Source organism: Staurois parvus, unplaced genomic scaffold, assembly GCF_062004578.1.
Source record: "Staurois parvus isolate SC_StPar_1 unplaced genomic scaffold, SC_StPar_1.0 ptg001242l, whole genome shotgun sequence".
In the NCBI taxonomy this organism is placed as follows: Eukaryota; Metazoa; Chordata; class Amphibia; order Anura; family Ranidae; genus Staurois; species Staurois parvus.
Window position 1 is genome coordinate 5001 of NW_028319038.1, and position 70000 is coordinate 75000.

General features: G+C 45.0%; 3 protein-coding genes across 3 annotated transcripts in view; 1 reads left to right on the forward strand and 2 right to left on the reverse strand.

Annotated features, from left to right (window-relative positions):
• The window catches only part of TMEM147 (transmembrane protein 147), a 6833-nt gene extending 800 nt beyond the window's left edge, over window positions 1–6033 (reverse strand). The window contains 7 exon segments of the mRNA XM_089660424.1: window positions 1151–1272; window positions 1365–1449; window positions 2704–2840; window positions 5119–5165; window positions 5168–5183; window positions 5723–5792; window positions 5872–6033. Of these exon segments, the coding sequence (XP_089516550.1) occupies window positions 1151–1272; window positions 1365–1449; window positions 2704–2840; window positions 5119–5165; window positions 5168–5183; window positions 5723–5792; window positions 5872–5948 (554 nt within the window). The 5' untranslated portion in view covers window positions 5949–6033.
• A 10897-nt stretch (window positions 6034–16930) lies between these two features.
• LOC149437926 (chymotrypsin-like elastase family member 2A) lies at window positions 16931–32618 on the reverse strand. Its single transcript, XM_089660438.1, has 8 exons — window positions 32547–32618; window positions 29903–29991; window positions 29466–29563; window positions 25905–26033; window positions 23979–24115; window positions 21986–22131; window positions 18242–18394; window positions 16931–17097 (listed from the first exon to the last, which is right to left on the reverse strand). The coding sequence occupies exons 1-8, from the start codon at window positions 32584–32586 to the stop codon at window positions 17080–17082; spliced, it is 810 nt and encodes a 269-aa protein (XP_089516564.1). The 5' UTR covers window positions 32587–32618; the 3' UTR covers window positions 16931–17079.
• Window positions 32619–49361: 16743 nt separating this feature from the next.
• On the forward strand, window positions 49362–56126 carry LOC149437927 (uncharacterized). The gene is made up of 4 exons (XM_089660433.1): window positions 49362–49466; window positions 50693–50753; window positions 51351–51383; window positions 55875–56126. The coding sequence occupies exons 1-4, from the start codon at window positions 49362–49364 to the stop codon at window positions 56075–56077; spliced, it is 402 nt and encodes a 133-aa protein (XP_089516559.1). The 3' UTR covers window positions 56078–56126.
• The last annotated feature ends 13874 nt before the right edge of the window (window positions 56127–70000 follow it).

The following is a 70000-nucleotide window of genomic DNA, read 5'->3' on the forward strand; positions in this document are numbered from 1 at the left end:
CTTTCCCCCCCTTTCCTGTCCGGACACTTTCACCCCTTCCAGTCCAGGCCAATTTCAGCTTTCAGCTACTATCACACTTTGAATGACAATTGCGCGGTCATGCAATACTGTACCCATATGAATTTTTTAGCATTTTTTTGAGACAGATAAAGCTTTATTTTGATGGTATTTATTCACCGCTGGGATTTTTATTTTTTTTTGCTATGTAAATAAAAATGTCCAAAAATGTTGAAAAAAGTGTTTTCTTATAAAATTTTGCAAATAAATAATATATAAATCCTGTATAATAATAATAATAATAATAATAATATTATTTCATCATAAATCCAGGCCAAAAATGTATTCTGTTACCTTTTAAGTAAAAAAAAAAAAAAAAAAACCCAAATTAGTTTAACACAAAAATTATAATTTTTAAACATTTTTTTATGATTATTTATGCTTTCTTTTTTAACATACTGTCACCCTAGCAGTACAGTGTCACCCTGGTGACATTGTACTACTTGTGGAGGGTGATAAAGATTTTTATTTATTTATTTTTTTTTAACACGGATTGCTTTTACACCCATAAAGGCTGTAAAAGCAATCATTTCCTCTTTCTCTCTGGCTGCATTCTTGCAGCCATTGCGAAATACTGAGTGAGCTGTGATTGGTCACAGCTTGTCACATGGTACAAGGCTGTTGAGAATGGCCCTGTACCATGTGACCTCTGTGATCATTCACAGATTTCACACGTAGTAAGCAATAATGTCAGACGTGACATCTTGCTTACTACTGTGCATGTGATCACCGATTGGCCAATCGGTGATCACATGATCGGGACGTCGCAGAGAGGTCCGGTACAACTATCTGTGTTTAAGAGACACAGCGGGCACTGGATCGTGGTGCCGTGCGCTCCCAGGGAGCGTGCACAAGCAGGGGGCCGGGAAAGCCGTTTATAAACAGCCACCTGACCCTGCACTGCCACCGTCCTGCCATTTATATACAACGGCCAGACAGGAAGGGGTTAATAGAACGCAAATATGTGGCCGCTCAGGGTCTAGGCCCAGACGCCGGGAGGCCACACATTTGCGTTCGGCCGGAGCCAAGAGATTAAGATATGGCATCCGCCAAGCCGGGAATCAACGAATCGTTTACATCAGACGATACTCACTCCATGAGGAAGGCTTTATACATGCTGAGCCCCAGGAGGACAGTCACAGGAAGGCGGAAGTGAGTGGGGAGGTCGTACCGTGTCCACATCCACACGAGGGCAGCTACAGCCATGTAATGAACCTGAGGACGCAGGAGGAGAAGGTCAACAAGTGCAATCAGAGCATCGCGAGGGGAGAAACCCCAGCAAACCGCACAAGGAGAGCATGTCCTACCAAGCTGATGTTGGAATCGATGCTCATTTGGATATATTTCCAATCGAATTCAATTCCTCGAGCACCGACCCAGAGAGGCAGACACCTGAGGGGGGAAACAAAAAAGGAGGCGACTTATAAAGGATGGAGTAAGCCTCATCTTCCTGTACTAGGTGGGTTCTCCGCATCTGAATATTGGCTGTTGCCATGGTTGACAGCTTTTTTTTTTTTTTTCACTATAGCTCACAGAATTAGCTGTCACTTTCCCCTGAGCTAAAGGATACTTTGTTTCTTTTATCCTGGGAAACAAACTAAAAGGAAACATTATTTCTTTTATCCTGGAAAACAAACTAAAAGGAAACATTATTTCTTTTATCCTGGGAAATAAACTAAAAGGAAACATTGTTTCTTTTATCTCGGGAAATAAACTAAAAGGAAACATTGTTTCTTTTATCTTGGGGAAATAACTAAAAAGGAAACATTGTTTCTTTTATCTTGGGGAAATAAACTAAAAGGAAACATTGTTTCTTTTATCTCAGGAAATAAACTAAAAGGAAACATTGTTTCTTTTATCTCAGGAAATAAACTATAAGGAAACATTGTTTCTTTTATCTCAGGAAATAAACTATAAGGAAACATTGTTTCTTTTATCTCAGGAAATAAACTAAAAGGAAACATTGTTTCTTTTATCTCAGGAAATAAACTATAAGGAAACATTGTTTCTTTTATCTCAGGAAATAAACTAAAAGGAAACATTGTTTCTTTTATCTGGGGAAATAAACTAAAAGGAAACATTGTTTCTTTTATCTTGGGGAAATAAACTAAAAGGAAACATTGTTTCTTTTATCTCGGGGAAATAAACTAAAAGGAAACATTGTTTCTTTTATCTCAGGAAATAAACATTGTTTAACCCCCAGGTCTATATGGGGGTACAGACCTTCTGTTATGGAGCTGCAGAAAGTAAACAGACAAGTGTGCTGATGTCAGTACCATGCTGCTGGCACTTTCTGTGAATCCCCCCGGCATGGTGGCTGATGGGACTTCCCCTTCACAGATTCCCGTGAACAGATAACACGGCTGTACGTGGTTTTGCCCGCCAACATCAAATATCAACAAGAGGAAGCAAGAAGCCCCATTTGATTCAGTTGAGTGGAGGGAAGGGGTGCGATTAGAGGGTGTGAGGACTGGAGAACGTGACGTTTCATGAAATATGGCATCAGTGGCTGAGTATGTCCTATTGAAAGGTTCGCTGCCACAGAAAATCCTTACTACAGAGGATTCCACAGAAGCAGCTCAGTGTGGCTCACGGCTCAGAGAACTCACCAATGAAGGGAAAGAAGACGAGTCGTACGTTTCTCACCTAGACATGACCAGCTCTGCCGTCGCCCATCCCATGGCCGCCACCATTATTTTATACTCTCCCTTCCCCGCATTCCTGGACATGACTAAGTGCAGCCCCAGGAGGTCCGCCAGGTCAACTGTGGCCTTCATAAACTCCTAGGAGGAGAGAAAACATTCCAATCAAACCAATATTAAACAATGAAACGTCAGCAAAAAAAAGCCAAAAAAACAAAAAACAACACTGATGAAATACGCACAGGCTGAAACAGTCTGATATCCAATCTAGGAGGAACACGGGAGGTGTACAGTACACGCCATGCTCCTGACCCTCCCACCTTGCATTTACAGACAATTCCCAGCTGCCAAAATGACAGCTGGGGGTGCCGAGTACATTCAGCAGCTCTAATAAAAAAGCTGACCGCCTGGTACATCATCTACAAGTATTCCTCTCACTGATCTCTTTTACATACACACTATATTGCCGAAAGTATTGTCCCCACCCTCCACATCATGTGATTCAGGTGTTCCAATCCCCTCCACATCATGTGATTCAGGTGTTCCAATCCCCTCCACATCATGTGATTCAGGTGTTCCAATCCCCTCCACATCATGTGATTCAGGTGTTCCAATCCCCTCCACATCATGTGATTCAGGTGTTCCAATCCCCTCCACATCATGTGATTCAGGTGTTCCAATCCCCTCCACATCATGTGATTCAGGTGTTCCAATCCCCTCCACATCATGTGATTCAGGTGTTCCAATCCCCTCCACATCATGTGATTCAGGTGTTCCAATCCCCTCCACATCATGTGATTCAGGTGCTCCAATCCCCTCCATATCATGTGATTCAGGTGCTCCAATCCCCTCCATGGACACAGGTGTATACAATCAAGCCCCTAGGCATGCAGACTGCTTCTACAAACATTGGTGAAAGAATGGGTCGCTCTCAGGAGCTCAGTGGCTCCAAGCGTGGTCCCGTGATAGGTGGCTACCTGGGCAATAAGTCCATCCGTGACATTTCCTGGCTACTAAATATTCCACACTCAACTGTTAGTGGGATTATAACAAAGTGGAAGCCACTGGGAACAACAGCAACTCAGCCACCAAGTGGTAGGCCACGTCACATGACAGGGCGGGGTCAGCGCATGCTGAAGCGCACAGTGCGCAGAAGTCACCAACTGTCTGTAGAGTCAATAGCTAAAGACCTCCAAACTTGGTGTGGCCTTCAGATGAGCCCAACAACAGTGCGTAGAGAGCTTCATGGAATGGGTTTCCATGGCCGAGCAGCTGCATCCAAGCCTTCCATCACCAAGTGCAATGCAAAGCGTCGGATGCCGTGGTGTAAAGCACGCCGCCACTGGACTCTAGAGCAGAGGAGACGTGTTCTCTGGAGTGACCAATCACACTTCTGTCTGGCAATCCGATGGACGTGTCTGGGTTTGGTGGTGGCCAGGAGAACAGTACTTGCCTGACTGCATTGTGCCAAGTGTAAAGTTTGGTGGAGGGGGGATTATGGTGTGGGGTTGTTTTTCAGGGGTTGAGCTTGGCCCCCTAGTTCCAGTGAAGGGAACTCTTAAGGCAACATTTTGGACAACTTTGTGGGAAGAGTTTGGGGATGGCCCCTTCCTGTTCCAACATGACTGCCCCCCAGTGCACAAAGCAAGGTCCATAAAGACATGGAGGAGCCAGTTTGGGGTGGAGGAACTTGACTGTCCTGCACAGAGTCCTGACCTCAACCCCATAGAACACCTTTGGGATGAATTAGAGTGGAGACTGCGAGCCAGGCCCCCTCCCCCGACATCAGTGCCTGACCTGACAAATGTGCTTCTGGAAGAATGGTCCAACCTTCCCATAGACACCCTCCTAAACCTTGTGGACGGCCTTCCCAGAAGAGTTGAAGCTGTTATAGCTGCAAAGGGCGGGGCCAACTCAATATTGAACCCTACGGACTAAGACTGGGGGGCCATTAAAGTTCATGTGTGTGGAAAGGGCGGGGCCAACTCAATATTGAACCCTACGGACGAAGACTGGGGGGGCCATTAAAGGTCATGTACGTGGAAAGGCCGGCCAACTCAATATTGAACCCTACGGACTAAGACTGGGGGGGGCCATTAAAGGTCATGTGCGTGGAAAGGGCGGGGCCAACTCAATATTGAACCCTACAGACTAAGACTGGGGGGGGCCATTAAAGGTCATGTGCGTGGAAAGGGCGGGGCCAACTCAATATTGAACCCTACGTACTAAGACTGGGGGGCCATTAAAGGTCATGTGCGTGGAAAGGCCGGCGGCCCAATATTTGGGGCAATATAGTGCATCTCTTGAAGTATTGGACTGTAGTTCCCTTTTATGCCAACAATCCCTCCCCCGATAATCCTGCAGAACTTAGGAAAGGGACGAGCGGAAGGAGAACAGAGAAGAGCGTTTCTGATCTCACCCCAATGAAGTCGTACGCTCCGGCTGCTCCTTCCCATGTCGGAAAAACGTCGCCAAGAAAAGCATCTGTAATACAAATGTAACAATGTCCATGGTGAGCCCGAAACACACTACCACCTAGAACACCCCAAACACTACCCCCTCCCCCACTCTACACCAACCAGAACCCCCCTCCCCATTCTACACCAACCAGAACCCCCCTCCCCTACACCAGCCAGAACCCCCCTCCCCCAATATACCGAGAACCACCAAAAAACTACCCCCTCCCCCCACTCTACACCATCAAGAACCCCCCTCCCCCACTCTACCTAGAACACCCAAAAAAACTACTCCCTCCCCCACTCTACCTAGAACACCCAAAAAACTCCCCCCACTCTACCTAGAACACCCAAAAAACTACCCCCTCCCCCCTTGTACACCAACCAGAACCCCCCTCCCCCCACTCTACCTAGAACACCCCAAAAACTACCCCTTCCCCCACTTTACACCACCAAGAACCCCCCTCCCCTACCTAGAACACCCCAAAAACTACCCTCCCCCTCTACACCACCCAGAACCCCTCCCCCCACTCTAGAGCACCCCAAAAAATACCCTCCCCCCCTTACCTTGCAGAGTTGGACACACAGGTAGGTGGCCCCGGCCTGCACACATCTCCAGAAGGCGTTGTACTCGGAGCTGCAATACACACAGAGAGTCAGTCAGGGGCCCCTCACCCACCCCCGGGGCCCCCCACCACCGCCCCTCCTCCACTTACAGGCCGCTGCACTTGTAGGTGATGAAATACGGGAAATAGGCGAGAGCGAAACAATTCCCGAAATGGAAGAGCGTCATGGCGACCCTCCGCTGCAGCCTGTCCCTGCCACCGAACCCTCCTGTCACCCTCGCCTCTCGTTGCGCCTGCGCCGTACAACCCCTGACACACTGCGCCTGCGCCGTACACACCTGTCAGCCCCCGACTGCGACTGCGCCTCACCTCACGTGTCCTGTGCGGGCTGTCAGGGCATTCCGCATGCGCACTGGAGCAACTCAGTACGAAACGTCTTGTGACCGGTCCATGGCTTGGAGTTGGTTGCTGGGCAACTCGTCTGTCCTATTCAACCAATGCAAAGCCTGTCACCGCCCACCGCCCTCTTTTACTGATGAAAGTGTGGCCTATCCTGCGCTTGGTTTTATCTCAGCACTTATTCTCTATTCTACTCTGTGATTGGTCAGAGGGAGCATAACAAGCGCTGCAAGTGTGGCCTATCCTGCAATTGGTTTTATCACAGCAGTCATGTTTTACGAGATTGCCAATCACTTCAAAGACAAGATTGACGTAATTCGTAGGGATGTCCCTGCACCCCCCCCCCCCACCTAGCATCCCTCACACAATAACCCCCTCAACACTTCGCTCCCTTCACCTCACCACCACCGAAGAGGTTACTAAGATTTCCGAAGCCCCCCTCACCACCTGGACCCTCACCACCTGTCCCCTCACCACCTGCCCCCTGTCCCCTCACCACCTGTCCCCTCACCACCTGCCCCCTGTCCCCTCACCACCTGTCCCCTCACCACCTGCCCCCTGTCCCCTCACCCCCTGTCCCCTCACCACCTGCCCCCTGTCCCCTCACCACCTGTCCCCTCACACCTGTCCCCTCACCACCTGTCCCCTCACCACCTGGACCCTCACCACCTGCCCCCTGTCCCCTCACCACCTGCCCCCTGTCCCCTCACCACCTGTCCCCTCATCCCCTGTCCCCTCACCACCTGCCCCTGTCCCCTCACCACCTGCCCCCTGTCCCCTCACCACCTGCCCCCTGTTCCCTCACCGCTTGCCCCGTCCCCTCACCACCTGCCCCCTGTCCCCTCACCGCTTGCCCCGTCCCCTCACCACCTGCCCCCTCACCACCTGCCCCCTGTCCCTCACCACCTGCCCCCTGTTCCCTCACCGCTTGCCCCGTCCCCTCACCACCTGCCCCCTGTCCCCTCACCGCTTGCCCCGTCCCCTCACCACCTGCCCCCTCACACCTGCCCCCTGTCCCCTCACCACCTGCCCCCTGAACCCTCACAACTCCTGCGGTCCCCCTCCCCCTCCATCCTACGCTCCCTCACCCACATCTTCAATCTCTCCCTCTCTACAGGCGCATTCCCCTCCACCCTTAAGCACGCGCACATCACCCCCATACTCATAAACCCTCCCTGGACCCCACCGACCCGAACAACCTCAGACCCATCTCCCTGCTGCCACTCACTTCCAAACTCCTCGAACATTTAGCCTACAATCACCTGAGCTCCCACCTCACCAACAACAACCTCCTTGATCCCCTACAGTCCGGCTTCCGTCCCCTACACTCCACTGAAACCGCCCGACTCACCTCACCAACGACCTGCTAACCGCCAAAGCTAATGGCCACCATTCAGTCCTCCTATTCCTCGACCTCTGCGCGGCCTTCGACACAGTCCACCACCCCCTCCTCCTCAAAAAACTACACTCCCTCGGCCTCAGAGATTCTGCTCTCTCCTGGCTCTCCTCCCATCTATCCCAGCGCTCCTTCCACGTTACCTACAACACTGCCACCTTCCCCTCCCTCCCCCCTCTCTGTCGGGGTCCCCCAAGGCTCTGTCCTCGGGCCCCTCCTCCTTTCCATCTATACCTCCTCCCTCTGCAAACTGATACACTACCATGGCTTCAACTACCACCTCTATGCCGATGACACGCAAACCTACCTCTCCACCCCTCACCTCACCCCTTCAGTCTCCTCCTCACCTTGCCCCTTCAGTCTCTGCCCCCTCACCTCACCCCTCAGTCTCCTCCTCACCTCACCCCTTCAGTCTCCGCCCCCTCACCTCACCCCTTCAGTCTCCGCCCCTTCACCTCACCCCTTCAGTCTCCTCCTCACCTCACCCCTTCAGTCTCCTCCTCACCTCGCCCCTCAGTCTCCTCACCTCGCCCCTTCAGTCTCCTCCTCACCTCGCCCCTTCAGTCTCCGCCCCCTCACCTCACCCCTTCAGTCTCTGCCCCCTCACCTCACCCCTTCAGTCTCCTCCTCACCTCACCCCTTCAGTCTCCGCCCCCTCACCTCCCCCCTTCAGTCTCCTCCTGTCATGGAAATTTTGTATTATTGGTCGAACTTTAAATGTGTCATATATTCGTGTTATTCATATGTCTCTCGTGTGGCTTAATTAAAGCTCTGAAGGCTGCAATTGGGCATGCGCATGTACAATGTATGTATTACAGTACTCAGCTTGGTAATGGATGAGATGGCAGATCTGCGCTTATAGACCGGCGTGTATACCACCACGGCATTCCATGCGAATGCTGCTGTCAGTAGACCGTGGGCCTGTATCCGCATATCAGCAGCATAGTACCACGTGGGCTTCATAACGCAATGCGCAAGCGGTGTGAACTCCGTGTGTAGGCTTGTGCATATCTTACAACCCATTACTAATCTGAACTGTATCTCGGATGGATGTGTTTTAATAAAGATCGTATCGGGCCCATCCAGGTACAGACTGATATTTTTAGGGAGTGCTTGTGCAGAGAATTTTGCATACCAATAGAAGCTAGTAGGACAGGAAATATGACCTCAGATGGCTCATAGGGGGGAAGGGGAGGAAGTCTGCTGACCTCAGAAGACTCATGGGGGAGGACCAGTGATAGATAATAGCAAAGGCTATGCTCCAATTGGAATGTACATCCTCTGTATAGGCAATCCCCATTGCATTGTTCGGTGGGAGGGATTTGACTTTATTCATGTGGGGGGCATGTGTGTATTTTTAATAAAACAGAGAGCTGGGTCTAAAATCAGCTCCTTCTGTTTCCAACTATGAAGCCTACTCAACAACCGATTTGCAGACTATCTGTGAATCAAGGGGAATAGACACCCGGTTAAAAAACAGGGCGGATTGCATCAAAGCGCTACGAACCACTGATCAGACCCCTGCCCCCCAGCTATACCCTGATCTGAGGGACCTCAAACCTGAAGGTGCAGTAAGCGAGGTGGTTAATCTAAGCCCACCGATGATGCTGGGTCAGCCCTTGCACTCTTCCCGAACCGAGGCCTATCCAGTCAGGGTGCAGCAATTTGAAGGTCCTCCCAATGCACAGGGGGAACGGACTTTAGGGGAACGGGTAGTTTGGCATGTCCCCTTCACCCCGACAGAGATCCGCACTATTCTGGCTGAGCTCCCGGACTATCGAGTCAATCCGAGAGGATTTGCTCGAATGTTTGGACAAAACCAGTTCAGCTATGGTATGAGCGGGTCAGATTGTGCACAGATCCTACGGGCAAAGGTGGGCATGGAAGTGGCCAGTACAGTGATTGCAGGGTGCTCTATAACCACGCATGAGGAGATGACTTCAGGGGGCAAAGAGTTCTGTACACAGCTAAAGGCAAAGCTTCCAGAAATGTATGGTGCTACCTCTACTACGGACATGATGAAGCTCACCCAGGGTCCTAATGAGGAAAGCGCCTGCTTCTGGCGCCGTCTCAAGCAGACGGCACTGGATGCGGATCTGGAAGTTGGACCTGATGCTCCAACTGAAGGGGTAAAGGTGACCGCGACGCACATTCTGTTGCGGGCCAAATTTTTGGAAGGCATCGATACTAAAATTCGGGAAAGGCTGGTTCTGGCCCGACCCGAATATAATGAGATGTCTATCCCTGCTATCCTTTCCACTCTTGCGGCAATAGAGAGGGAAATGGATAGAAGAAAACAAGACAAGGCCAAAGTTCTTATGTCCCAGACCCCACACGAAAAACCAAGGGATCTGGGTCACAGGAAGGATAGGCCCCCACCCAGGTGCTTCCAGTGCCACCAAACGGGGCACATGAGGAGGAGCTGTCCCCAATTACCTAAAGGTCGGTGGCAGTTCATTCCTGATGAGTCCTCCGCCCCTATGACCACCATGGTAAGTAACTCCTATGAATTCTCATAGGAAGTTGACAAATCGGTGTCGGCCCAGATCCATCTTTTTCTAGAGGAATTAAAATATCCCCTCCCTTGCCTCACCGACACCAGTGCAGCAAGAACGGTCCTGCGAAAACAGGACATCCAAGGCAAGGTACCCCTCTCAGGGGAAAACCCTCCTAACCCCTACTAACCTCACTATCAAACGATGCACTATTCTTAACCCAGCTTCTCTTCTTCCTGTGTCGGAAGATGAGAAGGGGGGGGAGGACAACAATGACAGTGCTGAATTTTGCAACACGACTAACAATACTAACACCTCTTCTGCTAACATGTCTTCTTTGTCCACTACTAATCTCTCTTCCAAAGGACACGACTGTATTTCTTTGGTGGAACTGGAGTCAATGGCGACACACCCCATATCACCCCGAGAGTAGCGGTAAGGTTGAACGTCTTCCGATACCCAAAAACCTTGGCCTGAGTGTCTCCCCATTGCCCCCTATTCCATCCGGAATGCCCCTCGGCAACCACATGGGCTGTCACCCTACGAGGTGTTGTTTGGGGGACCTCCCAAAACAGGGTTGTACTTTCCTCAACAGTTGTTGTCTTTGCATTCACAGCTTACAGGTTATGTGCAATCTCTGCAACGGGAGCTGCAGAAGATACACCATCGGGTTCGCGAATCGCTCCCCGATCCAAATACAATAACAGGTGTTCTTTCTATTGAGCCAGGTGATTGGTTCGTCCTAAAGAAACATCAAAGAACCGGACTCGAGCCACGGTTCACCGGACCATACCAAGTCCAGCTGACGACACCTACCTCACTCAAGCTCGAGGGACGAGACAACTGGGTGCACGCAAGCCACTGCAAGAAGCTTCTCAGCTACACCAGAGAATGAGGGGTGTCATTTTCCTTTTTCTTTTTGTTTGTATGTCATACATGTGTGTGAACGGAGGAAAAGACGGCAGATACCCCAACCTTTTATTTAAAATGCACCTGCGTTTAGCCAGAACCGCCAACAAAACCAACTGTTGGGTATGCTCTAAGCCCCCACCCAGTCATCACATGTCCGCAATGGCCGCTGTTCATGCCCTATATGACATCCGCGTCGGCATGAAAAAGCAAGGGACCCCTGGTCAGCCCCCACGTAGACATTTATCGGTAGAACTTAATGACACATTTTTAGCAGGTAACATCAGTTTCAGCACCAATATTAGCTCTAGCTCCTGTAGGACCCTCGTCAGTCCATTATGGGTAACTGGACAGCTAGGCAGCCCTCAGGTGTGCTTTAACATCAGCTTTGGCACAGGTAACAAGTTTGTTGGGATTACCACCTGCGAGGGAGGTATAACTGTCAATCTGACTAACCAGACTTCCCTTCTGAGTAACCACACTGACCGACCAGACCACGTGTGTTGGAAGGACGGATGTGATGTGCAGACTGAGGGAGCAATCCCCCAGTCTGTGCAACTGTTGCTCAGTGCCAGAGGCCGAACGAGGAACTCCTCCTGTTCTGCTCTGACAGGTCCATACTATTTCCTGTGTGGTTCGGCAGCCTATAGAACATTCCCCCAGAACGCGAAAGGTTCGTGTGCCCTCATAAAGCTAGTCCCCGCATCCTATGTAGTGATGGACCATGAAGAGTTGATGGTCCACAAGAAGGTAAGGATGGCAGGGAGAGTTCGCAGGGAACTGTTCTCTGAGGGCGACCAGGCATGGGCTTGGTTCCCCTCATGGACAGGATGGGGAATAGAACTTATGAAGCGCCTGAACAATTTTTCTGTCATCGTGGATAGTATGTTTAACGAGACCGTAGAGGCTGTCAGAGAAATTGCCCAAGAACAACGGCAGATGGGAATTTTAGTGCTTCAGGAGAAGATGGCCCTTGATTATCTTTTAGCCGCCAAAGGGGGGTTCTGTGAGTTCATCGGAGAGGATTGTTGTACTTGGATAGAAGACACCGATGACAAGGTCCAGGCCCATATGGACAAAGTTAGTGAACTACAGGGAAAAGCTAGAGCTATAGCTAGTGAGGGTTGGAATCCGTTCAAGGGTTTGGGAGGATTGGGAGATTTCCTGTTCTCCATCGGATCTTGGTTGAAGGAAGTGGGAGTGTATATCCTGATGCTTCTCTTTTTCATCTGCCTTTTATATGCCGCGGTGAGATGTTCCTGTTGCCTCATCGACCGTGTAAGCCAAGCTCGGGCAGACGACCACATCTCCATGCCCGCTCCGGGGATCCCACTCCAACCACTGATCGGGGGAAGACCTCACCAACCAACCACCTTCTCTACAGATTACGTCCTGGCTTCCCTCTAATTTATCTCTCTGAAGACCACATTCTCCAAGACCTTCAAGCAAGCTTCAAGCCTCATCATTGTTTGTGTCTGCGATTTGGAAAACTGTCTGGGTCGAGACCAGCCTTGTGTGGCCCCGTCTGCAGGGGCAATTTGAGAATCTATTGCTGGATCTCCCCAGACCACCGTGGGATCACAAGCTTTATTCATACCACAAGTCTGTTTGTGGTTTTTGCAAGAGCCTTCCTGTAGTGAAGGTTCCAACGCTCTTGAGGATCATCGCTTCAATCAAGCCTGTTTGCGTCGAGTCTGCGTCGGGTCTTGTTGTTTCAGGTACCCCGTGGAGCTTTATTCTCAGGGACAACTACAGGAACTCTTTGAAGTTTGAGACTACACCCATCAAGCTGAAGAAGATCAAGAAGGGACACGAGGAGAATATGATAAAACAGGAGGGAATGTCATGGAAATTTTGTATTATTGGTCGAACTTTAAATGTGTCATATATTCGTGTTATTCATATGTCTCTCGTGTGGCTTAATTAAAGCTCTGAAGGCTGCAATTGGGCCATGCGCATGTACAATGTATGTATTACAGTACTCAGCTTGGTAATGGATGAGATGGCAGATCTGCGCTTATAGACCGGCGTGTATACCACCACGGCATTCCATGCGAATGCTGCTGTCAGTAGACCGTGGGCCTGTATCCGCATATCAGCAGCATGGTACCACATGGGCTTCATAACGCAATGCGCAAGCGGTGTGAACTCCGCGTGTAGGCTTATGCATATCTTACAACCCATTACTAATCTGAACTGTATCTCGGATGGATGTGTTTTAATAAAGATCGTATCGGGCCCATCCAGGTACAGACTGATATTTTTAGGGAGTGCTTGTGCAGAGAATTTTGCATACCAATAGAAGCTAGTAGGACAGGAAATATGACCTCAGATGGCTCATAGGGGGGAAGGGGAGGAAGTCTGCTGACCTCAGAAGACTCATGGGGGAGGACCAGTGATAGATAATAGCAAAGGCTATGCTCCAATTGGAATGTACATCCTCTGTATAGGCAATCCCCATTGCATTGTTCGGTGGGAGGGGTTTGACTTTATTCATGTGGGGGGCATGTGTGTATTTTTAATAAAACAGAGAGCTGGGTCTAAAATCAGCCCTTATGTGGATTGCAACCAGCCTTAGAGTGTCGTGTGATCATTCTAGGGTAACGGAGCTCCAATTCTCCCACAATTCAACAGAACCAAAGTATTTGGATGGGCAGGAATCGTGTAGTTTAGCTGCAGTCGTGGTAAGCGAGATTCGCACAGCTTTATGGGGGATTTCTGCGCATCCAACTGCGAGTACTCACGGTAAGGAGAAATTCGTTAAAGCGAATTTCCAAGACACTCCTCACCTCGCCCCTTCAGTCTCCTCCTCACCTCGCCCCTTCATTCTCCGCCCCCTCACCTCACCCCTTCAGTCTCCTCCTTACCTCGCCCCTTCAGTCTCCTCCACACCTCACCCCTTCAGTCTCCTCCTTACCTCGCCCCTTCAGTCTCCTCCTCACCTCGCCCCTTCAGTCTCCTCCTCACCTCGCCCCTTCAGTCTCCTCCTCACCTCGCCCCTTCAGTATCCGCCCGAATCACGCACCTCCTGAACGACATATCAGACTGGATGTTGCTCCATTTCCTCAAAATGAACCTTTCCAAAACCGAGCTCCTAATCTTCCCCCCCACCCCGCGCCCCCCCATCCTCTCCATCACGACCAACAATGCCACCATCAGTCCCACCCCGCAAGCCAAAGTCCTGGGTGTCACCCTGGACTCCAACCTGTCCTTCCAACCCCATGTCCAATCGTTGTCCAAATCTTTTAGACTTCACCTCCGAAACATCTCCAAAATACGCACATTTCTCACCCCAGACACTACTAAACAACTTGTACACTCCCTCATCATCTCACGCCTGGACTACTGCAACTCCCTCCTTACCGGCCTACCCAAACACACGCTATCCCCGCTCCAGTCTATCCTGAACTCAACGGCCAGACTCATCCACCTCACCAACCGCTCCGCTTCTGCCACCCCCCTCTGCCAATCCCTCCACTGGCCTCTACTCAGTGTCCTCCACCCCCCTCTGCCAATCCCTCCACTGGCCTCCACTCAGTGTCCTCCACCCCCCTCTGCCAATCCCTCCACTGGCCTCCACTCAGTGTCCTCCACCCCTCTCTGCCAATCCCTCCACTCAGTAACCTCCACCCCTCTCTGCCAATCCCTCCACTGGCCTCTACTCAGTGTCCTCCACCCCCCTCTGCCAATCCCTCCACTGATCTCCACTCAGTGTCCTCCACCCCTCTCTGCCAATCCCTCCACTCAGTAACCTCCACCCCTCTCTGCCAATCCCTCCACTGGCCCCCACTCAGTGTCCTCCACCCCTCTCTGCCAATCCCTCCACTGGCCCCCACTCAGTGTCCTCCACCCCTCTCTGCCAATCCCTCCACTGGCCTCCATTCAGTGTCCTCCACCCCTCTCTGCCAATCCCTCCACTGACCTCCACCCCTCTCTGCCAATCCCTACACTGGCTTCCCATTGCTAACGAATCAAATTCAAAACATTAACAATAACATATAAAGCCATTTATAACTCCGCCCCAAATTACATCACCAATCTTGTCCCCAAATATCACCCAAACCGTCCTCTCCGCTCCTCGCACGACCTCCTGCTCTCTAGCTCCCTTGTCTCCTCCTCCCATGCTCGTCTCCAGGACTTCTCCAGAGCTTCCCCCATCCTCTGGAGCTCCCTACCCCAATCCATCAGACTATCACCCACTCTGCTCACTTTTAGGTGATCTCTGAGAACCGATCTCTTCAGGGAAGCCTATCCTGCCCTCAGCTAATAATGGAATCTTCTCCTCCTCCTACCAGTCCATCCCCCACAGTTACTACCTCTTGTACCACTAGCCCCTCCCTCCTAGATTGTAAGCTCCCAGGATCAGGGCCTCCTATCCCTCTTGTATTGAACTGTATTGTTGCTGTATTGTCTCCCGTTATATTGTAAAGCGCTGAGCAAACTGTTGGCGCCATAAATCCTGTATAATAATAATAATAATATAGAAATCCTGAATAATAATAATACTGTTCTGCTCAGTGATGGGTCAGAGGGAACGATCTCATTGTGTGACTTATCCTGCAATTGGTTTTATCTCAGCACTTATTCTCTACTGTTCTACTTTGTGATTGGTCTGAAGGGACATAACAAGCGCTTCCAGTGTGACCTATCCTGCATTTGTTTTGTCTCAGCAGTTATATTTTACTGCTCTGCGATGGGTCAGACGTGACACAATGGGCACTTCTAGTGTGACCTATCCTGCAATAGGTTTTATTTCGCCACTTCTTTACTGAATGGATCAGACAGGACACAAGTGCTTCTAGAGTGTCCTATACTGCCGCTGCTTTTATCTCAACAACTGTTCTTTACTGAATGACAGACAGGGCATATGTGCTTGTAGTGTGTCCTGCGCTGCAACTGGATTTATCTCAGCAGTCATTCTTTACAGTTCTACTTTGTGATGGTCAGACAGGGCACAACTGGCACTTCCAGTGTGATTCATGCTGCAGTTGGGGGGGGACATTAGAGCATCAGCTCCTTTGTACAGAGACTGATGTGACTGTGGGGGAGGGGACGTTAGAGCGTAAGCTCCTCTGTACAGAGACTGATGGGACTGTGGGGGAGGGGACGTTAGAGCGTAAGCTCCTCTGTACAGAGACTGATGGGACTGGGGGAGGGGACATTAGAGTGCAAGCTCCTCTGTACAGAGACTGATGTGACCGTGGGGGAGGGGACATTAGAATGTAAGCTCCTCTGTACAGAGACTGATATGACCGTGGGGGAGGGGACATTAGAATGTAAGCTCCTCTGGTACAGACTGATGGGACTGCGGGGGAGGGGACATTTGAGTGTAAGCTCCTCTGTACAGAGACTGATGGGACTGTGGGGGAGGGGACATTAGAGCGTAAGCTCCTCTGGTACAGACTGATGGGACTGTGGGGGAGGGGACATTAGAGCGTAAGCTCCTCTGGTACAGAGACTGATGGGACTGTGGGGGAGGGGACATTAGAGCGTAAGCTCCTCTGGTACAGACTGATGGGACTGTGGGGGAGGGGACATTAGAGCGTAAGCTCCTCTGGTACAGAGACTGATGGGACTGTGGGGGAGGGGACATTAGAGTGTAAGCTCCTCTGGTACAGAGACTGATGGGACTGTGGGGGAGGGGACATTAGAGTGTAAGCTCCTCTGTACAGAGACTGATGGGACTGTGGGGGAGGGGACATTAGAGCGTAAGCTCCTCTGGTACAGACTGATGGGACTGTGGGGGAGGGGACATTAGAGCGTAAGCTCCTCTGGTACAGAGACTGATGGGACTGTGGGGGAGGGGACATTAGAGTGTAAGCTCCTCTGGTACAGAGACTGATGGGACTGTGGGGGAGGGGACATTAGAGTGTAAGCTCCTCTGGTACAGAGACTGATGGGACTGGCTCAGTGTTCTCTGTACAGCGCTGTGGTATATGTCAGAGCTATAAATGTATAATAATAATAGTGGCAGTTAGGATGGATATTCAAAAGACTCCAAACTTAACAATGGCAGGAAAAAAACTTTATTAATCCAGATCAGAAAGACAGACTTCGTTTTTTTTTTTCAAAAAGCCAAAATATTTCATGAAGAAAATCATCATCGATCGGCCCGGAACCATCCGAACATCAGAGAGACTCCAGGATCGCAGGTCAGCTTTAGTTGGATGCGATGGTCTGAGAGAGCAAGAAAAGGTGATTGTATGTTACCGGCCTTCAGTGTTCAGCTCAAAATATTCCAAGAGATACAATTAAATGAAAGTGTTACTGAACTCCGGACCCCGCATTCACTATATCCACTCTCCCCGGACCCCGCATTCACTATATCCGCTCTCCCCGGACCCCGCATTCACTATATCCACTCTCCCCGGACCCTGCATTCACTATATCCGCTCTCCCCGGACCCCGCATTCACTATATCCGGTCTCCCCGGACCCCGCATTCACTATATCCGCTCTCCCCGGACCCCGCATTCACTATATCCGCTCTCCCCGGACCCCGCATTCACTATATCCGCTCTCCCCGGACCCCGCATTCACTATATCCGCTCTCCCCGGACCCCGCATTCACTATATCCGCTCTCCCCGGACCCCGCATTCACTATATCCGCTCTCCCCGCACCCCACATTCACTGTATCCGCTCTCCCCGGACCCCGCATTCACTGTATCCGCTCTCCCCGGACCCCGCATTCACTATATCCGCTCTCCCCGGACCCTGCATTCACTATATCTGGTCTCCCCGGACCCTGCATTCACTATATCTGCTCTCCCCGGACCCCGCATTCACTATATCCGCTCTCCCCGGCCCCTGCATTCACTATATCCGCTCTCCCCGGACCCCGCATTCACTATATCCGCTCTCCCCGGCCCCTGCATTCACTATATCCGCTCTCCCCGGACCCCGCATTCACTATATCCGCTCTCCCCGGCCCCTGCATTCACTATATCCGCTCTCCCCGGACCCCGCATTCACTATATCTGCTCTCCCCAGACCCTGCATTCACTATATCCGATCTCCCCGGACCCCGCATTCACTATATCCGCTCTCCTCTCTCGGGGTGCGATTCTGATGGGGAAACCGCACAGAAACCACATCAGTGCGAACCTTCGCTAACAGTTTCATTTTCTAAAGTTGTCAGCGCCATCTAGCGTCAATAACGTGGCATTTACTCCAGGAAAATCCCCCATTGCTACCACTAGATGGCGCTGAGGATCCTCCAGACAAAAAAACGCAGAAAGCAAATGACTCTGAAGCCTTGGATCTCTGCGACTGATTGATGCAAATTTTATATACATGGACCTCTTAGCAATAGGTACGAACCGTGCTGATCCAGCTGTTATATTCGGAGACTCTGGTGAAGACGGAGGGCTTCTTGTAGTAGTTGCATCCCAGCGATGATCCGAAGCTAACGACCCCATGAACCTCCCAGTCGCCCTGTGCGTTCTGACAGTTCAGCGGTCCGCCGGAGTCGCCCTGCCGAGATGAAGTTCACGTGTCAACACAGGAAAGACAGAAAAAATGGAGGACGGGCGTCTGAAGAGGCGTGTGCGCACCATCGCCACGTGAAGAGCGCAACACGTATGTCAACGATGCGATTTTCCAGTCGCAACCCCGTTTTTTTTCTCATTAAAGCGGTGCTAGCGACTCTCTAGCCATTGGATCGCTTTTCATAGCAGCGGGAGGGGACGTTCCAGTACGCCCCCCCCTCGCCGCTCGCCACTGTTCCTCGGGCTCACTGCTAAGCACAGCGATTCGACAACGCGGCCTCCTCAAGACGCTACGGTCTTTGATCGCCTCTACCATGAAGGAGGACCCGAGCGACGTCCGCTGAAATTGTACACAAATCGCAGAATAAAAATCTTCACAGGTCTCAATAAAGTCGCACCTGAAATTGTGCTGAAATTGCACATAAATCGCACGATTTTAAATCGCAGAGGCGTGACTGGTGACTAAAACCTCGGTCACATCAGGTGCGACTTGGCATGCGATTTGCATGCCCTGCGACTTTCAAATCTCACCCTATTGTCAGCAATTACAGCGGTCATATCAGTGCAGTTCCCACTTGGGTCGGAGCCGCACCGATTTCCAAAGTAGTGCATGCGCTACTTCAGGTGCGACTTTCATAGAGATCTTGCACATCGCAATGAAATCGGCAGGTCACCCGATTTTAAAATCGTGCGACTTCACCGTAATAATGTGACCGGGGTGCAAGTGCTCAGTCATGCCGGTGCGATTTCCAGTGCGATTTGGGAATTTAAAATCGCATCTAATGAATGTGAACGTCAGCGTCTTAACACGTGCAGCGCATTTAGTCACCGGTCACACCGCTGCGATTTAAAATCGTGCGATTTGTGTGCAATTTCAGCGTGATTTCTGAAGACTTTATTGCGGCTTGTGAAGATGGTATGCTATTTGCAAGTTGCAGGGCATGCAAATTGCATGCCAAATCGCACCCAATGTGACCGGGGGCTTAGTCACCAGTCACACCGCTGCAATTTAAAATCGTGCGATTTTTGTGCAATTTCAGTGTGATTTCAGGTGCGATTTCTAAAGATTTTATTGCGACTTGTGAAGATTTTTAACGATTTCTTGCAATTTGCAGAGCGATTTCCATCGCAAACAAATCGCATGATTTTAAATCGCAGCGGTGTGACTGGTGACTAAGTGCCCGGTCATACTGGTGCGATTTCCAGTGCGATTTGGTAACTGAAATCGCATCTAATGCATGTGAATGTCAGTGTCTTAAAATGTCAGCGTCTTAATGAATGTGAATTGCTGCGGTGCGATTTCTAAAGCAATTCTTGCGTGACTTTTTGTGAAATTTTGTTGCGATTTCACATACATAGAATAGAATGGAAATCGCACCGCAAATGGCAAGAAATCGTTAAAAATCTTCACAAGTCGCAGTAAAGTCTTCAGAAATCACACAAATCGCATGATTTTAAATCGCAGCAGCGTGATCGGTGTCTAAGTGCCCGGTCATACTGGTGCGATTTGGGAGTTGAAATAGCATCTAATGCATGTAAATGTCGGCGTCTTAACCTGTGCGATTTGCTGCGGCGCGGTTTCCAAAGTAGTTCTTGCGTGACTTTTTCTGAAGTTTCTTTGCGATTTCGCAAACATAGAATACAATGGAAATCGCACCGCAAATTGCAAGAAATCATTAAAAATATTCACAAGTCGCAATACAGTCTTCAGAAATCACACGATTTTAAATCGCAGCCTTGCGACTGGTGACTAAGTGCTCGGTCATGCCGGTGCGATTTCCAGTACGATTTGGAAATTGAAATCGCATCTAATTCATGTGAATGTCAGCGTCTTAACATGTGCGATTTGCTGCGGCACGGTTTCTTAAGTCGTTCTTGCGTGACTTTTTCTGCAGTTTTCTTGCGATTTCACCTACATAGAATCCAATGGAAATCGCACTGCAAATGGCAAGAAATTGTTAAAAATCTTCATAAGTCGCCATAAAGTCTTCAGAAATTGCACTGAAATTGCACACAAATCGCATGATTTTAAATTGCAGCCTTGCGACTGGTGACTAAGTGCTCTGTCATGCCGGTGCGATTTCCAGTGCGATTTGGAAACTGAAATTGCATCTAATGCATGTGAATGTCGGCGTCTTAACACGTGCGATTTGCAGCGGTGTGGTTTTTAAAGTAGTTGCGTTAATTCTTCTGCAATTTTGTTGCGATTTCGCAGACGTAGAATATAATGGAAATCGCTCTGCAAATTTCTAACCCGGGCTTAGAACGGTCCTATCGACGCGGTTTCTCGGTCGGCTTGCAAATCGCACCTGAAATCAGAACGTCCCCCGACTTTGAAATCTGTAATGCCGGCCATCGGCCGAATTTTCGGGCGAACAACGAAAAATCGGTCGTTCTGTTGCCACCAATGCTTACGAAATCGGCCATTTTTTGTAAATTTTCCAGCATGAGCGAGGAGGAACCGTGAAAATCGGCCGACGACATTGCCCCACTAAAGGTGCAAATATTGGCCGATTATTGTTTCTGACGAAAATTCGGCCGATAAACGAACCGTCTATGGCCTGCAATAGTCGCACGATGACTGGGGTGGCCCTTCAAGCAACATCGTGTCTTTTTAGCATCCCTCCAGTGCCGTCGCTGTGCATGATGAACGAGGGCCGAGGAGTCTCGTCTGGCCAGGGCCAGACTGAAAACTCATGGGGCCCCCGGGCAATAGGAGATCATAGGGCCCCCCGGGATATAGGGGATCATGGGGCCCCCTGGCAATAGGAGACCATGGGGCCCCCCGGGCAATAGGGGATCATGGGGCCCCCGGGCAATAGGGGATCATGGGGCCCTCCGGGCAATAGGAGATCATGGGGCCCCCCGGGCAATAGGGGATCATGGGGCCCCCCGGGCAATAGGGGATCATGGGGCCCCCCGGGCAATAGGAGATCATGGGACCCCCCGGCAATAGGAGATCATGGGGCCCCCCCGGGCAATAGGGGATCATGGGGCCCCCCGGGCAATAGGAGATCATGGGACCTCCCGGGCAATAGGGGATCATGGGGCCCCCGGGCAATAGGAGATCATGGGGCCCCCCGGGCAATAGGAGATCATGGGGCCCCCCCGGGCAATAGGGGATCATGGGGCCCCCCGGGCAATAGGAGATCATGGGGCCCCCCGAGCAATAGGGGATCATGGGGCCCCCCGGGCAATAGGAGATCATGGAGCCCCCCGGGCAATAGGAGATCATGGGGCCCCTGGGCAATAGGGGATCATGGGGCCCCCCGGGCAATAGGGGATCATGTGGCCCCCCGGGCAATAGGGGATCATGGGGTCCCCCGGGCAATAGGGGATCATGGGGCCCCCTGGGCAATAGGGGATCATGTGGCCCCCCAGACAATAGGGGATCATGGGGCCCCCTGGGCAATAGGGGATCATGGGGCCCCTGTGTCCTCGCCCACACTCAAACCACACCCAAAAAAGCCTATGAAAGGTAACAGAGGCATCACATGGGGCCCCCTACTGACCCCGGCCCTTGGGCAGTGCCAGAGTTCCCAAATGGTCAGCCCGCCTCTGGTTTGGCAGTACATACATAGCAGGATGACACGATGCCGTCCCCTCCAGCGCAGATCATGTTGGTCTTCACGGTATTTCCCCACCAATCACGCTGAGTGCACGTGTCGTGGTCCACAACCAGGAGAAGACCTTGCTGCAAGGCGTCTGCGCCAACTCCGTTCGCTAAAAAAAAAAAAATCAAATTTCATTTTATTAACATCAGTAAAAAATAAGCAGACACGGGCAGAACAAAAATACAAAAATGTATCCGAATGTTCGAATGACAATAGTAACGGATTTGAACGAATCTGAAACAACGAAGCAAAAATTTCACCTGAATTCGACAGAACAGAATACAATATAAAATAAAAGAATAGATTAGAATAGAATAGAAAAGAATAGAACAGAATTAAAAAAAAAACAGTATAGCATAAAATAGATTTCAATAGAATGGAAAAGAATAGATTAGAATAGAAAACAATATAAAATAATAGATTAGAATATAAAAGAATAGAATAGAAAAAAAAATAGTAGAGAATAAGATAGAAAAAAATATAACTTGTCTTCTGGTAATCAAATTTTGAAGAGAATGAAATTCATATTTGAATAGAATAGATTAGAATAGAAAAGAATAGAACATAAAAGAATAGAATAAATTAGAATAGAATAGCAAAACAATAGAAAAGAACACAATATAAAAGAATAGAATATAATAGAAAAAATAGAAGAGAATAAAATAGAAATAAATATATCTTTCTTCTGAAATTCAAATTTTGAAGAAAATATGAATTTTAATTGAATAGATTAGAATAGAATAGAAAATAAAAGAATAGAATAGATTAGAATAGAAAACAATATAAAATAATAGATTAGAATATAAAAGAATAGAATAGAAAAAAATATTAGTGTAGAATAAAATAGAAAAAATATAACTGTCTTCTGATAATCACATTTTGAAGAGAATAAATATGAATTTTAATAGAATAGAATAGAAAAGAATAGAATAGAATATAAAAGAATAGAATAGAAAAAAACAGTATAGAATAAAACAGAAGAAATATAACTGTCTTCCGATAATCAAATTTTGAAAAGAATAAAATTTGAATAGAATAGAATAGATTAGAATAGAAAAGAATAGAACATAAAAGAATAGAATAAATTAGAATAGAATAGCAAAACAATAGAAAAGAACACAATATAAAAGAATAGAATATAATAGAAAAAATAGAAGAGAATAAAATAGAAATAAATATATCTTTCTTCTGAAATTCAAATTTTGAAGAGAATATGAATTTTAATTGAATAGATTAGAATAGAATAGAAAATAATAGAATAGAACATAAAAGAATAGAATAGATTAGAATAGAAAACAATATAAAATAATAGATTAGAATATAAAAGAATAGAATAGAAAAAAAAATAGTGTAGAATAAAATAGAAAAAATATAACTGTCTTCTGATAATCACATTTTGAAGAGAATAAATATGAATTTTAATAGAATAGAATAGAACATAAAAGAATAGAATAGATTAGAATATAAAAGAATAGAATAGAAAAAAACAGTATAGAATAAAATAGAAAAAATATAACTGTCTTCCGATAATCAAATTTTGAAAAGAATAAAATTTGAATTTGAATAGAATAGATTAGAATAGAATAGAAAAGAAAAAAATAGAACATAAAAGAATAGATTAGAATAGAATAGCAAAACAATAGAATAGAACACAATATAATAGAATAGAAAATAATAGAATAGAAAAAATAGAATAGAATAAAATAGAAAAAAAATAGGTAATAAATATGAATTTTAATAGAATAGATTTGAATAGAATAGAAAAGAATAGAATAGAACATAAGTTAGACACCATTATACTGCATATCGAGGTCCAGGAGTCTGGAGAGACACATTAGACCTCCCAGGAGAGCCGTACAAATATATATTTTCAGAAGGAGAGGACAGAAGTTTCAGTCTGTGGGATTCCCATGGTGAAAGTTTCCTTGAACCCGATTAAATCCAAGGCTCACTTACTCTGGAGGTTCCCCCAGCCGGTGACGAAGCAGCCAACGTTGTTTTCAAGGATGACATCAGCAGGGGGCAGGCAAGCGGGCTGGATGGTGTCACTGAATTCTACGGGTTCTGCCAGCTTAAGGAGAGAGATGTCATTCCTGGAGGAAGCAAAGGAAGTGTTGACTATGGAACCCCGCAACTTAAAGGAGCAATACAGCTGACACGACGCAGAATTATTTATGTAAGGTACATCGCCTTGGAGAAGTCTTCCCCCTGAAATGTTCCCCATGTTGTCATGTTACAATGTATCCCCCCCCTGAAATGTCCCCCATGTTGTCATGTTACAATGTATCCCCCCCCTGAAATGTCCTCCATGTTGTCATGTTACAGTGTATCCCCCCCCAAAATGTCCCCCATGTTGTCATGTTACAATGTAGCTCCCCTATCCCTGAAATGTCCCCCATGTTGTCATGTTACAATGTATTCCCCCCCCCCCATGAAATGTCCCCCATGTTGTCATGTTACAATGTATCCCAACCGAAAGGTCCCCCATGTTGTCATGTTACAATGTATTCCCCTCCCCCTTAAATGTCCCCCATGTTGTCATGTTACAATGTATCCCCCCCCTTGAAATGTCCCCATGTTGTCATGTTACTGAGGTATTCACCTTAATGTCTACATATGCAATTTTTGTAATAAAGCATCATTTTTGAGGAATTTCTGAGTATCGCTTTCTGTTCGTGATGTAACCGCTTTTTCTGTGAATCTCTTTTCACATCCCCCCTTTTTTTCATGTTTGGTTTTTGGTTACTTGGCAGATAAAATACATTCAGTGATACATTTAATTTATGGTGCCTCTTGCCCCCCTTTTTGCCATTAGTACCTGCTCAATGAACCTTCACTAGTGACGCCATTCTCACGCAGTTACATTCATGTCTGGGCGTGGCAGCGACTGATGCAGACATTATTATAGGTCACCGCCTACTGTAGATGTAAAGGGTTACCTGCTCAACTAACCTGCACTAGTGACGGCCATTCTGACTCAGTTACATTCCTATCTGGACGTGGCAGCGAGAAACACAGACTTTTTTTAGGTCACTGCATAGGTGTAAAGGGTTACCTGCTCGATGAACCTGCACTAGTGACGCCATTCTCACTCAGTTACATTCCTGTTTGGGCGTGGCAGCGACTGATGCAGACATTATTATAGGTCACCGCATACTGTAGGTGTACAGGGTTACCTGCTCAACTAACCTGCACTAGTGCCGGCCATTCTGACTCAGTTACATTCCTATCTGGACGTGGCAGCGAGTGATACAGACATTATTATAGGTCTCCGCATACGTGTAAAGGGTTACCTGCTCGATGAACCTGCACTAGTGACGCCATTCTCACTCACATTCCTGTCTGGGCGTGGCAGCGAGTGATACAGACATTATTATAGGTCACCGCATACTGTAGGTGTAAAGGGTTACCTGCTCGATGAACCTGCACTAGTGACGCCATTCTGACTCAGTTACATTCCTATCTGGACGTGGCAGCGAGTGATACAGACATTATTATCGGTCACCGCATACGTGTAAAGGGTTACCTGCTCAACTAACCTGCACTAGTGACGGCCATTCTCATTCAGTTACATTCCTATCTGGACGTGGCAGCGAGAAATACAGACTTTTTTTAGGTCACTGCATAGGTGTAAAGGGTTACCTGCTCGATGAACCTGCACTAGTGACGCCATTCTCACTCAGTTACATTCCTGTCTGGGTGTGGCAGCGAGTGATGCAGACAATATTATAGGTCACTGCATACTGTGGGTGTAAAGGGTTACCTGCTCGATGAACCTGCACTAGTGATGGTCATTCACACTCAGTTACATTCCTGTCTAGGTGTGGCAGTGAGAAATACAGACATTATTATCCCTGATATTCAGAAGCAGTAGGAGGTTACCCATTGGCTAGAGCATTGGAGTTCCATTTGGGGTGGTTGATGAGCTTGGTGACGCTGATGGTCTTGATGTTGGGTTCCACCTGTCTCAGGTTGTGTCTTCCGAGTTGAACCCGGTACACATTGGAGGAGCTGCAGGCAAACAAACGATGGGACACATGAAAGGACTGGCGTAGCCGGTTGGGCTTCACATGCATTGCCTCGCGGCCACTCTTTGACCATCTCTACCTGGCATGAGATGGTCCCAAAGACTCCCCGAGGAGCCATGGGCTGGGGTACCTCCCCATAACAGAGGCCTCCACAGGGAGACTCATGGCTTGGCCTAACCAGCACCTGCAGTAGACTGTCCCTTCCTCACACCTTTACGGCAATGGACCCCAATACCAGTCCTTTCCCGAGGACTCATCTCCAGGACTGTTCCCATGAGAGCCGAGGTCTCCAAACAGTCACCTGGCTGTCTACAAGAATTTATCTGCTCCTCGGTCCGAGGACCAACGATGTATCATTAATGGTCAGAGCTGGAGGACAAACGACAGTGTAGGCTGGGGAATCCTGATGTAAAGAGGACTCTGATGGGGACCCTGATGTGAAGGACTAATCTGATGGGGTCCCCGATGTAAGGGGACACTCTAAAGGGGACCCTGATGTAAGGAGGTCTCTGATGGGAATCCTGATGTGAAGGAGGACTTTAAAGGGAACCCTGACATAAGGGGGGGACTCTGGTGGGGACACTGTTGGGGACCCTAATGTAAGGGGGGAGTCTGATGGGGTCCCCCATGTAAGGGGAAACTCTAAAGGGGACCCTGATGCAAGGAGGTGTCTGATGAGGACCCTGATGTGAAGGAGTACTCTGATGGGGATCCTGATGTGAAGGACTTTAAAGGGAACCCTGACATAAGAGGGGACTCTGGTGGGGACCCTAATGTAAGGGAGGGCTGTGGTGGGGACCCTGATGTAAGGGAGGGCTCTGGTGGGGTCCCTGATGTGAAGGAGTACTCTGATGGGGTCCCTGGTGTAAGGGAACACTCTAAAAGGGACCCTGATGTAAGGAGGTCTCTGATGGGGATCCTGATGTGAAGGAGGACTTTAAAGGGAACCCTGAGAAGGGGAGACTCTGGTGGGGACCCTAATGTAAGGGAGGAGTCTGATGGGGTCCCTGATGTAAGGGGAATCCCTAAAGGGGACCCTGATGCACGGAGGTCTCTGATGAGGACCCTGATGTGAAGGAGGACTTTAATCTATATATATACTGTATGCGGAAATGTGTTTTTATTACAAAATATATGAAATATATACACTGCGTGTCTTTAGAAATACAAATCTACTTTTTTGGAACACATTTACAGATATAGGTAAAAATGACTTCTCTGTATGATAAAAAAAAAATCCGAAGAATATATTTAAAAAAAAATATATTTAAAAAAATATTTTTTAAAATATTTTTCATATATTTTGTAATATATAACAAAATGCATTTCAACATACTGTTGGCGCCATATAAATCCTGTATAATAATAATATATAAATCCTGTATAATAATAATATATATAAATCCTGTATAATAATAATATATATAAATCCTGTATAATAATAATAATAATAATAATAATATATAAATCCTGTATAATAATAATAATATATAAATCCTGTATAATAATAATATATATAAATCCTGTATAATAATAATAATAATAATATATAAATCCTGTATAATAATAATATATAAATCCTGTATAATAATAATATATAAATCCTGTATAATAATAATAATATATAAATCCTGTATAATAATAATAATAATAATAATAATAATAATATATAAATCCTGTATAATAATAATAATAATAATATATAAATCCTGTATAATAATAATAATAATATATAAATCCTGTATAATAATAATAATAATAATAATAATAATATATAAATCCTGTATAATAATAATAATAATAATATATAAATCCTGTATAATAATAATAATATATATAAATCCTGTATAATAATAATAATAATATATAAATCCTGTATAATAATAATAATATATATAAATCCTGTATAATAATAATAATAATATATAAATCCTGTATAATAATAATATATATAAATCCTGTATAATAATAATAATATATATAAATCCTGTATAATAATAATAATATATAAATCCTGTATAATAATAATATATATAAATCCTGTATAATAATAATAATAATAATAATATATAAATCCTGTATAATAATAATATATATAAATCCTGTATAATAATAATAATATATAAATCCTGTATAATAATAATAATAATATATAAATCCTGTATAATAATAATATATATAAATCCTGTATAATAATAATAATATATAAATCCTGTATAATAATAATATATATAAATCCTGTATAATAATAATAATAATAATATATAAATCCTGTATAATAATAATATATATAAATCCTGTATAATAATAATAATATATAAATCCTGTATAATAATAATATATATAAATCCTGTATAATAATAATATATATAAATCCTGTATAATAATAATAATATATATATAAATCCTGTATAATAATAATAATAATATAAATCCTGTATAATAATAATAATAATAATCCTGTAAAATAATAATAATATATAAATCCTGTATAATAATAATAATATAAATCCTGTATAATAATAATATATATATAAATCCTGTATAATAATAATAATATATAAATCCTGTATAATAATAATAATAATATAAATCCTGTATAATAATATAAATCCTGTATAATAATAATAATAATAATCCTGTATAATAATAATAATAATAATATAAATCCTGTATAATAATAATAATAATAATAATAATCCTGTATAATAATAATATATAAATCCTGTATAATAATAATATAAATCCTGTATAATAATAATAATAATAATATATAAATCCTGTATAATAATAATATATATATAAATCCTGTATAATAATAATAATAATATAAATCCTGTATAATAATAATAATAATAATATAAATCCTGTATAATAATATAAATCCTGTATAATAATAATAATAATATAAATCCTGTATAATAATAATAATAATAATAATAATCCTGTATAATAATAATATATAAATCCTGTATAATAATAATATATAAATCCTGTATAATAATAATAATAATAATATATAAATCCTGTATAATAATAATAATAATAATAATATATAAATCCTGTATAATAATAATATATAAATCCTGTATAATAATAATATATTTGAACAATATTCTTCCCATATATATTGACATATATATGAATTTCTACAATTTTGGCCGTACTATAAATATATATTTTTTTTAATATGTTGAATACGGCCAAAATTGTAGCATTTCAAATACATGTCAATATATATTTTCTTCCCTGTGGGCATGAAGGGGCTGCCTTGACACAACAGACATTTATCTATTCCTTTAGTAATCCAAACACCGAAATGTTTGGTAAACGTCGCTCGGGGGGTGAATACGGACCATCAGCCCCCTGAAGGCAAAGCCCCCTTTTACTTTGGCGCACCATACGCTTCACCTACCTGATGCAGTGGCCCGCGGTCAGCACCCATTCAGATGAGATGAGCGATGCCCCGCATGTATGGTACCAATATCCCCCCGACGTGTACTGGAGGGACACCTGTAAGGAAGGAGCAAAGATGCGTTGTCACAGGAAATACCGGAGATTGTGCACACTGCAGAGGGATGTGCTTTGTTCATGTTTCACGACTGAGGTGTACAACCCGTTTAATGTCACCGTTGAGCAGGGGTGGACTGACCATTTGGGAACTCGGGCACTGCCCGAGGGCCCGGGGTCAGTAGGGGGCCCCATGAGATGCCCCTGGTACCTTTTTCATAGGCTTTTTTGAGTTTGGGCAAGGACACAGGGGCCCCATGATCCCCTATTGCCCGGGGGCCCCATGAGTTACCAGTCCGCCCCTGCCGTTGAGTGTATACAATCTATAGATCTGCTGCTCACCTGCCAAGGCCAACTGTGCGGCACGGCGTCCTCGCCATTTACCACCCGCGACGTGGCCGGCTTGTAGGTGGGAGCGCCACAGCCGTACGCTGAGGAATAGAAGCATAAAAGGCAAAAAATCAGCAACGCGGGTCACAAAAATGTTAGAAAGATGAGAGATTCGATCGATGGGTCATTGATCCAACAACCACATCTCACATAAGACCGGAGAAGTTAACGTGTAACTCAAGGCAAAACCTTTTTTTTTTTTTTGGTTTTGGGCGGAGTGGAGAGGGATTGGACCCCTGTCAGGCTTTTATTGTCCCCAGAAAAGTAATAGAGGAGAAATCTTCCAATGGGGTTCCTGATGGTGACAACGGTGGGTTGCAACAGGCACTTGTCTCCAAAAAAAGCCCGTATCCCACATGGAAGAAAAATATGTTTGAAATACTAAAATTTTGGCCATATTCAATTATTCAGTATATTTAAAAATAAATAAATATATATATATATATATATATATATATATCAAAAATATATTTGAAAAAATATATATTTGTAAAAAATATTTTTCATATATTTTGTAATATATAAAAAATGCATTTCAACATGCAGTATTTATACATACATATATATATAATTTTTTTAATTTATATATATATATATATATATATATATATAAATATATATATATATATATATATATATATATTAAAAAAAAATTATATTACAAAATATATGAAAAATATTTTTTACAAATAGATATTTTTTAAATATATTCTTCAGATTTTTTTTATAACATATAGAAAAGTCATTTTAACATTTTTTTTACATATATTTGTAAATGCATTCCAGAAATGTAGATTTGTATTTTATATATATATATATCAGGGGTGGACTGACCATTTGGAAACTCGGGCACTGCCCGAGGGCCCGGGGTCAGTAGGGGGCCCCATGAGATGCCCCTGGTACCTTTTTCATAGGCTTTTTTGAGTGTGGGCAAGGACACAGGGGCCCCATGGTCCCCTATTGCCCGGGGGCCCCATGAGTTGTCAGTCCGCCCCTGATATATATATATTACATCATTTGTATTCATTCATTTTCTTTTTTCTTTTTATTAAAACAACAGACATGTCTATACATACCTGCTCTGTGCATGCTTTTGCACAGAGCAGCCTGATCCTCCCCTTCTGGGGTCCCCCCACCGGTACTCCTAGCCCCTCCTCTTCGGCGGGTGCCCCCACAAAAAGCCCTTTCCATGGGGGTACCCGTGTGGGCTCGCTCCCGAGTCACCCTGTCTGCATCCATTGACATAGAGTGTGCGGCTCGGCTCCGCCCACCTCCGCTCTTGTGTCACAGCATTTGATTGACTGCAGCGGGAGCCAATAGCTACCATCTCTATCAATCTGTCCAATGAGGAGGGAGACTGCGGCTAGAGCCTTAAGGCTTTAGAACCACATTCATGATAAGAAAAGCATTGATATAGATCCTCTGCAGCCCACACAAATAGACCCCCAGCAACAATAGATCCCCCCCAGCTGCAATAGAACCCCACGGGGGAAAAAATAACAACTCCCAAGCAACAATAGAGCCCCCAGCAACAATAGGCAGACAGCAGCCAATTGAACCCCCCTCCTTCACCTCAACAGTAGATTTCCACTAGGAACATAAAACCTCCCCCTACAACAAAGTGCCCCCCACAGCAACAACAGATCTGTCACTGGAAACAATGGATCCACCCCAGCAACAATAGATCTCCCAGCAACAATAGACCCTCCAGCAGCCATTAATTGAGCCCCCTCCTTCAGCTCAACAGTAGATTTACCCCTAGGAACATAAAACCTCCCCCTACAACAAAGTACCCCCACAGCAACAACAGATCTGCCACTGGAAACAATAGATCCCCCCAGCAACGATAGACCCTCCAGTGGCCAACATTAATTGAACTCCCTCCTTCACCTCAACAGTAGATTTCCTCTAGGAACATAAGACCTCCCCCTACAACAAAGTACCCCCACAGCAACAACATCTGCCACTGGAAACAAAAGATCCCCCCAGCAACAATAGACCCTCCAGCACCCAGCATTAATAGACCCCCCACCTCAACAGTAGACTTCTCCCTACAACAAAATACCCCCACAGCAACAACAGATCTTTCACTGGAAACAATAGATCCCCCAGCAACAATAGACCCCCCACCACCTCAACAGTAGATTTCCCCTAGGAACGTAAGCCCTCCCCCTACTGGAAACAATAGACCCACCCCAGCAACAATAGATCCACTTCAACAACAATAGATCTCCCATCAACAATAGACCCTCCAGCAGCCAGCATTAATAGACCCCCTCCTACCTCAAGAGTAGATTTCCCCTAGGAACATAAACCTCCCCCTACAACAAAGTACCCCCCACAGCAACAACTGATCTGTCACTGGAAACAATAGATCCCCCAAGCAACAATAGACCCTCCAGCAACCAACATAAATAGACCCCCCACCTCAACAGTAGACCTCTCCCTACAACAAAGTACCCCCACAGCAACAACAGATCTGCCACTGGAAACAACAGATCCCCCAGCAACAACAGATTCCCCCCAGCAACAATAGACCCTCCAGCCCTGGAAAAAAGTATGAAACTATAAAATCACGAGTTCAAATAGGACGAACCTCCGACAGCCAACAGCAGCAAGGCGAGCAGGGAATCCATCGTCCTCGGTCAGACCCGTCAGACCCGGGGGCCCTATTTATTCAAACTATTCCCATCGATCGGTTGACATATGGAGTGTTAAATATATCGCTTATCTCCTCCAAAAAAAGCATATTTATTTATTTTCGCTGCCCAAAATATATTTTATCGCAGCCATTTATCTGCACTGACCTTGCTGGTTGTAGAGCAAAGGGCACACCTTCAGCACAAGACCCGGCCATACTTGTTTTTTTTTTGTTCTGTATTTTATATATCTTTGTTACAAGTTGCAATATATTTTTTTCAATTAATATTTTTAATTTATTTTGTATATATAATAAAAAAATAAACATCACTCTGTTTATTTATTTCAAGTTGCAATATATTTTTTCATTTAATATTTTTGTATTTATTTTGTATATATAATAAAAAATAAACATCACTCTGTTTATATATTTCAAGTTGCAATATGTTTTTTCTAATACTATTTTTTTTTATTTATTTTGTATATATAATAAAAAATAAACATTACTCTATTTCAAGTTGCAATATATTTTTTCAATTAATATTTTTTATTTATTTTGTATATATAATAAAAAATAAACATCACTCTGTTTATTTATTTCAAGTTGCAATATATTTTTTCATTTAATATTTTTTTATTTATTTTATATATATAATAAAAAATAAACATCACTCTATTTCAAGTTGCAATATATTTTTTCAATTAATATTTTTTATTTATTTTGTATATATAATAAAAAAAATAAACATCACTCTGTTTATTTATTTCAAGTTGCAATATATTTTTTCATTTAATATTTTTTTATTTATTTGTATATATAATAAAAAATAAACATTAATCTATTTCAAGCTGCAATATATTTTTTCAATTAAAATGTTTTATTTATTTTGTATATATAATAAAAAAAATAAACATCACTCTGTTTATTTATTTCAAGTTGCAATATATTTTTTCAATTAAAATGTTTTATTTATTTTGTATATATAATAAAAAATAAACATCACTATGTTTATTTATTTCAAGTTGCAATATATTTTTTCATTTAATATTTTTTTATTTATTTTGTATATATAATAAAAAAATAAATATCACACTCTGTTTATTTATTTCAAGCTGCAATATATTTTTTCATTTAATATTTTTTTATTTATTTTGTATATATAATAAAAAAAAATAAACATCACTCTATTTCAAGTTGCAATATATTTTTTCAATTAATATTTTTTATTTATTTTGTATATATAATAAAAAATAAACATCACTCTGTTTATTTATTTCAAGTTGCAATATATTTTTTCAATTAATATTTTTTATTTATTTTGTATATATAATAAAAAATAAACATCACTATGTTTATTTATTTCAAGTTGCAATATATTTTTTCATTTAATATTTTTTTATTTATTTTGTATATATAATAAAAAAATAAATATCACACTCTGTTTATTTATTTCAAGCTGCAATATATTTTTTCATTTAATATTTTTTTATTTATTTTGTATATATAATAAAAAAAAATAAACATCACTCTATTTCAAGTTGCAATATATTTTTTCAATTAATATTTTTTATTTATTTTGTATATATAATAAAAAATAAACATCACTCTGTTTATTTATTTCAAGTTGCAATATATTTTTTCAATTATTATTTTTTATTTATTTTGTATATATAATAAAAAATAAACATCACTCTATTTATTTTAAGTTGCAATATATTTTTTCAATTATTATTTTTTATTTATTTTGTATATATAATAAAAAATAAACATCACTCTGTTTATTTATTTCAAGTTGCAATATATTTTTTCAATTATTATTTTTTATTTATTTTGTATATATAATAAAAAATAAACATCACTCTATTTATTTTAAGTTGCAATATATTTTTTCAATTATTATTTTTTATTTATTTTGTATATATAATAAAAAATAAACATCACTCTGTTTATTTATTTCAAGTTGCAATATATTTTTTCAATTATTATTTTTTATTTATTTTGTATATATAATAAAAAATAAACATCACTCTATTTATTTTAAGTTGCAATATATTTTTTCAATTATTATTTTTTATTTATTTTGTATATATAATAAAAAATAAACATCACTCTGTTTATTTATTTCAAGTTGCAATATATTTTTTCAATTATTATTTTTTATTTATTTTGTATATATAATAAAAAATAAACATCACTCTATTTATTTTAAGTTGCAATATATTTTTTCAATTATTATTTTTTATTTATTTTGTATATATAATAAAAAATAAACATCACTCTGTTTATTTATTTCAAGTTGCAATATATTTTTTCAATTAATATATATATATTTTTTTGTATATATAATAAAAAATAAACATCACTATTTATTTCTAACAGTATGCAAGATTTCCTTGGTTCTTAAGTTGATAAGAATGTCGATGTAATTCTGTGTTTTTAGAATTGTCACATACATACATCTTGTATACATCTCTAAGATCGCACTATATAATGGATTTTGTATAAAGTCTTTGCTGTCTTGGGCAAAAAAAAAAAAAAAAATGGAAAAAAAAGACTGGAAAAGTTGGATATTTCTTTACCAAGAATTCCAGGAATATTTAGAAAAAAGTATTTTATGGAGTGCTGACTATAGCTCTGCTCCAGAATAGCGCAGGCATTTATTCTCGCCACTGAAAACACACGGCTCAAAAAAATTAAAGGAAGACTGTGTAATCCAAGTCGCATCGAATCCATGATACTCCTGGAATATGGATACGGTCAGGTAAGTAGCAGAGGGGGGTGGTAATCAGTTTCAGCTGCTTTGGTGGTAATGAAATTGACAACAGGTGCACTAGATGGGCAACAGTGACACGACTCCCAAAACAGGAATGGTTTTACAGGTGGAGGTCACTGACATTTTTTCCCTTCTCATCTTTTCTGACTGTCTATCACTAGTTTTGCATGTGGCTCGGGTCAGTGTCACTACTGGTAGCATGAGGCCATACCTGGACCCTACAGAGGTTGCACAGGCAGTCCAACTCCTCCAGGAGGGCACATCAATACCTGCCATTGCCAGAAGGTTTGCTGTGTCTCCCAGCACAGTCTCAAGAGCATGGAGGATATTCCAGGAGACAAGAGCATGGAGGAGGTTCCAGGAGTCAAGAGCATGGAGGAGATTCCAGGAGACGAGAGCATGGAGGAGATTCCAAGAGACAAGAGCATGGAGGAGATTCCAGGAGACAAGAGCATGGGGGAGATTCCAGGAGACAAGATCAAGGAGATGATTCCAGGAGACGAGAGCATGGAGGAGATTCCAGGAGACGAGAGCATGGAGGAGATTCCAGGAGACGAGAGCATGGAGGAGATTCCAGGAGACAAGAGCATGGAGGAGATTCCAGGAGACAAGAGCATGGAGGAGATTCCAGGAGACAAGAGCATGGAGGAGATTCCAGGAGACGAGAGCATGGAGGAGATTCCAGGAGACGAGAGCATGGAGGAGATTCCAGGAGACAGGCAATTCCTCTAGGAGAGCTGGACAGGGCTGTAGAAGGTCCTTAACCCATCAGCAGGACCGGTATCTGCTCCTTTGTACAAGGAGGAACAGGATGAGCCCTGCCAGAGCCCTACAAAATGACCTCCAGCAGGCCACTGGTGTGAATGTCTCTGACCAAACAATCAGAAACAGACTTCATGAGGGTGGCCTGAGGGCCTGACGTCCTCTAGTGGGCCCTGTGCTCACTGCCCGGCACCATAGAGCTGGATTGGCATTTGCCATTGAACACCAGAATTGGCAGGTCCACCACTTGCACCCTGTGCTTTTCACAGATGAGAGCAGGTTCCCCCTGAGCACATGTGACAGACATGAAAGGGTCTGGAGAAGCCGTGGAGAACGTTCTGCTGCCTGTAACATGGTTCAGCATGACTGTTATGGTGGTGGGTCAGTGATGGTCTGGGGAGGCATCTCCATGGAGGGACACACAGACCTCTACAGGCTACACAATCGCACCCTGACTGACATTAGGTATCGGGATGAAATCTTTGGACCCATTGTCAGACCCTACACTGGTGCAGTGGGTCCTGGGTTCCTCCTGGTGCAGTGGGTCCTGGATTCCTCCTGGTGCAGTGGGTCCTGGGTTCCTCCTGGTGAAGTGAGTCCTGGTTTCCTCCTGGTGCAGCGGGTCCTGGATTCCTCCTGGTACAGCGGGTCCTGGATTCCTCCTGGTGCAGTGGGCCCTGGGTTCCTCCTCGTGCAGTGGGTTCTGGGTTCCTCCTGGTGCAGCTGGTCCTAGGTTCCTCGTGGTGAAGTGGGTCCTATGTTCCTCCTGGTGCAGTGGGTCCTGGATTCCTCCTGGTGCAGTGGGTCCTGGATTCCTCCTGGTGCAGTGGGTCTTGGGTTCCTCCTGGTGCGGTGGGTCCTGGGTTCCTCCTGGTGCGGTGGGTCCTGGGTTCCTCCTGGTGCGGTGGGTCCTAGGTTCCTCCTGGTGAAGTAAGTCCTGGTTTCCTCCTGGTGCAGCGGGTCCTGGATTCCTCCTGGTGCAGTGGGCCCTGGGTTCCTCCTGGTGCAGTGGGTTCTGGGTTCCTCCTGGTGCAGCTGGTCCTAGGTTCCTCCTGGTGCAGTGGGTCCTGGATTCCTCCTGGTGCAGTGGGTCCTGGGTTCCTCCTGGTGCAGTGGGTCTTGGGTTCCTCCTGGTGCAGTGGGTCCTGGGTTCCTCCTGGTGCAGTAGGTCCTAGGTTCCTCCTGGTGAAGTGAGTCCTGGTTTCCTCCTGGTGCAGCGGGTCCTGGATTCCTCCTGGTGCAGTGGGCCCTGGGTTCCTCCTCGTGCAGTGGGCCCTGGGTTCCTCCTCGTGCAGTGGGCCCTGGGTTCCTCCTCGTGCAGTGGGTTCTGGGTTCCTCCTGGTGCAGCGGGTCCTAGGTTCCTCCTGGTGAAGTGGGTCCTGGGTTCCTCCTGGTGCAGTGGGTCCTGGGTTTCTCCTCGTGCAGTGGGTTCTGGGTTCCTCCTGGTGCAGCGGGTCCTGGGTTCCTCCTGGTGAAGTGGGTTCTGGGTTCCTCCTGGTGCAGTGGGTCCTGGGTTCCTCCTGGTGCATGGGGTCCTGGGTTCCTCCTGGTACACGACAATGCCCGGCCTCATGTGGGGAGAGTATGCAGGCAGTTCCTGGAGAATGAAGGAATTGATACCATTGAATGGCCCCCACACTCTCCTGACCTAAATCCAATAGAACCCCTCTGGGATGTCATGTTTCGGTCAATCCGACGCCGCCAGGTTGCACCTCAGACTGTCCAAGAGTTCAGTGATGTCCTGGTCCAGATCTGGGAGGAAATCCCCCAGGACACCATCCGTGGTCTCATTAGGACCCTCCCCCGACGTTGTCAGTCATGCATACAAGCACGTGGGGGCCACACAGACTACTGAGGACCATTCTGAGTTGCTGCAATGACATTTCACCAAAATGGACTCGCCTGCTGCATCATTTCTTCACTTTGATTTTCGGGGTGTCTTTGAGTTCTGTCCTCTGTAGGTCGATCATTTCCATCAAACAATGGGGCGCCCTTACGTTCCTCACCCATCCCCCGTCCATGTCAGTATAGAGATCCAGCAGGAGATTCCTCCCCATTGAGGTCTGGTGGGTTTTCCTTTAAAGTGTTCCTTTCATTTTTATGATCAGTGTATGTTTTGTTGCAGCCCTTTATCTGCACTGACCTCGGTGGTTGTAGAGCGATGGACGTGAACACAAGAGCCAGGCACATGTCTTTATTTTCCATCCGGTGAGAAGTAGAGAAGACTGATGCAATTCTTGCAAGAAAGTTTACTGTTCCCCCAGTAATCGACTATTTAATATAAGAAACGGCATTCAATTGAATTTCTAGCTATAAAGGGATGTACCATACAGTGTATATATATATATATACAGTGGGGATCAAAAGTTTGGGCACCCCAGCTAAAAATTTGTATTAATGTGCATAAAGAAGCCAAGGAAAGATGGAAAAATCTCCAAAAGGCATCAAATTACAGATTAGACATTCTTATAATATGTCAACAAAAGTTAGATTTTATTTCCATCATTTACACTTTCAAAATAACAGAAAACAAAAAAATGGCGTCTGCAAAAGTTTGGGCCCCCTGCAGAGTTTATAGCATGCACTGCCCCCTTTGCCAAGCTGAGACCTGCCAGTGTCATGGATTGTTCTCAATCATCGTCTGGGAAGACCAGGTGATGTCAATCTCAAAGGTTTTAAATGTCCAGACTCATCTGACCTTGCCCCAACAATCAGCACCATGGGTTCTTCTAAGCAGTTGTCTAGAAAACTGAAACTGAAAATAGTTGACGCTCACAAAGCTGGAGAAGGCTATAAGAAGATAGCAAAGCGTTTTCAGATGTCAATATCCTCTGTTCGGAATGTCATTAACCACTTCCAGTCCGGACACTTTTACCCCCTTCCTGACCAGGGCAATTTTCAGCTTTTAGCGCTATCACACTTTAAATGACAATTGTGCGGTCATGCAACACTGTACCCAAATGAATTTTTTACCATTTTTTTGAGACAGATAAAGCTTTATTTTGGTGGTATTTATTCACCACTGGGATTTGTATTTTTTTTGCTATGTAAATGAAATGTCCAAAAATTTTGAAAAAAAGTGTTTTTTTTATAAAATTTTGCAGATAAATAATATTTCATCATAAATCTTAGCCAAAATTTATTCCGTTATCTTTTTAGTAAAAAAAAAAAAATCCAAATTAGTTTATAAGCAAATATTATAATTTTTTTAAATTTTTTTTTACATTTTTATTTTTTTTTTATATTATTATTTTTTATTTTTATTTTTTTTTTTTTACATACTGTCACCCTAGCAGTACAGTGTCACCATGGTGACACTGTACTACTTGTGGGGGGTGATGAAGATTTTTTTTTTTTTTTTTTTACACTGATTGCTTTTACACCCATATAGGATGTAAAAGCAATCATTTCTCCTTCTCTCTGGCTGCATTCTTGCACTCATTGAGAAGTACTGAGTGAGCTGTGATTGGTCACAGCTTGTCACATGGTACAAGGCTTTTGTGAATAGCCTTGTACCATGTGACCTCTGTGATCATTCACAGATTTCACATGTAGTAAGCAATGATGTCACAAGTGACATCTTGCTTACTACTTTGCATGTGATCACTGGCCATTGACGATCGGTGTTTCACTGTGTCTGGAGGACACAGCAGGCACCGGATCGCGGTGCTGCGCGCTCCCAGGGAGCGCGCACAAGCAGGGTGCGGGGAGGCCGTTTATAGAAGGCCACCCGACCCTGCAGTGCCACCGTCCGGCCGTTTATATACAACGGCCAGACGGGAGGTGGTTAAGAAATGGCAGTCATCAGGAACAGTGGAAGTTAAAGCAAGATCTGGAAGACCAAGAAAAATATCAGACAGAACAGCTCGCAGGATTGTGAGAAAAACAATTCAAAACCCACGTTTGACTGCACGATCCCTCCAGAAAGATCCGGCAGACACTGGAGTTGTGGTCACTATTCCACTATAAGGAGATACTTGTACAAATATGGTCTTCATGGAAGAGTCATCAGAAGAAAACCTCTTCTACATCCTCACCACAAAAATCATCGTTTGAACTTTGCAAATGAACATATAGACAAGCCTGATGCATTTTGGAAACAAGTTCTGTGGACCGATGAGGTTAAAATTGAACTTTTTGGCCGGAATGAGCAAAGGTATGTTTGGAGAAGAAGGGGCACAGAATTGAATGAAAAGAACCTCTGTCCAACTGTTAAGCATGGGGTTGGATCAATCATGCTTTGGGGTTGTGTTGCAGCCAGTGGCACAGGGAACATCTCACGAGTAGAAGGAAAAATGGATTCAATAAAATTTCAGCAAATTTTGGATGGTAACTTGATGCCATCTGTGAAAAAGCTGAAGTTAAAGAGAGGATGGATAATGATCCTAAACACACCTCGAAATCCACGGGGGATTACATCAAGAGGCGTAAACTGAAGGTTTTGCCATGGCCTTCACAATCTCCTGACCTCAACATAATTGAAAATCTATGGATAGACCTTAAAAGAGCCGTGCGTGACAGACAGCCCAGAAATCTCAAAGAACTGGAAGACTTTTGTAAGGAAGAATGGGCAAAGATACCTCAAACAAGAATTGAAAGACTCTTGGCTGGCTACAAAAAGCGTTTACAAGCCGTGATACTTGCCAAAGGGGCAGTACAAGATATTAACTCTGCAGGGGGCCCAAACTTTTCCAGACGCCATTTTTTTGTTTTCTGTTATTTTGAAAGTGTAAATGATGGAAATAGAATCTAACTTTTGTTGACATATTATAAGAATGTCTAATCTGTAATTTGATGCCTTTTGGAGATTTTTCCATCTTTCCTTGGCTTCTTTATGCACATTAATACAAATTTTTAACTGGGGTGCCCAAACTTTCCATCCCCACTGTATATATATGTAGGTAAAGCTCTGCAGAAACTGTCAGTTCTATATAAGCATCTGTAATAAATATATATACACACAGTATCTCACAGATGTCAGTACACCCCTCCCATTTTTGGAAATATTTTATTCTGTGCTCAGACCATACACCGCACACTGCATCAAATTGGTCTGCATGGCTGTCATCCCAGAAGGAAGCCTCTGCTGAAGATGATGCACAAGAAAGTCCGCAAACAGTTTGCTGAACACAAGCAGACTAATGCAGGCCATAGATGGGTCGAAAATCGGCCGATTTTCAGTCTTTAGTGGGTTAATAGGTCGGCCGTTTTCCGGTATTTTGGCAGATTTTTTTTATCGGTAAAGTTTGAAAAAAATCGGCCGATCGGATGATTTTCGCGGCAATGATGGATAAATCGGCCGATCTTTTTACCGATAAAAAATCTGCGCATGAGCCGTGACCTGCAAGAAGAAGAAGAAGAAGAAGAAGAAGAGGAAGAAGAAAGGAGGAGGAGGAGAAGAAGAAGAAGAGGAAGAAGAGGATGAAGAAGAAGAACTCCAGTCCGGCAAAAAGTGTCCCTGCAGAGAGCTCTGCTATTTCTTTGACAGGTCTTTGACATTTATAGCGGCTGCAACATTGTATCTATTTGTTTCCAAATAAAGCATCTGTATCCTAAATGGATACAAATAGATACATTGTTACAGCCGCTATAAATGTCAAAGAACTGTCAAAGAAATAGCGGAGCTCTCTGCAGGGACACTTTTTGCCGGCTGTAGATGGGATGAAAATCGGGCGATTTTATTTTTACCGCTCCTGGTAACGTCGGCTGATTGAACGACCGATTTTTCATTATTTTAAAGAAAAATCGGCCGGTTTTCTCCCCATCTATGGCCTGCATAAGGACATGGATTACTGGAACCATGTTCTGTGGTCTGGTGGCACCAAGATCAACTTATTGGGTTCAGATAGTGTCAGGAAAGACCAATGGTGTATTTAGGTTTTGTTCTGCCCTAGGCAACCCAAAAACCGCCCAGAACCCCCACCTACCCCACTGGGAAGCCTGACATCAACCATAAAACCAACCCCCCTACCCCGGCCAAGAGAGCCTTCCACCACCACCCCCGTATGTGAATAAAATGGGTTTGTATTTTTGTACCAAGACGACAGGCATTGGGGATGTTTCTCTGTTGCTTTTAAGTTTCTTTTCTCTATTGGATGATTATGTAGTGGTAATATAGTACTCAGAACCGGATCAGTCATCAAAATCTTCCAGTTATTATTAATAATACTGGCTATCTTTTTATATTGTGTGGAATAGTTAGTAATGAAAGGGCATATCCGCTTTTGTTTTTGTGTAGAAATGTTATTCAACATCAACTCTCTGTCAGATTTTCCTATGATGTCAATGGTATGGTTCAGGGTGGATTCATCATACCCTTTTTCAACAAACTTCTCTTTGATGATTACTGATTGCTTATAGTATGCATCCACATTGGTACAGTTGCGTTTGAGTCAGTTTTCCAGACTCAAACGCAACTGTAACTGCCCCATGAGTTGTCAGTCCGCCCCTGATATATATATATATATACACATATACATGTGTGTGTGCATTTACTGGGGACTGTCATTCCATCTCTAGAACTGAGGAAATATCTTATTAATGGGATTCAGTAAAAAGAATACTGGATTCTTTTTACTGAATCCAGCATTCGGCTCATGCGTAGATTTTTTTATCGGTAAAACGATCAGCCGATTTGCCCATCATTGCCGGGAAAATCGTCCGATTGTCCAAATCGACTGCAAATTTTTCAACATGACCGATAAAAAAACTGTACAAAAAACCCGAAAAACGGCCGACCAATTAACCCACTAACAGTGCGAAAATCGGCCGATTTTTTTTTTCGGACGATTTTCGACCCGTCTATGGCCAGCATAACTCCTCCAACTTATTTATATATTCCACTCAGTCTAACCAGTCCCTCATTGTTGGAGGCTCCCATAGCCGCCAAAACGTAGGAATAAGCCTTTTAGTTGCACTGATTAGATTTTTTTTTAAATTTTATTTCAGGTACTTATATCGCGCCGTCGATTTACACAGCACTTTCCATATATATTGTACATTCATATCAATCCCTAAACCTCAAGGGGTGTACAATCTAAGGTCCCTAACTCACATTCATACATACACATACTAGGGACAATTTAGACAGCCAATTTGCTTACCAGCATGTCTTTGGAGTGTGGGAGGAAACCGGAGTACATGGAGGAAACCCACGCAGGCACAGGGAGAACATGCAAAATCCAGCAGGTGGTGCCGTGGTTGGGATTTGAACCAGTGACCCGAGTACTGCCAGGCGGAAGTACTAACCAGGGGCGGACTAACCGTTTGGCCCGGGGTCAGTAGGTGGCCCCATGAGATGCCCCTGGTACCTTTTTCATAGGCTTTTTTGAGTTTGGGCAAGGACACAGGGGCCCCATGATCCCCTATTGCCTGGGGGCCCCATGAGTTGTCAGTCCACTCCTGGTGCTAACCGTTTAGCCACTGTGATGCCCATAGATTATATTAGATGGTATGATACACTGGTTTTACCCCCGGTTCACACCTATGTGGCCGTGCGGGCCGCGTTTTGCTCCCGTGCCCCGTGACACGCAGGGAAAGAAGTCCCTGCGCCTCTTTGAAAAACGCAGCCGAGGTTCCCAGTACGGTTGCGTTTCCCAGGGTGATACCGGACCCTCTCTACGAGCTCCGTAAAAAGGAAAGTTTTAAAGCAAGCCGACGATCCCCAAAAGATGGATCGGATCTGCGGATTGAGCATAATGGATTGGAGTCCGATCCATTATGCTCCCCAATCCGCAGATCTGATCCATCCTGCGGGGATCGTCGGAGGGATGACACCACATGTTACCGCACCGTATGACACCAACCCTAGGGACGCCTATGGTGGCTTGTGGTTATTTTTGCTTTTCGTGGAGCTCATGGAGAGATCAGTTGACCCCCTATAGGTTGCAAGCCAAAGATCCCCACAGGATGGATGGGATCTGCAGATTGGGGAGCATAATGGATCAGACTCCGATCCATTATGCTCAATCTGCAGATCAGAACCATCCTGCGGGGATCGTCGGAGGGGTGACACCAACCCTAGGGACGCCCCCGGGGGCTTATGGTTAATTTTAGGTTGGTTTTTCATATGTTTTTGATGGTAAAGTAAAATATAAAATGGTAAATAAAATATTTTAGGGATGAATAACCCAATAACAATGGCCGTGTCCGGCTGGATTTACAATTTATTGTTTCTAAATAGCCTTCTGTTGACCTAAGAAGCACCTGACTCCACATGTAAAACAATGGCATCCTGTTCAACACCACGTTTTTTGCAGCGGTGTCATTCATTTGATTCAATTTTCCCGGACGTTCCAGATTCACAAATCATTCTTTGAAAGATATTAAGTATAAAACTTGTAGGAGAGGCATGTCATGAAGGTCAGGAATCTGCTGCATTGGCTGGAAGTAAGGTTTGTACAGTTGTGTTCAAAATAATAGCAGTGTGCTGAAAAAAGTGAATAAAGCTGAAAATCCTTCTAATCGCTTTTATTTCCATCCACACAAATGCATTGGGAACACGACACATTCTATTCCAAATCACAACATGAAGAAAAATACATCAAATTTGTGTTGTTCCTCTAAAAAAAAATGGAAGAAAAGTGAATATTAGACGGTTCAAAAAAATCGCAGTGTTTGTATTCTTCTTTACAAACTCCAACATTCACTATATAAACTGAGAAATGTTTGAAGATTTTGCTTTCCTTTGAATGACTTCATGAATATTTGGTTGTAGTCGCACTGTTTCTGAGAACTGCTGTACATCTGTGTTGCATGGAGTCCCCCAACTTCTGGCCCCTGTGATCAGGTATTCCAGCCCAGGATGATTGGACCACATTCCACAGTTCTTCTCTATTTCTTGCTTTTGCCTCAGAAACGGCATTTTTGATGTCACCCCACAAGTTTTCTATTGGATGAAGATCCGGGGATTGGGCTGGCCACTCCATAACGTCCATCTTGTTGGTCTGGAACCAAGATGTTGCACGTTTACTGGTGTGTTTGGGGTCGTTGTCTTGTTGGAACACCCATTTCAAGGGCATTTCCTCTTCAGCATAAGGCAGCATGACCTCTTCAAGTATTCTGATGGATTCAAACTGATCCATGATCCCTGGTATGCGATAAATAGGCCCAACACCGTAGTATGAGAAACATCCCCATATCATGATGCTTGCACCGCCATGCTTCACGGTCTTCACAGTGTACTGTGGCTTGAATTCAGTGTTTGGGGGTCGTCTGACAAACTGTCTCCGCCCACTAGACCCAAAAAGAACAATCTTACTTTCATCAGTCCACAAAATGTGGCGCCATTTCTCTTTAGACCGGTCAATGTGCTCTTTGGCAGATTGTAACCTCTTCAGCACACGTCTTTTTCCCAACAGTGGGACTTTGCAGATAGCTTGGCTTCACATAGGCGTCTTCTAATTGTAACAGTCCTCACAGGGAACGTCACACCTTCTTTCATCTTCCTGGAGCTGATTGTTGGCTGAGTCCTCACAGGGAACGTCACACCTTCTTTCATCTTCCTGGAGCTGATTGTTGGCTGAGTCCGCCCCATTTTGGCTATTCTTCTATCCATTCCAATGGTAGTTTTTCACTTTCTTCCGCGTCTTTCAGGTTTTGGTTGCCATTTTAAAGCATTTGCCATCATTTTAGCTGAGCAGCCGATCATTTTCTGCACTTATATGTTTTCCCCTCTCCAATCAACTTTTCAATCAAGGTACGCTGTTCTTCTGAACAATGTCTGGAACGACCCATTTTCCTCAGAATTTCAGAGAGAAATGCACTGTAACCAGCATGGACAACATTTGCTGCCTTCCTTCCTTAAATAAGGGCAATCATTGCCACCTGTTTATCAAAGAATGAATGACGTCACTAATAGAACTCCACACGGCTATTATTTTGAACACGCCCCTTTCAATGAGTGATTCAATGACACAGAATCAGCAGCATGCATGTCATGACTGTTGGGTCTGTTGGATTTCTATGACTCTACTACACCTGCTAGGAAATTATTTGTTATGTAGAAATATCATTTCCACCAAAAACAGTGATTGATCCGGTTAGTGACGTCTGACTGCTAGTATTTTGAATACAACTGTATGTATGGCAGCTGTCAATGCATTGAAAGAACAATCCCAAAACCAAAAATGTCATATATTTATTTTAGGTACTTATATATCGCCGTCAGTGTACGCAGCACTTTACATACATATTGTACATTCACATCAGTCCCTAACCCCCGAGGAGCGTACAATCTAAGGTCCCTAACTCACATTCATACATACACATACTAGGGCCAATTTAGACAGGAGCCAATTCACCTACCAGCATGTCTTTGGAGTGTGGGAGGAAATTGGAGAACCTGGAGGAGACCCACGCAGGCACAGGGAGAACATGCAAGCTCCAGGCAGGAGGTGCTGTGGCTGGGATTTGAACCAACGACCCGAGTACTGCCAGGTGGAAGTGCTAACCATTCAGCCACTGTGCTGCCCCACATATTGCAGCTTACCATTCAGTAGATGTGGTGGCTGCATTAGTTTTCTTTTTGTAGGCTTTTTTCCCCCTCTGCTTTCACCTGGTGATCTGGCCACCTCCTGTATTAGAGAATGGATGGGTCACCTTTGGATAGCAGCATTGTTGTTCTGGGGGGGAGGGGACTGTTAGCTGAACAAGCAGAGGATCACTATAGTAGTTCAGTTTTATGTGAATGTACAGTTGATATGTAAATAATTTCTTTATTAAAGTGGTCATAAACCCTGACATATACCCAGTGAAGTGACAGGTGATAAACAAATCCTTCTACATAGGTTGTACCTGTTTATCTGTGGTCTCCTCTTCTCTACATTCGTTCAAAGTGCTGCATTTTTAAAGCTTGTCTGAAAGTTCCGAAAAAAAAGGGGGCGGAGAGCTGAAGTTACACCCTGAGTTCAGTGAGGAGAGTTCTGAGAGCTGATTGGAGGGAAAAGACGCGCCCCCCCCCTTCACACAGCTCACAGGAACAGAGCTGAGGCTGTCAATCTCCTGGAGCTCCCTCCCCTGTCACCATTTTTCTCTTGGTGTCAGGAAAACTTGTCAGAAGTGACTCATGCTGATTGCAGATTAAAGAAGAAGCAGGCAGAAATGACACTTACTACTCTGGATTGAGGCAAGGACACACTATAGAGGGATGTGCTTTATTCATATTTCATGTCTGATGTTTACAACCACTTTAGGTATGGGGCGGACTGACAACTCATGGGGCCCCCGGGCAATAGGGGATCATGGGGCTCCTGTGTCCTCACCCATACCCAAAAAAGCCTATGAAAAAGCCAATGAAAGGTACCAGGGGCATCTCATGGGGCCCCCTACTGAACCCAGGCCCTCGGGCAGTGCCAGAGTTTCCAAATGGTCAGTCCACCCCTGGTCAGGACTAGTCAGAAAGACATCTATGCATATATTCTTTTTTAAATTGGGTATATAAGATACTGTATATTGAGCAATTATGTCAAGTTTTAGGCCTCGGTTCAGGTTTTCCAGGTGCCCCTTTTTTTTCTTCGATGTAAAAATGTTGATGTTTATAGAACTCAATAACTCAAGATTAAATTTACAAATAGAGGTGAATTGAGTCATCCCACTGACTCCTTTATCAGGAAGCTCAGTCAGAAGTTTCAATGAGACAAAGACATTTTAAGGCACGCAGTTTCTGCTGTCTGTTTTTTCTACTGCCTGTTTAGCTATCCCGCCATACTATGGGAATCCTTTATATATATATACCATACTGCCAAAAGTATCGGACCGCCCGCCTTTCCACGCACATGAACTTTAATGGCCCCCCAGTCTTAGTCCGTAGGGTTCAATATTGAGTTGGCCCCGCCCTTTCCACGCACATGACCTTTAATGGTCCCCCAGGCTTAGTCCGTAGGGTTCAATATTGGAGTTGGCTCCGCCCTTTGCAGCTATAACAGCTTCAACTCTTCTGGGAAGGCCGTCCGCAAGGTTTAGGAGGGTGTCTATGGGAAGGTTGGACCATTCTTCCAGAAGCACATTTGTCAGGTCAGGCACTGATGTTGGGGGACTGATGTCGGGGGAGGAGGTCTGGCTCCCAGTCTCCGCTCTAATTCATCCCAAAGGTGTTCTATGGGGTTGAGGGCAGGACTCTGTGCAGGACAGTCAAGTTCCTCCACCCCAAACTGGCTCCTCCATGTCTTTATGGATCTTGCTTTGTGTACTGGTGGGCAGTCATGTTGGAACAGGAAGGGGCCATCCCCAAACTCTTCCCACAAAGTTGGGAGCATGAAATTGTCCAAAATGTTGCTATAAGAGTTCCCTTCACTGGAACTAGGGGGCCAAGCCCAACCCTTGAAAAACAACCCCACACCATAATCCCCCCTCCACCAAACTTTACACTTGGCACAATGCAGTCAGGCAAGTTCTGTTCTCCTGGCAACTGCCAAACCCAGACACGTCCATCAGATTGCCAGACAGAGAAGCATGATTGGTCACTCCAGAGAACAAGTCTCCATGCTCTAGAGTCCAGTGGCGGCGTGCTTTACACCATGCATCCAACGCTTTGCATTGCACTTGGTGATGGAAGGCTTGGATGCAGCTGCTCGGCCATGGAAACCCATTCCATGAAGCTCTCTACGCACTGTTGTTGGGCTCATCTGAAGGCCACACCAAGTTTGGAGGTCTTTAGCTATTGACTCTGCAGACAGTTGGCGACTTCTGCGCACTGGGCGCTTCAGCATGCGCTGACCCCGCCCTGTCATGTGACGTGGCCTACCACTTGGTGGCTGAGTGGCTGTTGTTCCCAGTTGCTTCCACTTTGTTATAATCCCACTAACAGTTGAGTGTGGAATATTTAGTAGCCAGGAAATGTCAAGGATGGACTTATTGCCCAGGTGGCCACCTATCACAGGACCACGCTTGGAGTCACTGAGCTCCTGAGAGTGACAAGAGAGAGTTATGAGAGAGAGCGACATGAGGGTGAGTGATCAAGAGCGGGCTCAGGTAAATATAAGGGGGGGGGGCAGCATTCAGAAGGCTTCTTACATTAATGTATAAACTACATTAAGTTATAGAAAACTTCAGCCTTTATAACCACTTTAAGGTAACCAGCTTCTACCAGAGTATGACCCATCACACTCTGGGAATCCTTTATATGTAAATGTATATAAATCAGAGAGATGAGGGAGAGCGATATGTTTGTACCAAAAAAAGAGTGAGTAAGCAATAGAGATTTGTAAATAAGAACATTGAATTGTTGATGATGTGGCATGATTAAACAATGGGAGGTGCATTATGTCCCTGATATTCTGTATATAAAGGCAAACTGCAGGACATTCCACCAATCCAGATCTATCAGCAGTGACTCTATACAGGTAAGTGCATTCTTGTTTCCTCTTCTGATCGGAAATACATCCATAATCCACAATCAGCTCTATTGTCAGGCAAAGTACAGCTTGCAAACTACTGCAGCGCCAATCAACTAAACAACAACCACTTTTAAAAAGAGAAACAGAGACATGAAAATTCAGCTTTGCAGCAAAAAAAAAAAAAAAGTGGTTCACTAAAAGTATTTTTGAAGTGTATGAAAAAACAAAACTTTTTTCATTAGTTCTGGATAGAGTGAGGACATTTTTGAACCTGTCAGATTTTTATAGGTGTCCGGAGACCAGAGCTTTGCTTCCCTCCCATGAAAAACTATATATATATCATTTTCATTTCCATCCAACGATGGGGCGTAGATAGATAGATAGATAGATAGATAGATAGATAGATAGATAGATAGATAGATAATAGATAGATAGATATATAGATAATAGATAGATGATAGATAATAGATAGATAGATAGATAGATAGATAGATAGATAGATAGATAGATAGATAGATAGATAGATAATAGATAGATAGATAGATAGATAGATAGATAGATAGATAGATAATAGATAGATGATAGATAATAGATAGATAGATAGATAGATAGATAGATAGATAGATAGATAGATAGATAATAGATAGATAGATAGATAGATAGATAGATAGATAGATAGATAGATAGATAATAGATAGATAGATAGATAATAGATAGATAATAGATAGATAATAGATAGATAGATAATAGATAGATAGATAGATAATAGATAGATAATAGATAGATAGATAGATAATAGATAGATAGATAGATAGATAGATAGATAGATAGATAGATAGATAGATAATAGATAGATAGATAATAGATAGATAGATAGATAGATAGATAGATAGATAGATAGATAATAGATAGATAGATAGATAGATAGATAGATAGATAGATAGATAATAGATAGATAGATAGATAGATAGATAATAGATAGATAGATAGATAGATAGATAATAGATAGATAGATAGATAGATAGATAGATAGATAATAGATAGATAGATAGATAATAGATAGATAGATAATAGATAGATAGATAGATAGATAGATAGATAGATAGATAGATAGATAGATAATAGATAGACAGACGGACGGACACGACAGATGTGATTATCTGATCTTCAGGTTAATGTTTGTTCCGCACTCCAGAGATGAATAATGGAATAATTGTTCTTCTGTTTTGCAGATATCAGTCACTATGAAGTTGCTCACAGCTGCTCTGCTTCTGTTCTTCTTCTTCATAGAAGGTGATCTCCTTGTATACAGATATATATATATATACACGGTATACTGTATATAATTATTACATCTGAACTCCGGGATAAACATGTAAATTTAAAGTTAGTCTGTATTTCCATCAATTGTTTTCCCATCCAGAGGGTTTGTTAGTCCGTTCCCTTCCCCCCACCCCTGCCATACAGTACAGCCAGACTGGTGGGCTGACTTCTATATAGACAAGTACCTGAATAAATGAATATAAAAACAAATATCTGCCCCGGGTTCAGCTTGAATGAAACAATTATCATTGTGTGCATCACAGGAATCAGTTTAGTGTCACAGCTCTCGCCTATTACTGAACTCGCAGAGAGGGAATCTCACCATTGTGTATGAGAGGAATGATGCAGATCCTACCATACAGATTGGGACCCTCTTTTAGTGGCTACATTGTGTCCATAATATATACTATTAGTTTACCGTTGGACTCATTGTTTTATCTTTCGTCTTTTTTGTATGTTCAGAATTACTTCTCATCCTCACATTTTCAGATTTCCCCACAGAAAGCGAAAGAAACGGATAATATTGTATAACTGAAATGTGTAATAAATCTGTTTTTATTTCCCAAGGCTTTGAATGCCAAGGAAACCCCCAGCCACCACGTAAGTAAAGTGTGAATGCTGAAGTTTAGTATGATTTAGATTTTGCTTTCCTCATAATGGGCTCAGCGGGTGTACAGAGCCGGGAACTCAGCACAGGGATGGTGGGAACCCCTCATAATGGGCACAGCGGGTGTACAGAGCTGAGAACTCAGCACAGGGATGGTGGGAACCTCTCATAATGGGCACAGCGGGTGTACAGACCCGGGAACTCAGCACAGGGATGGTGGGAACCCCCATAATGGGCACAGCGGGTGTACAGAGCCGGGAACTCAGCACAGGGATGGTGGGAACCTCTCATAATGGGCACAGCGGGTGTACAGAGCCGAGAACTCAGCACAGGGATGGTGAGAACCCCTCATAAGGGGCACAGTGGGTGTACAGAGCCGGGAACTCAGCACAGGGATGGTGGGAACCTCTCATAATGGGCACAGCGGGTGTACAGAGCTGGGAACTCAGCACACGGATGGTGTGAATCTCTCATAATGGGCACAGCGGGTGTACAGACATGGGAACTCAGCACAGGGATGGTGGGAACCCCTCATAAGGGGCACAGCAGGTGCACAGACCCCGGGAACTCAGCACAGGCATGGTGGGAACCCCTCATAATGGGAACAGCGGGTGTACAGAGCTGGGAACTCAGCACAGGGATGGTGGGAACCCCTCATAATGGGCACAGCGGGTGTACAGACCCGGGAACTCAGCACAGGGATGGTGGGAACCCCTCATGATGGGCACAGCGGGCGTACAGATCCGGGAACTCAGCACAGGGATGGTGGGAACCCCTCATGATGGGCACAGCGGGTCTACAGACCCAGGAACTCAGCACAGGGATGGTGGGAACCCCTCATAATGGGCACAGCGGGTGTACAGATTTACAATGTACAGTCTGATTGCTAGCGAGAGGAGACTGGGGAAATCCTTCCTCTTGCTTGCAGCAGACTGATGACATCATCTCAACCTGGACAATATCTCTGACTGGACAAGGATGGCTTTTTAATGATTAAAGGTGGAGCTTTTCTGAAAAAGGTTCCTGTTGCTGTATATTGTGACACGTCAGGAATTTAATAATATAGATCAGTGGTGTCAACTTTCTTGAGATGGGGGGACCTCAAGTGCGACCTCCTGACATCACCAAAGGGCCACACATAAAATTTTGTGAATATTTGTTATCAGAAACAGCAGAAATACAACATGATATAGTCAAAGACTATGGGGATGATACAGGGGATGGTCAGAGACTGCAGACATGATACAGGGGATGGTCAGAGACTGCAGACATGATACAGGGGATGGTCAGAGACTGCAGACACAGTACAGGAGATGACCAGAGACTGCGGACACAGTACAGGAGATGACCAGAGACTGCGGACACAGTACAGGAGATGATCAGAGACTGCGGACATAGTACAGGAGATGACCAGAGACTGCAGACACAGTACAGGAGATGACCAGAGACTGCGGACATAGTACAGGAGATGACCAGAGACTGCGGACATAGTACAGGAGATGACCAGAGACTGCGGACATAGTACAGGAGATGACCAGAGACTGCGGACATAGTACAGGAGATGACCAGAGACTGCGGACACAGTACAGGAGATGACCAGAGACTGCGGACATAGTACAGGAGATGACCAGAGACTGCAGACACAGTACAGGAGATGACCAAAGACTGCGGACACAGTACAGGAGATGACCAGAGACTGCGGACATAGTACAGGAGATGACCAGAGACTGCGGACACAGTACAGGAGATGACCAGAGACTGCAGACACAGTACAGGAGATGACCAGAGACTGCGGACACAGTACAGGGGATGACCAGAGACTGCAGACACAGTACAGAAGATGGTCAGAGACTGCAGACAGTACAGGAGATGACCAGAGACTGCGGACATAGTACAGGAGATGACCAGAGACTGTGGACACAGTACAGGGGATGACCAGAGACTGCGGACACAGTACAGGAGATGACCAGAGACTGCAGACATAGTACAGGAGATGACCAGAGACTGCGGACATAGTACAGGAGATGACCAGAGACTGCGGACACAGTACAGGAGATGACCAGAGACTGCGGACACAGTACAGGAGATGACCAGAGACTGCGGACACAGTACAGGGGATGACCATAGACTGCAGACATAGTACAGGAGATGACCAGAGACTGCGGACACAGTACAGGGGATGACCATAGACTGCAGACATAGTACAGGAGATGACCAGAGACTGCGGACATAGTACAGGAGATGACCAGAGACTGCAGACAGTACAGGAGATGACCAGAGACTGCGGACATAGTACAGGAGATGACCAGAGACTGTGGACACAGTACAGGAGATGGTCAGAGACTGCAGACATAGTACAGGAGATGACCAGAGACTGCGGACACAGTACAGGAGATGACCAGAGACTGCGGACACAGTACAGGAGATGACCAGAGACTGCGGACATAGTACAGGAGATGACCAGAGACTGCGGACACAGTACAGGAGATGACCAGAGACTGCAGACACAGTACAGGAGATGACCAGAGACTGCGGACACAGTACAGGGGATGACCAGAGACTGCAGACACAGTACAGGAGATGGTCAGAGACTGCAGACATAGTATAGGAGATGACCAGAGACTGCGGACATAGTACAGGAGATGACCAGAGACTGCAGACAGTACAGGAGATGACCAGAGACTGTGGACACAGTACAGGGGATGACCAGAGACTGCGGACACAGTACAGGAGATGACCAGAGACTGCAGACATAGTACAGGAGATGACCAGAGACTGCGGACATAGTACAGGAGATGACCAGAGACTGCGGACACAGTACAGGAGATGACCAGAGACTGCCGACACAGTACAGGAGATCACCAGAGACTGCGGACACAGTACAGGGGATGACCATAGACTGCAGACATAGTACAGGAGATGACCAGAGACTGCGGACATAGTACAGGAGATGACCAGAGACTGCAGACAGTACAGGAGATGACCAGAGACTGCGGACACAGTACAGGAGATGGTCAGAGACTGCAGACATAGTACAGGAGATGACCAGAGACTGCGGACACAGTACAGGAGATGACCAGAGACTGCGGACACAGTACAGGAGATGACCAGAGACTGCGGACATAGTACAGGAGATGACCAGAGACTGCGGACACAGTACAGGAGATGACCAGAGACTGCAGACACAGTACAGGAGATGACCAGAGACTGCGGACACAGTACAGGGGATGACCAGAGACTGCAGACACAGTACAGGAGATGGTCAGAGACTGCAGACATAGTATAGGAGATGACCAGAGACTGCGGACATAGTACAGGAGATGACCAGAGACTGCAGACAGTACAGGAGATGACCAGAGACTGCGGACATAGTACAGGAGATGACCAGAGACTGTGGACACAGTACAGGGGATGACCAGAGACTGCGGACATAGTACAGGAGATGACCAGAGACTGCAGACATAGTACAGGAGATGACCAGAGACTGCGGACATAGTACAGGAGATGACCAGAGACTGCGGACACAGTACAGGAGATGACCAGAGACTGCGGACATAGTACAGGAGATGACCAGAGACTGCAGACACAGTACAGGAGATGACCAGAGACTGCGGACACAGTACAGGAGATGACCAGAGACTGCGGACATAGTACAGGAGATGACCAGAGACTGCGGACACAGTACAGGAGATGACCAGAGACTGCAGACACAGTACAGGAGATGACCAGAGACTGCGGACACAGTACAGGGGATGACCAGAGACTGCAGACACAGTACAGGAGATGGTCAGAGACTGCAGACATAGTATAGGAGATGACCAGAGACTGCGGACATAGTACAGGAGATGACCAGAGACTGCAGACAGTACAGGAGATGACCAGAGACTGCGGACATAGTACAGGAGATGACCAGAGACTGTGGACACAGTACAGGGGATGACCAGAGACTGCGGACACAGTACAGGAGATGACCAGAGACTGCAGACATAGTACAGGAGATGACCAGAGACTGCGGACACAGTACAGGAGATGACCAGAGACTGCGGATACAGTACAGGAGATCACCAGAGACTGCGGACACAGTACAGGAGATCACCAGAGACTGCGGACACAGTACAGGAGATCACCAGAGACTGCGGACACAGTACAGGAGATGACCAGAGACTGCGGACACAGTACAGGAGATGACCAGAGACTGCAGACACAGTACAGGAGATGACCAGAGACTGCGGACATAGTACAGGAGATGACCAGAGACTGCAGTAACAAAGCAATAGGGAAACACAGACTGGTGTCTGCAGGGGCCCCGAGGGCTGCACAGAGCGTACCAAAGGGCCGCAGGTCGGACACCAGGGATGTAGGCTATTAAAGTTACTGACAGGTCCTCTTAAAGCAGCCGTGTTCTTCTGCTTGGAGATTCCATACAAGATAATGCCGGATATCGTTCCCCGTGAATCACGTTTGTATTTCTCTTCTTTTTTCAGCTCCTCCGTGTGTAATGGAAAACAGCGTTGAAAAATATGGCAGCGTGTGCCAACCTTACTGCATCGCAGAACTGCCTCCTCAAAGATGTATTGGGAGAGAAAAGAAACTCTGTCTTTGTGCCAAGGGGTATATCTTTTATTCTAACAAATTTTTAAGATGCATTTCACTTGAGGAATGTAAGATACTGAGACATTGTGACTGATGGGAAAAAAAAAAGTCTATTTCCTGTTATAAAGAATGTTCTTCTCAAATCTGCGGTGTTTGAATTTCTTTGTGCTGAAATAGTAAAAAAAAATTAAAATTATACTGCGGTACTTCAATTATACTGCAGTCCAGGGGTGGACTGACAACTCATGGGGCCCCCTGGGCAATAGGGGATCATGGGGCCCCTGTGTCCTCACCCACATTCAAACCACACCCAAAAAAGCCTATGAATGGTACTAGGGGCATCTCATGGGGCCCCTTACTGACCCTGGGCCCTTGGGCAGTGCCTGAAAGGTCAGTCCGCCCCTGCTGCAGTCCCTGTACAGCAGAGCTCAGACCGGGAGATGGAGAAGCAACAGGGGCGTCCCTAGGGTTGGTGTCACCCGGTGCGATAACACTTGGTGACACCCCCTCCGATGATCCCCGCAGGATGGATCGGATCTACAGATTGAGCATAATGGATTGGAGTCCGATCCATTATGCTCCCCAATCCACAGATCAGGGGCGGACTGACAACTCATGGGGCCCCCGGGCAATAGGGGATCATGGGGCCCGTGTCCTCGCCCACACTCAAACCACACCCAAAAAAGCCTATGAAAGGTACTAGGGGCATCTCATGGGGCCCCCCTACTGACCCTGGGCCCCTTGGGCAGTGCCCGAGTGCAGGAATGGTCAGTCCGCCCCGGCTGCAGTCCCTCTTGGCTGCAGTCCCTGTACAGCAGAGCTCAGACCGGGAGATGGAGAAGCAACAGGGGCATCCCTAGGGGTGGTGTCACCCGGTGCGATAACACTTGGTGACACCCCCTCCGACGATCCCCGCAGAATGGATCAGATCTGCGGATTGAGTATAATGGATTGGAGTCCGATCCTTTATGCTCCCCAATCCACAGATCAGGGGCGGACTGACAACTCATGGGGCCCCCAGGCAATAGGGGATCATGGGGCCCCTGTGTCCTTGCCCAAACTCAAAAAAGCATATGAAAAAGGTACCAGGGGCATCTCATGGGGCCCCCTACTGACCCCGGGCCCTCGGACAGTGCTCGAGTTTCCAAATGGTCAGTCCGCCCCTGCCTCAGATCCGATCCATCCTGCGGGGATCATCGGCTTGCAACCTATACGGGGGTGACACCGGACCTGCTCCACGAAAAGGTAAGTTGTAAAGAAAGCCGACGATGCCCACAGGATGGATCCGATCCATTATGCTCCCCAATCCGCAGATCTGATCCATCCTGCGGGGATCATCGGCTTGCATCCTATACGGGGGTGACACCGGACCCGCTCCACGAAAAGATAAGTTGTAAAGAAAGCCGACGATGCCCGCAGGATGGATCGGATCCATTATGCTCCCAAATCCTCAGATCCGAACGATCCTGCAGGAATTGTCGGCTTTCTTTACAACTTACCTTTTCGTGGAGCGGGTCCGGTGTCACCCCGTGTGGTAGGTATCACCTGGTGCGGCGCGCACTGCCTGCACCTGCGAAGCAGTACAATCGGCCAATCGGCAGTGCTAAAAAAGACCACGGAGAGCAAAGTGCTGGACGTGGAGCTCATCAGTCTTGCTGCTTCTCCTTTCGTCGTCCAATCACAGGCCTGAGAGTGTGACCGACCTGCAGCAGAGATCATTGAGGAATTCCACAAGTAAAAACACACGAGCGCCGGGTTAATGGTAGTGTGGATGAATAGCTGCCAGCATAAAGAGGGAAACCTCTAAAACCTCCAGTAAAAATGTGTACAAATATAAATATCAAATCAAACATAAGAGTGCGCTAAAAAACATATAAATGTCTATAAATCAATATGTGAAAATCCAATATATAAATCACTCGTGTGACAAATATATAACACCGTGAAACAAGCTGGTTTTTAGAAAAGCACCTCAACTAATACAACAGCAACTCTAACTCCAAAAATGATACGGGATAAATCAAACATAAGAGTGCAAATAAATGTCTATAAATCAATGTGTGAAAGTCCAATATATAAATATATATATATTGGACTTTCACACATTGATTTATATTCTCTCTCTCTCATTGTTACATTCCATCTCTCTTCTTCTCCCTCTCATTCTCTTTCACATATTCTCTCATTCCTTTATTCTCTCTCCTTCTCTCTCTTCTTCTCTCTCTCATTCTTTCATGTTTTTCTCTCTCTTCCTCTCTCTTCTTCTCTCTCTCATTCTTTCATGTTTTTCTCTCTCTTCCTCTCTCTTCTCTCTCTCATTCTCTCTCTCTTCTCTCTCTCTCTTTCATTCCCTCTCTCTTCTTCTCCCTCTCATCCTCTTTCACATATTCTCTCTCTCATTCCTTTATTCTCTCTCCTTCTCTCTCTCATTCTTTCATGTTTTTCTTTCTCTTCCTCTGTCTCTTCTTCTCTCTCTCATTCTCTTTCTCTCATTCTTTCATTCTCTTCTTTTTCTCTCTCTCTTTCTTCTTCTCCCTCTCATCCTCTTTCACATATTCTCTCTCTCATTCCTTTATTCTCTCTCCTTCTCTCTCTCATTCATGTTTTTCTTTCTCTTCCTCTGTCTCTTCTCTCTCTCTCATTCTCTTTCTCTCATTCTTTCATTCTCTTCTTCTTCTCTCCCTCTCTTCTTCTCCCTCTCATTCTCTTTCACATATTCTCTCTCTCATTCCTTTATTCTCTCTCCTTCTCTCTCTTCTTCTCTCTCTCATTCTTTCGTGTTTTTCTCTCTTCCTCTCTCTTCTTCTCTCTCTCATTCTTTCGTTCTCTTCTTCTCTCTCTCTCTCTCATTCCCTCTCTCTTCTTCTCCCTCTCATTCTCTTTCACATATTCTCTCTCTCACTCCTTTATTCTCTCTCCTTCTCTCTCTCATTCTTTCATGTTTTTCTCTCTCTTCCTCTCTCTCATTCTCTCTCTCTCATTCTTTCATTCTCTTTCTTCTCTCTCTCTCTCTCGTTCATTCCCTCTCTCTTCTTCTCCCTCTCATCCTCTTTCACATATTCTCTCTCATTCCTTTATTCTCTCTCCTTCTCTCTCTCATTCTTTCATGTTTTTCTTTCTCTTCTTCTGTCTCTTCTCTCTCATTCTCTCTCATTCTTTCATTCTCTTCTTCTTCTCTCTCTCTTCTTCTCCCTCTAATTCTCTTTCACATATTCTCTCTCTCATTCCTTTATTCTCTCTCCTTCTCTCTCTTCTTCTCTCTCTCATTCTTTCATGTTTTTCTCTCTCTTCCTCTCTCTTCTTCTCTCTCTCATTCTCTCTCTCTTCTCTCTCTCTCTTTCATTCCCTCTCTCTTCTTCTCCCTCTCATCCTCTTTCACATATTCTCTCTCATTCCTTTATTCTCTCTCCTTCTCTCTCTCATTCTTTCATGTTTTTCTTTCTCTTCCTCTGTCTCTCATTCTCTTTCTCTCATTCTTTCATTCTCTTCTTCTTCTCTCTCTCTCTTCTTCTCCCTCTCATTCTCTTTCACATATTCTCTCATTCCTTTATTCTCTCTCCTTCTCTCTCTTCTTCTCTCTCTCATTCTTTCATGTTTTTCTCTCTCTTCCTCTCTCTTCTTCTCTCTCTCATTCTCTCTCTCTCATTCTTTCATTCTGGAAGGAGAGGTACAGGAGCGTCGCTCTGCAACAGCCCTAATTAGATCGATCCTCCTGCTGCCCGGGCCACTGCAAGAGTACCAATGGCGGCCCTGCATGGCTCTGTCCACCGCTGCTCACAAGGTCCCTTCTTCCGGGGGGCGTTTCCGCCCCCCTAAAATTTGCCACCCTAGGCAAACGCTTTGTTTGCTCCGTGGTAGATACGCCCCTGGCTAGGAGGGGGGATTTGAGTGGGGATAAAGGATTTGTGGTTGGAGGGGGGATTTGAGGGGAGAGCATATGTGGTAGGGTGTACAATTTGAAGGGAAAGATGTGTGCTAGGAGGGGTGAAGTAGAACTACAGGTGAAGTTTTTTTTTTGTTTTTTGTTTTTTTTTTTAGTGAGGGGTGTAAGTAGCTGGTCTTGCCCGGGGGTGTGAAATAGTCTAGCACCGACCCTGACTATACCACACCTGGAATTCTTCTTAAAAGAAGGACTGGCAACCAATCAGAAATGATCTTTCTGTGATCTGACCTCAGGGAAGTGAGATGTGATTGGCTGCCTTGGATGGCAGCACCTTTACAGGACAACCCAACCAATGGAAGCAAAAAATTAAGATACAGGATTCAGAGACGAGGCGGATCTGTTCCTTCACTTATCTTTATTGGATCATAAACTCAAAGAATCGTCTAGATAATAAAGGAGTAGATGGAGTGTGCTGCGGTCTGTGCGGTCTGTCCGCTCTGTGCGGTCTGTCCGTGGGAGATGACTTTTAGTTGTTGGCCATTTTCTGCAAGAAGAGGAAGACAAAAAGAAGAAGAAGAAGAAGAAGAGGAAGAAGAGGATGAAGAAGAAGAATTCCAGTCCTGCAAAAAGTGTCCCTGCAGAGAGCTCCGCTATTTCTTTGACAGTTCTTTGACATTTATAGCGGCTGCAACATTGTATCTATTTATTTCCGAATAAAAACATCTGTATCCGAAATGGATACAAATAGATACATTGTTGCAGCCGCTATAAATGTCAAAGAACTGTCAAAGAAATAGCGGAGTTCTCTGCAGAGACACTTTTTGCCGGATGGGATGAAAATCAACCGATTTTGTTTTTACCGTTCCTGGTAACGTCGGCAGATTGAACGACCGATTTTTCATTTTTTTAAAGGGGTTTTCTCCCCATCTATGGCCTGCATAATGACATGGATTACTGGAACCATGTTCTGTGGTCTGGTGGCACCAAGATCAACTTATTGGGTTCAGATAGTGTCAGGAAAGACCAATGGTGTATTTAGGTTTTGTGCTGCCCTAGGCAACCCAAAAACCGCCCAGAACCCCCACCTACCCCACTGGGAAGCCTGACATCGACCAAAAAACCAACCCCCCTACCCCGGCCAAGAGAGCCTTCCACCACCCCCCCCATATGTGAATAAAATGGGTTTGTATTTTTGTACCAAGACGACAGGCGTTGGGGATGTTTCTCTGTTGCTTTTAAGTTTCTTTTCTTTATTGGATGTTTATGTAGTGAGCAGGGGTGGACTGACCATTTGGAAACTCGGGTCAGTAGGGGGCCCCATGAGATGCCCCTGGTACCTTTTTCATAGGCTTTTTTGAGTTTGGGCAAGGACACAGGGGCCCCATGATCCCCTATTGCCCAGGGGCCCCATGAGTTGTCAGTCCGCCCCTGGTAGTGAGATATGAATATATAAAGTGTGAGTTTGGAGTCCTAGTCAGATTTTTAATGGTTGGAGTTCAATTACCGAAAACATAGACAAAGATATAAATGACGTCTCCTACATACATTTAGGAAGCAGAGATGGCATTCTACAACGCATCCAGAAAGTATTCCCACTGAACTTTTGCCACATTTTGTTATGTTACAGCCTTCTTCCAAAATGGATTCAATTCATTTTTTCCCTCAACATTCTACAAACAATACCTCATAAGGACGACGTGAAAGAAGTCCGTTTTGAAATCGTTGCAATTTATTAAAAATAAAAAACGAAAAAAAAAAAACCCATATACATAAGTATTCCCAGCCTTTGCCATGACACTCACGATTGAGCTCTGGTGCATCCTGATCCTCCTTGAGATGTTTCCACTACTTGATTGGAGTCCACCTGTGGGAAATTCAGTTGATTGGACATCTATATGGTGTAAAGCAGGCCATAGATGGGTCGTTTATCGGCCGAATTGTCAACCGATAAACAAAAAATCGGTCGTTGCCGCCGTGGATGCTGCCACCAGTGTGACAGAAATACGTACAGGGATCGTATATATCATTTTCATTTTCTCCCTGAATCCTTCCTACGAACTGAAAGTCCAGTCCTAGCTATTATATTCTTGTGGTTGCAACAAATGTATCCATTTGTATTCAGCTAAAAACATGTTTTTATTTGGATACAAATGGATACATTTGTTGCAACCGCAGGACTTTTTCATGTAAAATATAATAGCTAGGACTGGACTTCCAATTCGTAGGAAAGATTCAGAGGGAAAATAAAATTCATGTATAGTATATATCAGGGGCGGACTGACCATATATATATATCAGGGGTGGACTGATTTGGAAATTCGGGCGGTGCCCGAGGGCCCGGGGTCAGTAGGGGGCCCCATGAGATGCCCCTGGTACCTTTTTCATTGGGTTTTTTGAGTTTGGGCAAGGACTAAGGGGCCCCATGATCCCCTATTACTCGGGGGCCCCATGAGTTGTCAGTCCGCCCCTGATATATATATATATACACATATACGTGTGTGTGTGCATTTACTAGGGACTGTCATTCCATTTCTAGAACTGAGGAAATATCTTATTAATGGGATTCAGTAAACAGAATGCTGGATTCTTTTTAAAAAATCGGCTCATGAGCAGATTTTTTTATCGGTAAAACGATCAGCCGATTTGCCCATCATTGCCGGGAAGGTCCCTAACCCTCAAGGGGCGTACAATCTAAGGTCCCTAACCCTCAAGGGGCGTCCAATCTAAGGTCCCTGACCCTCAAGGGGCGTCCAATCTAAGGTCCCTGACCCTCAAGGGGCGTACAATCTAAGATCCCTAACCCTCAAGGGGCGTACAATCTAAGGTCCCTAACCCTCAAGGGGCGTCCAATCTAAGGTCCCTAACCCTCAAGGGGCGTACAATCTAAGGTCCCTGACCCTCAAGGGGCGTCCAATCTAAGGTCCCTAACCCTCAAGGGGCATCCAATCTAAGGTCCCTAACCCTCAAGTGGCGTCCAATCTAAGGTCCCTGACCCTCAAGGGGCATCCAATCTAAGGTCTCTAACCCTCAAGGGGCGTCCAATCTAAGGTCCCTAATCCTCAAGTGGCGTCCAATCTAAGGTCCCTAACCCTCAAGGGGCGTCTAATCTAAGGTCCCTAACTCACATTCATACATATACATACTAGGGCCAATTTAGACAGGAGCCAATTCGCTTACCAGCATGTCTTTGGAGTGTGGGAGGAAACCGGAGTACCTGGAGGAAACCCACGCAGGCACAGGGAGAACATGCAAACTCCAGGCAGGTGGTGCCGTGGTTGGGATTCGAACCAGCGACCCGAGTACTGCCAGGCGGAAGTACTAACCAGGGGCGGATTGACCGTTTGGAAACTCGGGCACCGCCCGAGGGCCCGGGGTCGGTTGGTGGCCCCATGAGATGCCCCTGGTACCTTTTTCATAGGCTTTTTTGAGTTTGGGCAAGAACACAGGGGCCCCATGATCCCCTATTGCCCGGGGGCCCCATGAGTTGTCAGTCCACTCCTGGTGCTAACCGTTTAGCCACTGTGATGCCCATAGATTATATTAGATGGTATGATACACTGGTTTTACCCCCGGTTCACACCTATGTGGCCGTGCGGGCCGTGTTTTGCATGGGCACGAGAGCCCATTCATTTGAATGGACTCCCGTGCCCCATGACACGCAGGGAAAGAAGTCCCTGCGCCTCTTTGAAAAACGCAGCCGAGGTTCCCAGTACGGTTGCGTTTCCCAGTGCGGGCGACGTGTCATTAGAACTAGTGGCACCACCCGCATAGATGTTATCCGGGGGTCATACTGCTTCACTGGTTCTTCTGTCCTACAGAACAAACACACCCATGGATCCTTCTGGATAGTTCTCTCCAATATCTCTTGCATGAACTGGATGACATCTTGCCAAAACCCCTGTATTTTTGGACAGTCCCACCATATATGTGCCATTGTCCCCATAGATCCACATCCCCTCCAACACAACGGGGAAACTTCTACTCGTTGTTTATGTGTCAAATACCACCTCATTCATCATTTTTAATTCATTTCAACCGTGTTCATGTTACCCGCCCCATGTGTTAATGTGAACATTTGATTTTTCTGTGATTCATTCATTTTTGTTCCCATTTCTCTAAGAACAGTGGAAGACCTACCCCCCCAAATTGAACAAGAATCTTATATATCCCAGAAGTAACATGTTCTGGCGCCATACTGGAACCCAACATCTTTTCAAATGGGAGCATGTCCTCCGTCATCCTCGGTGGTTGTGGCAACTTTGCAACAAAATGGGGGAGATAATGACCCATTGTTGGTGTCAGTGGATAAAAGCAAGCAAAGGGCCACATCTGCCCCCGGGACGCAGTTTGGAAACCACTGCCTTAAAGCATCTCCTCCCTCCTGTTGGGTCTCCTTTGATGGGTCGAGGACTTGTTTTGTTATTGGACTAGTTGTAGGTTACATTTGAAGCTTGAGTCGTGGTGGCTTCCAGTGGCATCCCTAGGCAGGTGGGGGGGGGGGGGTGTGACACCTATCGTACAGGGTGATACCGGACCCTCTCTACGAGCTCCGCAAAAAGGAAAGTTTTAAAGCAAGCCGACGATCCCCAAAAGATGGATCGGATCTGCGGATTGAGCATAATGGATCAGAGTCCGATCCATTATGCTCCCCAATCCGCAGATCTGATCCATCCTGCGGGGATCGTCGGAGGGATGACACCACATGTTACTGCACCGGGTGACACCAACCCTAGGGACGCCTATGGTGGCTTTTGGTTATTTTTGCTTTTCGTGGAGCTCATGGAGAGATCAGTTGACCCCCTATAGGTTGCAAGCCAAAGATCCCCACAGGATGGATGGGATCTGCAGATTGGGGAGCATAATGGATCAGACTCCGATCCATTATGCTCAATCCGCAGATCAGAACCATCCTGCGGGGATCGTCGGAGGGGTGACACCAACCCTAGGGATGCCTATGGTGGCTTGTGGTTATTTTTGCTTTTCGTGGAGCTCATGGAGAGATCAGTTGACCCCCTATAGGTTGCAAGCCAAAGATCCCCACAGGATGGATGGGATCTGCAGATTGGGGAGCATAATGGATCAGACTCCGATCCATTATGCTCAATCCGCAGATCAGAACCATCCTGCGGGGATCGTCGGAGGGGTGACACCAACCCTAGGGACGCCTATGGTGGCTTGTGGTTATTTTTGCTTTTCGTGGAGCTCATGGAGAGATCAGTTGACCCCCTATAGGTTGCAAGCCAAAGATCCCCACAGGATGGATGGGATCTGCAGATTGGGGAGCATAATGGATCAGACTCCGATCCATTATGCTCAATCCGCAGATCAGAACCATCCTGCGGGGATCGTTGGAGGGGTGACACCAACCCTAGGGACGCCCCCGATGGCTTATGGTTAATTTTAGGTTGGTTTTTCATATGTTTTTGATGTTAAAGTAAAATATAAAATGGTAAATAAAATATTTTAGGGATGAATAACCCAATAACAATGGCCGTGTCCGGCTGAATTTACAATTTATTGTTTCTAAATAGCCTTCTGTTGACCTAAGAAGCACCTGACTCCACATGTAAAACAATGGCATCCTGTTCAACACCACGTTTTTTGCAGCGGTGTCATTCATTGGATTAAATTTTCCCGGACGTTCCAGATTCACAAATCATTCTTTGAAAGATATAAAGTATAAAACTTGTAGGAGAGACATGTCATGAAGGTCAGGAATCTGCTGCATTGGCTGGAAGTAAGGTTTGTACAGTTGTGTTCAAAATAATAGCAGTGTGTTGAAAAAAGTGAAAAAAACTGAAAATCCTTCTAATAGCTTTTATTTCCATCCACACAAATGCATTGGGAACACGACACATTCTATTCCAAATCACAACATGTAGAAAAATACATCAAATTTGTGTTGTTCCTCTAAAAAAAATGGAAGAAAAGTGAATATTAGACGGTTCAAAAAAATCGCAGTGTTTGTATTCTTCTTTACAAACTCAAACATTCACTATATAAACTGAGAAATGTTTGAAGATTTTGCTTTCCTTTGAATGACTTCATGAATATTTGGTTGTAGTCGCACTGTTTCTGAGAACTGCTGTACATCTGTGTTGCATGGAGTCCCCCAACTTCTGGCCCCTGTGATCAGGTATTCCAGCCCAGGATGATTGGACCACATTCCACAGTTCTTCTCTATTTCTTGGTTTGGCCTCAGAAACTGCATTTTTGATGTCACCCCACAAGTTTTCTATTGGATGAAGATCCGGGGATTGGGCTGGCCACTCCATAACGTCCATCTTGTTGGTCTGGAACCAAGATGTTGCACGTTTACTGGTGTGTTTGGGGTCGTTGTCTTGTTGGAACACCCATTTCAAGGGCATTTCCTCTTCAGCATAAGGCAGCATGACCTCTTCAAGTATTCTGATGGATTCAAACTGATCCATGATCCCTGGTATGCGATAAATAGGCCCAACACCGTAGTATGAGAAACATCCCCATATCATGATGCTTGCACCACCATGCTTCACTGTCTTCACAGTGTACTGTGGCTTGAATTCAGTGTTTGGGGGTCGTCTGACAAACTGTCTCCGCCCACTAGACCCAAAAAGAACAATCTTACTTCCATCAGTCCACAAAATGTTGCGCCATTTCTCTTTAGGCCAATCAATGTGCTCTTTGGCAGATTGTAACCTCTTCAGCACGTGTCTTTTTCCCAACAGTGGGACTTTGCGGGGACTTCTTGCAGATAGCTTGGCTTCACATAGGCGTCTTCTAATTGTAACAGTCTTCACAGGGAACGTCACACCTTCTTTCATCTTCCTGGAGCTGATTGTTGGCTGAGTCCGCCCCATGTTGGCTATTCTTCTATCCATTCCAATGGTAGTTTTTCGCTTTCTTCCGCGTCTTTCAGGTTTTGGTTGCCATTTTAAAGCATTTGTGATCATTTTAGCTGAGCAGCCGATCATTTTCTGCACTTATATGTTTTCCCCTCTCCAATCAACTTTTTAATCAAGGTACGCTGTTCTTCTGAACAATGTCTGGAACGACCCATTTTCCTCAGAATTTCAGAGAGAAATGCACTGTAACCAGCATGTCCAACATTTGCTGCCTTCCTTCCTTAAATAAGGGCAATAATTGTAAACCTGTTTATCAAAGAATGAATGACCTCATTAATAGAACTCCACACTGCTATTATTGTGAACACGCCCCTTTCAATGAGTGATTCAATGACACAGAATCAGCAGCATGCATGTCATGACTGTTGGGTCTGTTGGTTTTCTATGACTCTACTACACCTGCTAGGAAATTATTTGTTATGTAGAAATATCATTTCCACCAAAAACAGTGATTGATCCGGTTAGTGACGTCTGACTGCTAGTATTTTGAACACAACTGTATGTATGGCAGCTGTCAATGCATTGAAAGAACAATCACAAAACCAAAAATGTCATATATTTATTTCAGGTACTTATATATCGCTGTCAATTTACATATATATTGTACATTCCCATCAGTCCCCGCCCCTCAAGGGGCGTACAATCTAAGGTCCCTAACTCACATTCATACATACACATACTAGGGACAATTTAGACAGGAGCCAATTCACCTACCAGCATGTCTTTGGAGTGTGGGAGGAAATTGGAGAACCTGGAGGAAACCCACGCAGGTACAGGGAGAACATGCAAACTCCAGGCAGGTGGTGCCGTGGTTGGGATTCGAACCAGCGACCCGAGTACTGCCAGGCGGAAGTACTAACCAGGGACGGACTGACCGTTTGGAAACTCGGGCACCGCCCGAGGGCCCGGGGTCAGTTGGTGGCCCCATGAGATGCCCCTGGTATCTTTTTCATAGGCTTTTTTGAGTTTGGGCAAGAACACAGGGGCCCCATGATCCCCTATTGCCCGGGGGCCCCATGAGTTGTCAGTCCACTCCTGGTGCTAACCGTTTAGCCACTGTGATGCCCATAGATTATATTAGATGGTATGATACACTGGTTTTACCCCCGGTTCACACCTATGTGGCCGTGCGGGCCGTGTTTTGCATGGACACGAGAGCCCATTCATTTGAATGGACTCCCGTGCCCCGTGACACGCAGGGAGGAAACCCACGCAGGTACAGGGAGAGCATGCAAACTCCAGGCAGGTGGTGCTGTGGTTGGGATTTGAACCAACGACCCGAGTACTGCCAGGTGGGAGTGCTAACAATTCAGCCACTGTGCTGCCCCATTTAGCCACTGTGCTGCCCCACATATCGCAGCTTACCATTCAGTAGATGTGGTGGCTGCATTAGTTTTCTTTTTGTAGGCTTTTTCCCCCTCTGCTTTCACCTGGTGATCTGGCCACCTCCTGTATTAGAGAATGGATGGGTCACCTTTGGATAGCAGCATTGTTGTTCTGGGGGGGAGGGGACTGTTAGCTGAACAAGCAGAGGATCACTATAGTAGTTCAGTTTTACGTGAATGCATAGTTGATATGTAAATAATTTCTTTATTAAAGTGGTCATAAACCCTGAAATATACCCAGTGAAGTGACAGGTGATAAACAAATCCTTCTACATAGGTTGTACCTGTTTATCTGCGGTCTCCTCTTCTCTACATTCGTTCAAAGTGCTGCATTTTTAAAGCTTGTCTGAAAGTTCCGAAAAAAAAGGGGGCGGAGAGCTGAAGTTACACCCTGAGTTCAGTGAGGAGAGTTCTGAGAGCTGATTGGAGGGAAAAGACGCGCCCCCCCCTTCACACAGCTCACAGGAACAGAGCTGAGGCTGTCAATCTCCTGGAGCTCCCTCCCCTGTCACCATTTTTCTCTTGGTGTCAGGAAAACTTGTCAGAAGTGACTCATGCTGATTGCAGATTAAAGAAGAAGCAGGCAGAAATGACACTTACTACTCTGGATTGAGGCAAGGACACACTATAGAGGGATGTGCTTTATTCATATTTCATGTCTGATGTTTACAACCACTTTAGGTATGGGGCGGACTGACAACTCATGGGGCCCCCGGGCAATAGGGGATCATGGGGCCCCTGTGTCCTCACCCATACCCAAAAAAGCCTATGAAAAAGCCAATGAAAGGTACCAGGGGCATCTCATGGGGCCCCCTACTGAACCCAGGCCCTCGGGCAGTGCCAGAGTTTCCAAATGGTCAGTCCACCCCTGGTCAGGACTAGTCAGAAAGACATCTATGTATATATTCTTTTTTAAATTGGGTATATAAGATACTGTATATTGAGCAATTATGTCAAGTTTTAGGCCTCGGTTCAGGTTTTCCAGGTGCCCCTTTTTTTTCTTCGATGTAAAAATTTTGATGTTTATAGAACTCAATAACTCAAGATTAAATTTACAAATAGAGGTGAATTGAGTCATCCCACTGACTCCTTTATCAGGAAGCTCAGTCAGAAGTTTCAATGAGACAAAGACATTTTAAGGCACGCAGTTTCTGCTGTCTGTTTTTTCTGCTGCCTGTTTAGCTATCCCGCCATACTATGGGAATCCTTTATATATATACCATACTGCCAAAAGTATTGGGCCGCCGGCCTTTCCACGCACATGAACTTTAATGGCCTCCCAGTCTTAGTCCATAGGGTTCAATATTGAGTTGGCCCCGCCCTTTCCACGCACATGACCTTTAATGGTCCCCCAGGCTTAGTCCGTAGGGTTCAATATTGAGTTGGCTCCGCCCTTTGCAGCTATAACAGCTTCAACTCTTCTGGGAAGGCCGTCCACAAGGTTTAGGAGGGTGTCTATGGGAAGGTTGGACCATTCTTCCAGAAGCACATTTGTCAGGTCAGGCACTGATGTCGGGGGAGGAGGCCTGGCTCACAGTCTCCGATCTCATTCATCCCAAAGGTGTTCTATGGGGTTGAGGTCAGGACTCTGTGCAGGACAGTCAAGTTCCTCCACCCCAAACTGGCTCCTCCATGTCTTTATGGACCTTGCTTTGTGCACTGGGGGGCAGTCATGTTGGAACAGGAAGGGGCCATCCCCAAACTCTTCCCACAAAGTTGGGGGCATGAAATTGCCCAAAATGTTGCCATAAGAGTTCCCTTCACTGGAACTAGGGGGCCAAGCCCAACCCTTGAAAAACAACCCCACACCATAATCCCCCCTCCACCAAACTTTACACTTGGCACAATGCAGTCAGGCAAGTTCC

Bases quoted from the DNA above. Each gene is read 5' to 3' on its own strand.
- LOC149437926 (XM_089660438.1), bottom strand. From the start codon at position 32,586: ATGGATTCCCTGCTCGCCTTGCTGCTGTTGGCTGTCGGAG. The intron at 29,564-29,902 runs GTGAGCAGCAGA...CCTTCCTTACAG, and splicing joins CGCACAGTTGGCCTTGGCAG to GTGTCCCTCCAGTACACGTC. The intron at 18,395-21,985 runs GTATGTACTGCC...TCATCTCGGCAG, and splicing joins GCATCGTGTCATCCTGCTAT to GGCGACTCCGGCGGACCGCT.
- LOC149437927 (XM_089660433.1), top strand. From the start codon at position 49,362: ATGATTAAACAATGGGAGGTGCATTATGTCCCTGATATTCTGTATATA. The intron at 49,467-50,692 runs GTAAGTGCATTC...TCTGTTTTGCAG, and splicing joins TCAGCAGTGACTCTATACAG to ATATCAGTCACTATGAAGTT. The intron at 51,384-55,874 runs GTAAGTAAAGTG...TTCTTTTTTCAG, and splicing joins AGGAAACCCCCAGCCACCAC to CTCCTCCGTGTGTAATGGAA.